Raw genomic sequence first — 63085 nt, forward strand, 5'->3', positions numbered from 1 at the left:
GAATTACGCTAACATTATTCTTATCTTATAATTTGTTTTTCCTTCGAACTTTCATTATATTTAATTATTGCATTTTTGGAAGAGCTTGTAATTTGTCATGCCTGTGAACTTTCTTCCATGCTAATTTTCTCATGCATCGAATTAATCCATATTCCATAATGCCACTCCGAGTGTGTTTGGTTGGAATTTATATGCTTTACAAAACCGCTTATAACTTATTAATAGATTTGTAATCTTGTGTATAATTTCCTTAGGCCTTGTAATTTATTTATTATTTTTATTATATATCAATTGTAATTTATTAATTATTTTTATTATATATCATTTCAAATTCATTTCTATTTGATTTTCTCTCTCTAGCAAATATTTTCTCTCTTTAACAAAAAACTCTTTATCTAACTTATAAGCTGCTTAGTTATCTAAACATTCAATAATAATAATAATAATAATAATAATAATAATAATAATAATAATAATAATCTTAATATTAGATGTTCAGCGCTGATGTAGAGATTACTCCTCATCATGTACTGCTATCCAATCTTTTATAAAATTCATATGCATTTTATTGTATTAAAGTGAATTTTGAATTGAGTATAAATACTTAAGAGAGATGAGTTGTGCTTTATCAACGCACGAAAATTATTATTTTTTTTCTTTGATAAAATATAGTACTAACTTATTATTGAATACTTAAATGAATATTCAAAATAATTACTACAAATTAAATAATATCATAAGAGCTTATTTGGTACACAATATAGAATAAAGTGTGATATATTAAAATATTTTATTATCTATCATATTAATATAATGTTTGATATGATATATTAATATTATGTAAATTATTAATGGCTATAGTTATAATTTATATTGTATATATACTACCTCTTGAGATGGTATATAAAATCACCCAAATTTTCATAATATTTTTGAATTTTTTATTCATAGAAGATTGTGAATTTTTTATTCAATATATATATAGGGGGCGGTTATTCAATAAACCACCCTTATTTTAAGAATTACGAACCAGCAAAAATGCATGAATTTTATGTATAACACGCATGAATAAACTGTATAAAGGCATGAATTGCGAAAAATAATTTTTTGCTACCTTTGGGATTCGAACTCAGGACCATGAATTTATCCAACAAGGTGATGAATCAACCGTAGATCTTGCTGATCTAAGGGCTGAAAATGGTTCCTAGTTTATATTTTAAGAAGCGTTCTTATTTTAGTCTTCCCCTATATATATATATATATATATATATATATATATATATGTATTTGTGTGTGTTATACTATACTATACACCTTAATCACTCGTATCAAAAATTCCAAATAATATAAATACTTTTGAAATGTGTGCCAAATTGATTATCACAAATTCTCTTGTACATCTGGATGTACGGTGCATTCGCATGCTCAACTGGTAGACCGTGTACCTTGTCTTCACAAGGTCGCGAGTTCGAGTCCCACAAGCGCTGCATTTTCTCATACCTTCTTTAGTCCAGTCTGATTTGCCCAGTTCGGTTCGGGCGTTTTTTTTTACTATTTTTTTTCATTTGATTTTTTGTCAAACCCTTCACGGCTCCATTCAAAAGTTCTATTTGCATGCATTAAAAGTGTCGTTTCTAATATATCGTTTATTTTTATACAAAATATCATTTGAATCTATAAAAAATATCATTTACAAAGAAGAACAGTTAGGCATATTCAGTGTGTTCAGATCTAGACTTATGATATTTACAATGAGAACTGTCTAGTCTAGGAACTGTGTAAAGATTCACAAATATAATGAAGAATAAGTTCCTCAGTGGACCGTTGTTGTTATCTGATAGTAACCATTGTGGGAAATAAGAAAAAATATCCTACCCTTAGTTTTGATGATCCCAAAACCCCTTAGATTTTAATAGACTAATATTTCTTTTAAACTCAATTGTTGGAGTTCATTTTTCTAGTATAGACCGAAGACCGAATGACTGAAGACCAAAGCATTGAAGTCTTAAAGATTGAAGAATGAAGGACTGAAGATACTATACTAAAGATTGAAGTCCACCTGAATTTATTGCTGAAATTCAATGAAGAATCTGCACTGAAGTATAAGTGTCAGGAAAACACTCAAAGTACACCTAGTCAGTCAAAGCATTCTATACAACTAGAGTAATGTTGCGAATGGAAACCTCAGACTGATAATGCAGATACGGACTGAAACTGGAGTAACGAATAACACACTCAGTATTAACGAAGGACAATTTGAATACTTCCAGTACACGCCGCATTTAATGCAAAGGACAGTGCATTTAATGCAAGGATATGGTGAATCGTCCTTCACCCTGCAAAGTTTCTTTTTCCGTGTTACTTTACCCTGTAACACCATCTCCCATTTCAAAAAGGCCATACCCCTTTCGGCTTAAAGGAGATATAGGACGAAGACTTGAGCCATATTTGAAATGACAAGTCAAACGGAAGATAGGGTTGAAGGATCCCCTCCAACGGATCTATTCCTCCTCATTCGCCTATAAATAGAGCTCAAGAATCAACCTTCGACCTCACCGATTCAAGAACATACGCTGAAGCTCTGCCAAACTCAAGACTCAACCTATATTTAGTCAAAACACTTAAATCGAAGAAGAGAATTACCATTGCTAAATATCGGCCCACTTGACATACATACATTCTCTTAGAAGCTTCTAGGCAAATATTCTTCATCTTTAGCCTAGATTTTGATTACTCGAGATCCTGTTCTCAGTAATCTTAAGTTGGAGATTTGAACCCTTAACAAGAGTGAGAAGAGCATTTGAGATAGAGAGAGTTCGAGACAGTAGTCTGAACTCAGAGAATCTTAACCTCCGCAAGTTAGACGAGTGTTGTCTTATCAACTGCGAGTTAAGAAGGAGAAAAATCCAACCCAGTGTATTGGCTCTGAAACCAGTGTGTTGGCTCTGAAACCAGTGTTTCAGAAGCAAGGTTTGCTATGCACCCGCAAGCACAAGCCTAGTGATTTGTTAGTGTGATCGACTGACCGTGGACGTAAGAAATTGTTTTCCGAACAACGTAAACTCTTTGTGTTCTTATTGTTTTCAGTATTTACTTTACTTATTTGTGCATGAATTCTACATCATACTGAAACTGATAAATTGAAAAGAGAAACCCTAAAATCGACAAAGTGATTCACTTAAGCTATTTCCTAAAATCGTTTCCGCTCCAAGTGTTATCAGTCTAACTGACAAATCTTTGGATAGTCAGTAAGATTTCTAACACTTCTCTGATTGTTTAAACTGATTAGACTGAATCCCTAAAGTGAACTATCAGTGTGTCGACGAGTTCTTCGCACTTAAGTTAAAATACCGAAACACTATCAGTATCAATCTAAGCCCCCTTTTTAACTGATCTCATTTAACACTGATCACTTCAGTCAACTCATTTCAGTATCAGTTTCGATACTAACTTCAGTTTACAAAAGAAGTCTTCAAAATTGCCTACTAGTGTATTCCTCCCCCCCATACACCAGTTCAGTAACCAGACGGGACCCAACAACCATAAAGGTTTAAGGAAGGAATACATCAGTGTCCAGATTTACGTGTATCTTGATCATCTGTCGTATTTATAGATGGAAACTGAATAGATTCGTTGGAGAAAACTCTTCATCAATTCCGATCTGCTAATCATTGAGAACTTCCCGTTGGACTACATCTGAGATGTCGTTGTCGAGTCTTGCAACTTTGTACAATGAACAGTTATACTTCGGATTTCCTTTTGTAGTCTACCAGATACGAATGATCGACGTGTGGTCCACTAATGGATTGAAAGTCAGCTATAATGCTTGTTACCGAGGTTTATTCATAAAATGAATAAATAAATTATTAGAGTTAAAATAACTCTAATAAATATTCTGAAAAAAAGTTGAAATTAAATACGAGCATTTACAAGAATAACTTATTTTTATCAGAGCAGGGCTAAGAGAATATAGACCTTGTATAAATTGTATTAAATAGAATTCTTTATTTATAGTTGAAAAAAAATCACTCTATTCATAATAGAGAAAAAAAATCTTAAACAAGAATTCGCATAAAAACGCTACTAAGGAGAGTTGATCAGAAATCAAGAGAAATTAAGAAAAAAAATCTTTACTAGTAAACTATACTAATTAGACAATTCAGCAATTATAATAATTTTAATAATTATATACATATAATACCTATATAAATTTATATATTTTTTATGAACCCTTATTTTTTTCCCGGCCATATGTGGTAGACCAACTTGCGGAACCGTCCCTAATCTTTATTCCCCTACATCTACAAATAATGCTAATAAAACTCAAATATATAATCCATCAGTTCATGATATCGTTTACATTTTATGAACAACACGAATTTAAAAAAGTGATTAATAATAATTGATAATAATGATGTTATTATGAGTGAAATTTAGTCTTATTATTGTTATGAGTGAAAATTTGTGGATCCTATTGCTATAAATAAAAGTGAAAACGATATCGTGGACGAAAATTATTTTATTATTTGTGTATGTATGTTTAAAGAATGAGAAATGATAAATTTTATTCACAAAATCTTCTATACATCCGGGTGTACCGTACACCCGAGTTGACCTGTACCCAAATCCTAGCCTGCTAATCCAAATCCGCATCCTGACCCAAATCGTGTAAATGACAATATTCAGATATACAAATGACACTATTCAATTATATAAATGTCACTGTAACATTTTAAAATATTATAGTGTCATTTTCAATCTTATAGTATTATTTAAAATTTTATAATGTCATTTACAATCTTATAGTGCCAATTACAGACAGTGTCATTTATATTTCTGAACAGTGTCATTTACAATGTTATAGTGTCATTTATACGCAGTGTCATTTGTATAATAGAATAGTATCAATTACAGGCAGCGTCATTTGTATAATCGAATAGTGTCATTTACATGATTTGAGTCAGGATGCGGGTACGGGTTAACCCGGGTGTACGGTACACTCGGGTGTACCCAAGACCACCTCAATTTTATTTTGTAGAAAATAATTTAAAAAGTTAAAATGAATTTGTATTTATTCCTTATCTATTAATATATTAAAAGGTTACATATTGGAGAACCCACCACCATTCTCTATTCTAGGTGGCACTCTCACATTCTTCCATTCTATTTTGTCTAAATATACTACATTTTATGTTTTATTTAATTATTATTAATCCAATTAATCAATATATATAGATAATTGTTTTCCTTTCCTTATATATTTAGTCATTACCTAAGCAATATTAATGTGCATTTATACAAGATGCATATAAATTTGAAAAATTCATATTCATTATATATATGATGATGTAATTTTAAATTTTCGCACTATATTTTTTATTTAATAAATAACAATAATATTTACATTATATTTAACCATTATTTTTAATGAATAACTCATCTTGTTATAAAATGCATATAAATATGAAAATACTAATCAATAAAGTAGCATATGGTCAATCCAAATCAACAAAAAATAGGGAAAATGTACAGATGCACCCTTGTAGTGGTAGCCTCTATAGCGTATAGCTCCCCGTACTCACTGTGTGTGCAAATAGGCCCCCAAAGTCCGAAACATCGATCAATTAAACCCCTTTGACTAACAGCTGTTAGTCAAATGCTAGTCAATTTTTTTAACCCCTAATTTCTTTCTTCTTTCAATTTCTACCCCAATTTCTATCCCCAATTCCAATTAAGCCCTCGCCGATATCTCCATCGGCGCCGCCGGTAGCCTCTTCTTCAATCCGGCACCGCCATCTCCGCCGCCACCACCGAGGTGGGTAGACGCTTCGTCGTATCTCGCATTGCTCACGAGGAGATGATTGTCAATTGGAGCATCGGGGAGCATTTTCTTAGTCTGTTTCTTCCTCAAGCAATGCAGATCGCGACCGGAGCAGTAATCAATCACATATCCGACGATCTTATCAGTAACCAAAACCCCGTGGAGTCTCGGCAGCAGATGATGGTGAAATGACGCCAACACTTCTCATTCGAAGTAGATTCTTCGATACTCGCCGCCGTCTCCGGCGCTCGAAATCTTCTTCTTCTTCTCGACGGAAGATCGTAGGATTGCTTTGAGCACGAGAAATTCTCCACTCTCCATCTGAACGAGGAACACGACGCCTTTAGCTCCCCTACCGAGCCGCGATATCACCTTCAGATTCTTCAAGTCGAGCGCAAGCGTTCCATCGTCGCCGTAGCGGGTGTCGCCGTCGTGCATGGCGGTGGTTTCCAGTAACCAGCTGCGAGCAATTGCGTCAAAATTCACACAAATCTAATCGCCATTATTTTGGGGGAAGAGAGATTGCAGACAACCGTAATTGAAATGCGAAAAACCTCGGGGTGGTGTCGCTGAGGTCGGCGGCGTGCTTCTTGCACCTCGGTGGCGGCGGCGGCGATGGCGGCGCCGAATTGAGGAAGAGGCTGTCAGCGGCGCTGATGGAGATGTCGGCGAGAGCTTAATTGGAATTGGGGATAGAAATTGAAAGAAGAAAGAAATTGGGGTTTAATTTTTTTTTACTAACGTTTGATTAACAGTTGTTAGTCAAATGGGTTTAATTGATCGATTTTTTGGACTTTGGGGGCTTATTTGCACATACAGTAAGTAAGAAGAGCTACACGCTATAGGGGCTACCACTACAAGGGTGCATTTGCACCTTTTCCCTACAAAATATATTGGAATATGAAATGTATCAATTATATTGATATTGCTATAATTGTTAATTAAATATTGATTAGTCAAAATGCATGCTAATGTAAATTTATTGCAATCTTTTTTATAATAGGAAAACCCAAATTTATTTATGTGGTATTCTAAAATTCGTACTATTTGAAATATATATATATATATATATATATATATATATATATATATATATTCTCTTTCATTTTGATTTTTAAACAAACATAATTTATATTATTATTAATATAGGATATTATTGAAAAAGAAAGGGTTAAGTACCAAATTCCCCCTATCGATGGCATCCGTACAGGACCCTATAGTCAGGGTTATAGCTGTTTACTACCTCAACGTGGCAAAATCGAACCAATTTCCCCCGCGTTTTAACGGACACTAACGCCGTTAGAAAAAAAAAAATTTGGTTTTCACCATTTCGTCTCTGTTCTTCACACACACAGATTCCAGTGAACGTCGTCGGTTCTCGCCGCCTCCGACGCGGCGAGGTCGACTTCTCTCCATCCCCATCATTTCTTCTCTTCTCTCCTCCTCATCACTTCTTCTCTTCCCCCAAATCATAATAGATCTAGGGTTTCTTGTTTTTTAATTTCCCTTTCACGTCGTCTGTTCAATTATACACACAATCCATTCTAAGCTTTCTGCTCAATCCATTTTCCCAACCTTGAGCTTCTTCTTAATTATATTTCAGAGCAAGTCTTGCAGCCGGTAAAGAAGAAAGAAACAAACTTCAATCTTGCAGTTGTGTGCGTGCGTTAGTTTTGGGAGTAGTTGTTGTTTTTTTTGGTAGGTTGAGTCGGGTGGGAGATGAAGGGGAGAATGAGATGTCGTTGAGACTGCGGCCGTGAGAATGGAGAATAAGATGTCGTTGGCCCAGGTGAGAATAGTCGAGGACGGCGGCCGCAGTGCTGCTGTAGTTTGGAGGCGAGAGGGTAAGGAGAACGAGGGCAGTGACCTTCGGGCTGGCAGTGGTTGCTTTTCACCGGAGAAGAAGAGGAGAGACGAGGCGGACGGTGGTGACCCTCGCCGAAATTTTGAGAGAGAAGGCGAGCTGCGGTCCACCATAATTAAAAATAAAAAATAAAAAATTAGTGTTAGTGTCCGTTAAAACGCAGGGAAAATTGGTCCGATTTTGCCACATTGAGGTAGTAAACAGCTCTAACCCTGACTATAGGGTCCTGTATACGATAGGAACTCCATCGATAGGGGGGAATTCGATACTTAACCCAAAAAGAAAAAGAAAAAATGAACCTAGAGAAACCCCTTGAGAGCACAAGGAAGCAAACTAAGGGTCGGGCCTCATTAAAACCCACCAAGGAAAACCCGAGAGGGAAAAATCATTGGCGGAAAAAAGAGTGTCCATCTAGAAAGGGGAAAAACAAAAAACGAGACAAGAGAAAAACTTTCCCAAACTCCGGACTAACCATCGCCCAGGAAGAACTCCTCAAACAGAAAACCCGATACAGAGGACCCCAACGCATAATCAGAGCTCCAGCCTGACCATCGCCTCAATATGCGCCAGTATCTCCTGCACCGAAAGGTCGAAGCCAAGCCAACAACAAAACGAATATAATTTATAATTTACTTTGTGAAAGAAAATTAATGGATCATTAAACGAACATGCATACTAGGCAATTTAAACGAATTTGGATCATTATGAAGATCAATTACTAATTATTATATTAATAAATTTGAACAAGTTTGAATAATTTGTGATATTAGCTATTTAGGTGTATTACTCAAAGACATACTCTAGCATTTTCACCCCGTGTGATACGCAAGAGACGTTTTTATATTTCTATATTTATATAAAATTGATACCAACTTAATTATCATATTTATAAATATAATAAATATTAATTTTAATTGAATATATTTGAATTGAATATTGAAATTAAAAAAAAAAGGAGTGAAGAATTCACAATAATAAAAATTAATATTATGAAAAGCTAAAAAAAAGTTAAAATGGAAAGAAAATATTAATTTATTTGAAGTAGTTAATTAATTAGTTATATGTTATGTTTTATTGTATAAAATTAAAACATATCAAATAATTTATTATTTCTTATAAAATCAAATCAACCAACTTCAGTACTAATTATTGCTAATATTAATTTTCAGAATTAAAAATGTTACTTGGTTTAGTTGAATTATCCAATAATCATACTAAAATATTCAATTATTTGATATTAGTTCTAGGGAAATTCAGTTTAGCATCAATGTGAAAAATTCTAAATTTAAGTTATCCAATTCAAAAAAATAAATTAAATGACGAGTTTACCACGGTACTAACATTGAGAAAATTGGAAATTCTAATAGTCTGGTAAGCATAAGATGATTTTCTAAACACTAATATTTATATATAAAATAAGATATAATATAATAAAATTTGACTTAATATATTTAAAACTAAATATTGGCATGTATGCATAAGTTTTTTATTTGTTTAATGTGACAAAATTATCTTTTTAAATTAATGACAATATAAATTGACCAATTAATTGATAAACATTTCCGCTAGACATATGCTTTTTTATAGCTTTAGAAGAGATGATTCTCAAAAAATACTTTTAATCATTCAAATTCAAAACGAGATATTGTTAAAGAGTCAGAAGTGTGTCGATTGAGCATCATACAAGATGCACTCATAACTTAGTTTAGCTCCAAACAATATGATGCTTGCAAGTTAGAAGTGGTTTGTTAAGGTCCAAACGAAATGATGTTCATAATTTAATTTTGGTATTTTAAGTTCCAAATGAGATAATGCTTAGCACTCAGCTACAGTCTTTCAAGCTCCAAATGAGTGACGCTTAGAACTTAGTTTTAATATATCAAACTATGGACAAGATGACTCTCACGAGTCAATTATGGTCTCCACACGAGATGATGCATGCTCACAAGTCAGTGCTATGGTCTTATGAGCTCCAGATAAGATGTTGCTCACAAGTTAGTTTTTATCTTTCAAGCTGCATATGAGATGATGCTCAAAAATTAGTTACATTCTTTCAAACTCCAAACGGTGATACTTATACGTCAAATGTCATATTTCAAGCTTCAGACTAGGGGTGAGCATTCGGGCGGGTTGGGTTATACCCGAAACCCAAACCGCCTAAAAAATTTTGAACCAAACCAAACCGTTTGACTGGTCAAAATCGAATCAAATCGAACCGTAAATTTTCGGTTCGGTTCGGTTCGGTTTGGCCAAAACCGTTTTTTTTTTTAAAAAAAAAGCTATAAGCAAAAATTAAAGTATTATGAATAAGCAAAAATTACCACATCTAGATAAATCCATTTACTTCAATAATCAAGAGTTTGTAAAAATTAAAGAACAAGCACAGAATAAAAATCTTATGTACTTTTGAATTTAATGTAAAGTGTAAAATTCTAAATTTAATTTTTAAATATTTATTAATTAATTATTTAAAAATAAATATTTATTAATTATATTTAAATCGGGCGGGTTCGGTTTATAAACCAAACCGATTTTTTCAAATCGAACCCGAACCGTTTTCTGGCGGTTTGAAATTTTTCAAACCAAATCGAACCGTTTTCTCTACATAAACCGAACCAAACCCCAGTTTGGTTCGGTTCGGTTCGGTTTGACGATTCCGGTTTGGTTTTGCTCAGCCGTACTTCAGACAAAATGATGATTAAAAATTTGACGTACAAAAATCAAATGAGATATTTCCAACTACAGATAAGATGATGCTCAAAAGTCTTATAAAGGTCACGTGAGATGATTATCACATATAAGATGTGGTCCTAAATTTTACCTATCAATTTAAAAAAAAAAATTATACTCCTATAAAATTAGTAAATATTTTCTATATACGATTAATAAGAAGTACGATGTATCAATAATTCATTATATACTATGTCAAATTAACATGTATTTTTCCGTTCTTATTTTTTCTAAAACACATTAATATTGTATTAAAAATGCGATCTATTTTAACTCTCAACAAAAAATTAACATATAATTGACAAAAATTGTTTAGGGTTTTATAGTGTAAACTGTACTATCAATTTAATTTTGGTCAAATAAAATTAATTAAAAAAATTTATATAAAAATCATTTAATATGATATGACTATAAGTACAATATATAATTATAATGTAAAATTGTTTTCCGTCGAATTTCGATCGATTATACGCTAGTTTTTTTTATTATAAATTTATAACTTAAAAAACGTACCCCTACACTGAAACAACAAGAAAAGTAGTACTACTAATGAATAAAAGAAACCAACTAGCCTTAGAAAATAAAAATAAAAATAAAAATAAAAATATAAATAACAACTCGCTCAAATCACGCGTCATCTGGAGACCACTATCGCTATTGCAATAAAAAATTATGCTACAGAAAAAAGAGACGACTACTTATCCAAATAAATTTCTGAGTAAGAAATGGGGTCCAACAACTATGCACAGCACAGTGATTTTTGCGCACAGAAAAAATTATACTATGCTTCGTTGATTTTCTTAAGGTTAATATTACCATGCATATATTTCCCACAGCTCAATTTTCCGGCACTTTCTCTCTCTAAGCGTCAGTTTCTTTCTCATATTTATTTATCAAGGGAGAGAAGCAGATATAAGTTGTTACTTGATTGGATGGCGAAGACTGCCAATTATTATTCCATGGCGGTGGGGATTCTTGGAGCAATTGTTTGTGCAAATTTGATTTCGGTGGCAGTAAGTGTAAGGATGCTGCCTCTGCATCCTTACTTGAATGGCCAAGAGAAGCCAATTAGTAACATTTATGATACTTCAAATTATGGGATTCTTCAGCTTAACAATGGTTTGGCCAAAACTCCTCAGATGGGGTAACAAGATTTTGCTTCTTTTTTTTTCTTGTTTGTTCAATGCTTTGCTGTTGATTTTATGATTCTCTAGTTTAATGGGGTTGACCCTTCTTGGGAGTTTGAGGCTTGGAGAAGTTTTCTGATTGTTGCATTTGCTTGTTGAAGAGTTTGGGATTTCTTTTTATTGCAATTTTGGATCTTGATCCCAACTGTCATTTTTGCTTTTTTAAATTCTCTTTGCCTTTAAAATTGAGATTATGGACTAATTTGATGCATTTTTTTTTTGTTGTGTGTTGATTGACATGCATATGGTTGATCATCTTAATCTTGCTAGAGTTGAGCTCAATCCTGTTTCGTGAAAAATCATGCAGTACATATATCTTTTTTATTTAATTTTTTTTATTTGTTGGAGCAGATGGAATAGCTGGAACTTTTTTGCCTGTGATATCAATGAAATTGTTATCAAGGAAACAGGTACTGCTTTCTCTTGCTGCAGTTTTGTGTGATGCTATGTCGAGAATATTGGTGGTAGTATGATGTTTGTTCTATGACAATTTATCTGAAGCTAGTTTCTGTGAGAAGAATAAGTATCACAACTCGTTTTAAAGTTCAGTAGCCAAAAGATATCGTTTATTCGAGGGAGCACAGGGTTTTTGCATACTGCGAGTTCAGATCTCATTTGGAAATAGTTTGGCCAACTTATCTAGTATAACTTGTCATTTGAGCCGCTATTTTTATGCTCATACTGCATGGTTGATTTTTTATATTTCTTGATTCAAAGTGTAAACACTGCTTTTGATGGTCTCAACTTGCTTGTATTTTGGGGGCATATGTCACTGGTTTTTCTATTTGATATCTGGGGCGATGTCTTGAATTCCCCTTCCAAATCTGAGTAGCCGAAGTAAGTTATCTTTTCATTTTAGAATTTGCTTGCATGAATCATGATTCATCATAGGCTGGCAAATTCTTCCATTTGGCTTCTATGAAGTAACACCTTGCTACCTCTTGAAATATTAATAAATGCCCTGTTGTACCATGAAATGTTATTTAGCTTTCCAGTGTGACTTCTTGTCCTTTATTTGACAATGTGGTCTCCCCTCTCCCCCCCCACACACACCATGTTCCTTGAACAGTTGCTTATTGTTTTTTTTTTAATACATTTCAATTTTCTCTTCAAATCTGACAGTCATGGAGTTTCCCATGAATATACTAATGTGGCCTTGAATGTTTTGACAGCTGATGCACTTGTTACAACTGGCCTGGCCAAGTTAGGTTATAATTACGTAAATATTGGTAATGAACTGCATTTCCCTTATTTATTTTCATCCAACAGCAGCTTGCTCAGCTATCCTTTCTTGAAAATTTATGCTCTAATATCATGAAATGCAGATGATTGCTGGTCTGAACTAGTACGGGACTCAAAGGTAAATAAGCATCTTCACAACTATGTTCATTAAAATGGTTTTATACTGAGGCATATCAATCACCTTGAGTTTCTGCTATGCAAGAGAGCTTTGTTTTGAAATGTTTATTTATTTACTATAATGCTTGGCTTCATCCCTCCGTAGCCTCCACCTGCCATCTTAGGGCCAGATGTGTTGGTAGTGTAAAGGATAAATCCTTGCATTATTCCTATTTATACTAAAACCTGAGAAATATGCAGGGTCAGCTAGTTCCCGATTCAAAAACTTTTCCATCCGGAATAAAAGCTCTTGCTGATTATGTGCACTCAAAGGGCCTGAAGCTAGGTATCTACTCAGATGCAGGGTAGGTCGAGTTCTTTATCACCTAGCTTTCATTTTAAATCTATTTCTTTAATACTAAGATACAACTATTGCTATTCTTTGTTCTCCTTGTCTTCACAAAATGAATATTCCACAGGGCTTTCACTTGCCAAGTTCGACCTGGATCCATTTTTCATGAATCCGATGATGCCAAACTCTTTGCTTCTTGGGTGAGTTAGCTTTTTAGTCTTCAATAACTTCCTGCTGTGTTGTTGCTGCTGCTGATTCATGTTTCCTCACTCATTTTTCTTTTTGGTGCTATCTTCATATCTTGTATGTTAGCCATTTAGGGTGTGTGTGTTTTGCATTATGAATGTCTATGTGCCCTTCATTTCAATTTTATAGATTTCTTCTGGTAACTAGGAACTGAAGTATCATGACTTTGATCGGGATTTTGGTTTATAAAAAACTAATACAATTATGGTTCCTGCTTTAATTTGGTTGGCATCTACGGTGTTGATTACTTGACATGTGATTTTATATTTGTTTGTCATGTAGGGTGTTGATTACTTGAAGTACGACAATTGTTTCAATCTGGGCATTCCTCCAAAAGAAAGGTGTGTGTCTAAATATAATTTTATATGCTGGCATCATTATATTTGGAGTAACTGTATATCCATGATTTCAGGTATCCACCAATGCGTGATGCCCTGAATGCAACTGGCCGCTCGATATTCTACTCGCTTTGTGAATGGTAGTCTTTATAACCTTTAATGCTTCTGTTTCTTGCCCCTACACATTATGAATCTTGATTTGCATGCTAATATAAACTTTGGCTTTGCCAAAAAAATTTACCAGGGGTGTGGATGACCCAGCCTTATGGGCTGGCACAGTTGGAAACAGTTGGCGGACAACTGACGACATCAATGATTCATGGGCAAGGTTTTGACCTCTTCCTTCTCCTCTTAGGTTGCAAGTACACAGAATAGAACTTAGCACCTCGTGTTTTGAAAACCAACTATTCTGCATGTATCTAAAGAGTTCTGAGTACCCCATGATTATTCGCCTTTGAGACCGAGTGTTTATTTATTTCAATGTTAAAAGATTATCCACTTACTTCACATTCACTTATTAAAATAAGACGCTGTCTAATGTTGCCTGTTTGGTTTAGCATGACAACAATCGCTGATCTCAATGATAAGTGGGCAGCTTATGCTGGACCTGGTGGATGGAATGGTAAAACAATGATCTTGTTGTGTAAATTTGAGCCAGGATTTCGCAAGGAAATAAGTATAGTAATTCTTTGTACATTTCCCCTCTTACTGGCAGACCCTGATATGTTAGAAGTTGGAAATGGCGGCATGACTTACGAGGAGTATCGAGCACATTTCAGCATCTGGGCTCTGATGAAGGTTCTTTGTTGTTCTCTAACAATGAGTTTTTATCAGCTTGGTTATTTTAGTCCCAAATGAAGCCTTATTTTGTTAACTACTTTTGGTGTGATGCTGTTTCGGCAAGTTGTGGGCTAGACCTAACATTTGCGTTTATCACTTTAGAAACTATTTTGCACTTTTTGTCTAGTTCTTATCCTATTAAATGTGCTATCTTTTTTAGGGAGAATCCTCTAACAACACACAGCTTTCTATTCAAAAGAATTATAATTTCTTTTAACAATTCCAAATTTAATCTTCTCTTGATTTTTTCAGGCTCCGCTTTTGATAGGCTGCGATGTTAGAAATATCACTTCAGAGGCATTTGAAATTCTTAGTAACGAGGAGGTTATCTCTGTAAACCAAGGTATGAAGTTGTTTCTTTACTGCTGTGCAGCCTCTACAGTGTGTGTGCATTGTGTTAATAATAAGCCTCTTTTTCTCTCTCTCTCTCTCTCTCTCTCTTTTCTGCCTGCAGATCCACTGGGAGTTCAAGGAAGGAAAGTATATGCATATGGAGCCGATAATTCTTATCAGGTATCAGATTGCTAATCATTCTTTCTTTTAATTGCTTATAAGCTTATAAAAGTTGGTGATCAGGCTCCCTGAATATGCTTGTCAAATTTTTTACATTTTTTTTGGGTACCCTACAACCTCAGATATATTCAAGAACATATGGCATTACTTTAGTCTTCAACTCTCCTACCTATTTTTACTGAATTGTAATGAGGAATCGATGATTTAGATAGTTAGGTTGCTTCCAGTGATCCAAATTAACTTTTGAGCTATCTAAATCTGATAGCTAAGTCCTTGGTCTGTAACATATACTGTGACTTTGATTTCAGGTCTGGGCGGGCCCACTTTCTGGTCAACGTCTAGCTGTCGTTCTATGGAATAGAGGTTCAAAAACTGCCTCTATCACGGTTAAATGGGATGTACTTGGACTCGAGTCTTCTATCAGTGTCTCTGTTAGAGACTTATGGAAGGTGAGTAGATGTAATCTGCATCAGAGCATTGATAGAGGATTTCATGTTTCCGTTAATGGCATTTATGATTTGAAAAAACTCTGCATTTTTAGGGGTTATGAGTTCTTGTTTGTTTCCTCATGAACATATACTAAAATTCTTGTCACCATATACATTGCAGCACAATTATGTATCAGCGAACAGCATGGCCTATTTCAGTGCTCGAGTTGATGCTCATTCTTCTGAGATGTACGTTTTCACTCCGTCAATGACCTTCTCGGCTAGTTAATCGGTTGCCAGTGAGATTCAAGAATCTTGGCACAACAGTTCTAGCAGTTGATCTGTATTGAAGAAAGGCAGGTACGTTTTGGTCATCGGTTGTGTCCGATGCTGTCATATCGTTTGTTACAAGAGTGGGCAGATTTGATATTTGCTTGTGCAGGTGTGTTAATATGCCATGAATAAACAGTTAGATTTAGAAGAGGGATTCTGTTGTATTGCTTGAATTGTAAGGTCATTTGATCTGCATGGTCTGTGCACAAGATTATGTATTTCGATTTTTATGTAAGATAGAAGATTGTGTATTTCGGTTTGAAATGTCACACTTGAGCAAAAAGAAGGTTCAGTAATCATAGTTTTGAGGAATCGCATCTTGCAGCATTTTGCTTTGTCTGCAAACACATTAGTAATAGTAATGTTTTTTTTCAAAGAGACTCGAGATGTTGAGATGCATAAAAGCCTATGGTCGCAAGTTATAATCCTAGTAAGCATAAATTACCCTACATAAAAGCCAAATAGCGCATATTAGAATAAACGTTTCACCAATTTTGCAGTAATGTCACAACGTTTTGAATTTAATAATTAATCATAACGTTTTTGAATTTTCGATGCCGGATAGTTGGTATAGATCGTTGGCATGTAATGCGTAAGCATTTATTTGGTATTCATTTATAAAATGAAACAATGAATAAAAGTAAGATATATGAGTGATAGAATAAGTAGATACTGTATTGTTTTTTTTTTGGAGGGGGGAAGTTACTGTATTGTTAAGATTAATTATAGCAGGATAAGGTAATGTTGTTTTTCAAGGAGGAATAATGAAATAATCTAAGGTATCAACGCGTAGATAACCCCAGATTTTTTAACTACATGGGCTTATAAGGCCGTTGAAATAAGCTAAGATAAATAAAATTCAAGATATGTATCCTACATAAGAAGAGATTAGTAATATATCCTAATGTTTGTAAAACAAAATTAAAATAGTACTCCCTCCGTCCACTAATTCAATGCCTAGGAGGCAAAACACGGGTTTTAAGAAAAAGTATACTTTTATTAGTTGGGTGGAGAAAGAGACCCACAAAATATATTGTTTATTGGTTGAGTGGAGAAAGGGACCCACAAAGTATATTGTTTATTAGTTAAATGGAGAAAAAGTGTATTGTTTATTGGGTCCCACCAATTAAAATAGGAATAAAAACTTACTAAAAATAGATAGGCCTTGAGTTGGTGGACGAACCAAAAAGGAAAGTAGGCCTTGAATTAGTGGACGGAGGGAGTAGATATTATGAATTAGTTGTTTGGTAATTTAGATTAAGTAATCAAATTACCAGTATTAAATTAATTGATAGATTTAAATTTAAAAAAAATCCAATGAAATAATCTGCCGGCAACCCCGACTCCCGCCTCCTACCAAATTCCTAGCTCTTCTCCCCCATCTTTCCCCTGCGCCTACCCATTCATCCCATCTCCCCGCGGCAGCAGTAGCTCATCACCCGATGGAATACCTAGCGCAGCTCCCTCCCTCCAATCTCGGCGCCACCACTCCCCTCCCCTACTCCCGTCGTTCCCCCAACGGCCCAACCCCACCTTTGCTCTCTCTTTTTCTCGGTGAACAAGTCGCCGCCGCAATCAGACGACACTTTATGCAACTCAGAGGACGAGTTCCTCTTCCAATTATCTCATAGGATGATACTTTAAATAACATACTCCCTCCGTCTATCAAAAGTATGACACTTTTGGTGGGCACAAGTTTTAAGAAAATTTGTCAGCAGTGGAGAAAGGGTCTCACTAAAATTTGAAATGAGTGGTTGAAATTGAATTAAAGATGATTTTTTTTGTAAACAAAGGGTATTTGTAAGAATAAAAGATAAGAAAAAATCGTGGGATCATGTCTTAAAATGAAAAGTGTCATAATTTTTGTGAACACCCAAAATAACAAAAGTGTCATACCATAATTTTTGTTAACATCCAAAATAACAAAAGTGTCATACTATTCATGGATAGGAGGAGTATGTTAATTATCTATAGCTATCACACAATAAATCTACAGCTACAGTAAAGCGGGATACTACAAATCCTAAAATTTGAAATTTTACCTTGTTGTACTTTAATAGCCTTTGAATGCTTTAGCAAAATCATATAGCTTGTTCTCTCCTATAGCTTTAACGTTGGATGTACAACAATCTGGCAAGCTTAATAGTCGGAAGAAAAGAACAAAATTCTCGCAGAAAATAGAAAATAGAAGAAATTTCCAATACTCTATGTGTTGAGGGAGTGTATTAAGGTGCATCTTTTGTGTTCTCCCTTCTCCTCGATTTATTGGTGTAGATGGGCTAAGCTAGGATTCATAGGAGGATTAAGATAGGACTCCTAATAGGCTTAAATAGTTATAAGTTAATTATAACTTAAATTTAAGTTTATTAATATTAATTCATTTCATTTAAGAACTACCATGAAATCCGTCGAAATTCGACGGGAATCATTTTATGTTATCATTTATAATTATTTTATGGTATTTTTATTACTATAGCATCTGAAATAATTTATATATAAATTATTTCTTTCATTAATTTGATATGATCAAATTAAATTAGTAATACAATATTTGAAATAATATTAATCTTAATCACTTTCACCAATTAAATGTAGGTTGTGATAATAGAAATACATTTTTATATAAATATTCATTTGATGAAGTTTATAAAAAGTTGATGTGAGATTGAAAATTTTAGATGAAAAAAATATGTAAATTTAAATTATGATATGATGTACGATTGATGTGTCGCATCTGCTGTTAATCGTATATCGATCATATTTACTCTCTCCGTCCCTCAAACATTTTCCTTTTTTTTTTTTTTTTTTTTTTTTTTTTTCTATTTTGGTTCGTCCCCAAAACATCTTCCTAACTTATTTTTGAAAACAATTTCACTAATTATTATTCTTACAATTTCACTTTTTGTGGGACTCGTTCTCCACTTTCACCAACTATCACTCTTATAATTTCACTTTTTGTGAGACTCATTCTTAACTTATCAAATACATAACTAGTAACTTTTATTAAAACATGTATCATTCTCTCTTAGGAAGATGTTTGGGGGACGGAGGGAGTATTAAGTTTGTTCAAATTCTTTAAATCTGACGGATAAGAAATAATTTAACTAAACATATGTCATCTGAGTATCATCTCATAGGACCTAATAAGACCAGATAATCATATGAAGCTTTAAAGACCACATATGACATTTGAACGTCAAAATTTTGAAAATCATATTCTTTGGAGTTTGAAATACCACATCTGAATTTTGAGCATCATCTTGTATGGAGCTTGAAGATTATAACTTACTTGTGAGTATCATTTTATCTAGAATTTGTAAAACTATAAGTAAGTTATGAGAATAATCTCGTCTCAAACTTTAAACAACATCGTCAAATTTGAAATCATATTCAATCATATATATATATATATATATATAGTTAATTATTTAAGTAAATACATCTATATATAAACGTATTATATATATACATATTAATTTGTGAGTATGATGTGATAAACTTAAACTAATATTATATAATAAATAAAATACAAATATAAATCTTTTTTAGATATGAAAATTGATTAAAAATTTAGAAAAAAAATAAGAATGAAGGAAAATTGAAGAAAATTAAAATAGAGTGATTAAACGGCGCCATGTAGGATATGATTTATTTTGCTATTATATATATATATATATATATATATATATATATATATATAGGGGCGCCCTATTTTTCGTGTAACATGAGTACAATGAATAAGACATATAATACTAATGAACAAAACGTATATCTAATGAACAAGACGTATATATTGATGAAAAATAAAATTTAAAAAATTCGTAATGAATAAGACATATGCATGTATTTTATTTATTTATAACATTTAGTTGATGAATATATTTTCTAAAAAATGAATTGACATTTGAATTGATTGCTTTTCGTGGATTAATTTATTGATATACTTTATTTAAGTTTTAGTCACACTTGGAACAATCTCAATTAAGTGGGTATAAGGATTCATATTCTGGGTGCCATCATTTTATTAAGTTAAATTTTTCGGGTGAAAAAAAGGTGGATTGTGAGGCATGATGAGTTCTTGTTGGCCATTGAGTTTATATATATAAGAAAAGTTGGTATGAGGTTGGGAGGGATTTCATGCGTTTGAAAATAGACGAATGGACCCTCGAAGTGCTAATGTGTTTTAATTTGGCTGGGTTCCGATAATCAAATGGATATGTAGGATTTATAATTAAATGGATATGTTGGATTTATCTAATAGTTTTATACAATTATTTAATAGTACATACTTTATCTAATAGTTTTATACGATTATTTAATAGTATAGAATTTATCTATAAATTTATATAATTATTTAATAGTTTTTAAATGTAAAAATTGATTAGAAATGTATAAATAAATAAGAATGAATGAGAATTGAGGAAAATTAGAATGAAGTGATTATACGATGCCACGTAGGATAGGATTTATTTCTCTATAATGTAAAAATTGATTAGAAATATATAAATAAATAAGAATGAATGAGAATTGAGGAAAATTAGAATTGAGTGATTACACGATGCCACGTAGGATAAGATTTATTTTGCTATACTATATGTAGGATTAGTATTACACTATCTATCTTCATTCATATTATGAATTTGACTCATTATCATTTAATTATTTCTCATATTTATGATAGTGCAGGATTTTTATCAAAAACTTTCCCCGGCAACGGCAATAAACTGAAGAGCAATGAAACCTTCCTGCGAAATTTCGACCAAACCCTAGCCTTGTCGCCTTCCTTTCTGTTTTCTGATGCAGCCTCCGTCGGACTCTGGTGGCCGCGCTAACATGGTGAACGTTGGAGGCACCATGACTGTTTCCAATAACTTTTCTCTGAATTCCGTTGGTTTTAAAGGCACTGGGCGAAACCCTAGCCCACCCCATAACTCTCAAACTGCTCCACAAGGGAAAGCTTCTGGTTCTTCGATGGATTCTGATGACCGCGCCAACTTGGTGAACGTTGGAGGCGCCAAGAATAACTTATCACTGAATTCCGCTGGTTTTAAAGGCACTGGGCGAAACCCTAATCCACCCCATAACTCTCAAACTGCTTCACACGGAAAAGCTTCGGGATCTTCGATGGACTCCTTTCGATAGCATACCGCTGACTTACCCAGTCATGGTGAAAAGACGTTGGGCTTGACTGCGATGACAGATCCTGTTGTAGAAATTCCACCGATGAAATCTTATGCTGCTTTGATCCTTTTAAGGAACACTCCTCTTTAGCCAATGTTTGGGTTCGTATTCACTATCTTCCCATTGAATATTGGCATGCTGAGGTGATTTCAGGCATTGCTAGATACATAGGGCATCCACTCAAGATTGACGGGGCTTCTATTACACGCGATTTTGGGCAGTTTGCGCGAATCCTGGTGGAACTAGATATGTCACAGCCTCTCCCTAATACCTTACTCTTTGATGCGGATGATTTCTCTTTTCACGTCGAATTTACTTATGAATATTTGCCTTTCTATTGTTCTAGGTGTAAAATCACGGGACACTCCTCGGATAAATGCCGCAAAGCTCAATCTAAGGCCGGTGGAGGTGCTAATGCTGAATTAAAACAGCCTCCAAAAAGCTCAGTTTTGGCAGGAAATTTCGGATTCTCGAGGAGAGTTGGGGCCGGATGAGCAAGCTTCGAACCGAGATGGTGAACGTAGACAAATGGCTGGGAGTCCTGCTTCTTTGAAAAAGCAGAACTCGGTGACTACGAATGAAAATAGATTTCACATCTTGAATGATGACGTGGGAATTATGATAGAAACCGAGGAGGGTTTGGTTGAGCAGCAGGTGGTTCCACGTGAGGAAAACAGATCTACTCAGAAGTTGCTACATTTAAGGAGAATCCGAATGCTCCAAAGTTGAGCGTGCAACCTTAGGAGCAGGAACCCTGGACAGAAGATGATTCGCGAGGAGCGATAGCTAAGGAAGATCAGATGGTTCAGCTGGGAAGTAAAGGGCAAAACACTTCAGGTCCGGATCTTTTGGAAGCCATCTCCAAACCGGTTCAGAGGTCGGTTTTTGATCAGCCACTTACAGATTACAGCTCGGAGGAGGAAACTGAGACGATTATTGTTGATGTTGAGACAGCTGCGACTGGAGAGAAGTCTGTTAAAGCTATAGAAAATGCCATGAAAGCTGAGCGATTGGAGCAGATTCTTGCTCTCGCCAAGGCGCCCATTCCGGAGGTCAAAAGGGGGCGTGGCCGCCCCACGAAAAAGGAGCAAGCGGCAAGATCTGTTGGTCAAGTTTCACAGCAGGCGGATGAAACGATTAAAAGTCGTTTGAGGAAATCAGGAGATAATGGAGCTAAGCCTCGGGAGTATGTGATTGACAATAGTGGCAAAGCGTGTTTTCAAGCGATGGATAATGTTGTGAAAGAGAGCTGGGCTGATCAAGTGGAGAGAAGCGGGGCTTCTCCCGCTAATCTTAATTGATTTTATGAATATTATGGCCTGGAACGCCCGTGGGATGACGGACGAATCCAAGCGTTTGCTCAAAGAACATTGTAGTTCTTTTTCTCCTGTTATCTTGGGTGTTATTGAACCTAAGAAAGCTCTTCGTAAAATTCGCCAAAATTTCTGGACTTCAGTGAATTTGGTCCCGGTGCACTAGAACTGTAGAGATCCTAGTTGCCCGAACATTTGGATCCTTGCTCAACCTTCTGTTGTCGCCACTGTCATCTTTTCTTCGTCTCAGGCGGTTATCGTTGATTGTATCTGGCAGAATCTTTGTTTTCGAGTCGCCATTATTCATGGGGCTAATGAACAAACTCTTAGACGTGATCTTTGGAGAGATTTGCTTCACTTTACTTCTGGAAACACCGTTTTTATTGGGGATTTTAATGCGGTGAAAGGTGCTAATGAAAGAATCAGCACTGCTTCTCTGGCCAGGAGCTCGTGTATGGAGTTTTGTTCCTTTATTGATGATACTTGCTTTATCGAGTCCCCTACTGACGGGTTGCGTTTTACTTGGTCGGGACGTCGCTTTCTTCCTCGTCATGTGGAATCCATTCTTGACAGAGCTCTGTTCTCTCAGAGTTTTGCTGATCTTTGGGACTCGGTCACCACTTCGGTCCTTCCTCGTGTTACTTCTGACCACTCTCCTCTCGTTTTAAGATGCAATCGTTTTTGCTATTCTGGCAAACGTCAGTTCCGTTTCTTGAACATGTGGGTTCTTCATCCTACGTTTCAGGAGATGGTCCGTACTTCGTGGCAGAATACCGTTAGCACTAGTTGCCCGATTCTTCTTGTGATGCTGAAGCTTAAGCGGCTTCGCTCTGTTATTAAGAACTGGAATAAGGAGATCTTTGGGAACGTTGATTTGAGGATTGCGGAGTTTCAGCGACAGTTAGCTATCACTCAGGGAAAGATTTCGGATACTGGTTATACTGATACTTTATTTGATGAGGAGATGGGTTTACAGGCTGAGCTGAATGTGGCGCTTACGCAGAAAAATAATCTCTTGCAGCAGAAAAGCAGGGCTATCTGGTTGCAAGATGGGGACATAAATACTTCTTTTTTCCACAGATTGAAGAAGTTTAAAAAATGGAAAACGTCGATCACTCGGCTTCTTGTTAATGGAGTGGACACTTATGATCAGCATACCATTGAGCAGCATGTTGTTGGGCATTTTTCAGCTCTGTTTTCTGATGATGGCAGCCCGCACGCTGATCCTTTGGAGGTGGAGGCGCTCATTGAGCATTCTGTTTCTGAGGATCAGAATCATACTTTAGTTTGTATTCCTGATGAAAGTGAGATTGCGGCGGCGGTTTTTGGTATGGATTCCAACAGTGCTCCTGGACCGGATGGCTTTTCGGGAAAGTTCTTTCATATTTGTTGGGAGATCCTTAAGACGGATGTGGTTAAGGCGGTTCAGACTTTCTTCTCTAGATCCTATCTTTCCACGGGTTGTAATTCGAGCACTATGATCCTTATTCCTAAAAAGGAGGTTGTTTCTTCTGTGTCTGACCTTCGTCCCATTGTGCTTTCGAATTTCTTATTCAAAATCATTTCAAAGATTCTGGCTTCGAGGCTTAGTGTGGTGGCTGCCACTCATGTGGCTGCTAACCAATTTGACTTTATCAGTGGTCGGAATATTCATGACTGCGTTATGCTCAGCTCTGAGGGGTTCAACTGTATGCAAAGGACAAATCGGGGTTACAATATGGCCTATAAAATTGATATCAAAAAAGCCTTTGACACTATTCATTGGGAGTTCATTGTGCAAGTTCTGAGGGCGAACGGATATCATGAGACTTTTATCAGGTGGATTTATATCATCTTTCAATCTGCCAGGCTTTCGATTTTGTTCAATGGCAAGCTCAGTGGTTATTTTGCTTGCTCTCGTGGCGTCAGGCAAGGGGATCCTCTTTCGCCTATTCTTTTCGGTATTGCTGAAGATGTTTTAAGCCGTCTCATCAGCAGCTGTGTGGACTCTAGACATCTCGTTCCTATGGGATTCAGTAGGACTGCCCACTTCCCTACGCATCTGTTTTATGCGGATGATATCATTCTTTTCTGCACTGCCACTGTTCGGAATGCACGTAAGATTCAGGATATTTTGACCTATTATGGCTCCATCTTTGGGCAGATTTGCAGCCAGGAAAAGTCGAACATTTATTTTGGCTCCAAAGTCCCCACTGAGAGAAGACGGGCTATTCAGCGTGCCATGGGATTTACTATTGGGAATTTGCCGGTGATCTATTTGGGCGTTCCTATTTTCATAAGACGCCCCCGTGCCTCTTATTTTATGCCCATCTTCGATCGTATTGTGCAGAAATTTGCCAGGTGGAAAGGTCTTCAGCTCTCCATTGCTGGTCGTCTTTGTCTTGTTTGCTCGGTGATCCAGAGTTCGATTGTGCATTCAATGATGGTTTATCGATGGCCTAAATCTCTGCTGCATTCCTTGGATAAGAAGTGCAGGAATTTCGTTTGGACCGGAAACATTGATGAGCGGCCTAAATGCTCGGTCAGTTGGGGGCGTGTGTGTGCGCCTAAGGAGGAGGGAGGGCTTGGAATTAAATCGATTACATTAATGAATCAATCCTTCTTGATGAAGTTGGCTTGGAAGATGATTAAAGGTGTTGATTGGGCTCACAAGATCATGAGGTCTCGTTATCTTACTCCGTTCGGATATGCCAAAGAACAAATTGCTAATTCTTCGATTTGGATTGGTGTCAAGCACGAGATAAACAATTTGGTGGAGGACTCTTATATTTGTGTTAACCGTGGAGATAACACGTATTTTTGGCGGGATGACTGGCTCGGTTACAAACTTGTGGACAGGCTATCTATTCCTCATTTTATGCATGATTATCTCCAGTTTTCGGTGCAGGATTATTACTATGACGGTCTCTGGCACTTTTCTGCTTCTTTTGTCAACAAGTTCCCTGATATTGTGGCGGACATCTTGCTTGTTCCTATGGGAGAGGAACAAGACGCCAGGTTCTGGAAACACTCGCTTAAGGGAGAGGTCTCGGCGGCTCTTGCTTTTTCTAGCAAGTGCCACCATTTTCCCAAAGTGAAATGGGGAAAGTGGATTTGGGAGAACTACATTCCGGTCCGCCGTTCTATATTATGCTGGCGTGTTCTTCATGAGCGACTTCCTACTATGGACATTCTTATTCGGCAAGGTTTGACGGCACCTAATGGCTGTCCTATTTGCTTCTTGGAGGCGGAGTCCATTTCGCATATCATGTGGAGTTGCTCCAAAATTAGGCCTTTGTGGACTGCTTTGCTCTCTTGGTTCGGCAAAGAAGATTTTCTGAATTCGTTGGATATTCATTCGTTTTTGGTTATTGCTTGGAATACTCACTTTAGTACGCAGGTTCTTACGATCTGGAAACCTGCCATTCTCACTCTCATGTGGAAGATTTGGGACGCCAGAAATGCTGTGATTTTCGAGGACCTCCAGTTTAGTAGCCAATCTATTCTTGCTTTTGTTAAAGCCTTCTTGAAAGAATTAGATGTCAATTTCCAGAAGCTTGGTACGATGGATAATACTTGGAGTGATTACTTAATCACTAGAGAGCTTGGGGTAAGAGGTCGGGTTGCACCTCCTCCTCGTATGATTGAGGTTCATTGGTGGCCTCCTGTTGATCATTGGGTTAAAGTGAATACGGATGGCTCGGCTGATGGGGCGCCTGGTAACATTGCCGCGGGTGGGGTTTTTCGAGACAATTGGGCTAGTGTTCGTGGTTGTTTTCATATCAAGGGAGGGACTGGCTATGCTTTTGAGGCGGAGCTTCTGGCGGTCATAACCGCTATCAACATTGCTCATGATCGTGGTTGGCATTACTTGTGGGTTGAAGCGGATTCGATGTATGTTGTCCACCTTCTGGAGTCGCGGTCCACGGATGTGCCGTGGCGTTTTATAGCTTCCTGGATAAATGTTCTGAAAATCTTGAATGATTTTCGGCTGATGGTTACTCATATTTACAGGGAGGGTAATCAACCTGCGGATATTATGGCAAATGGCAATAGGCAGGAGGGATGGTGGCCATTTGCCATTGATGAGATCAAGCTTGCGGTTTCGCGTGATATGTCGTCTCATAGTCATGTTAGAATTGCTCGCTAGTTTTGTGGGTCTTTTTGTGCCGCTGCTCCAGTTTGGGAGAGTTTTTCGCTGTTGGTGGTTAGGCAGATGGGAGTTTTGCGGGCGGAGGATTGTGTGGGGATGTCTCTCCGTCTTTTTAACAGTCATCTGGTGCGCTATTGGCTGGGGGCGGGGAGGTCGGATCTCGTTTGGTGGAGCCGCGTCGATTCTGGTCGCTCCTAGAATTGATGGACGGCGGATTTTGTTTTTGCAGGGAGCAGCTTTGGTCGTTGATGTGCTCTCTCGCTGGTTTTTACCTATGATCTTTGTCTCTGTTTGGAATAGCTTGTGTGAGGATTCTGCGCTTCCTGGGGTTTCTGCTATGCTCGATAGGGTCTTGGCGGCTTTGGTGAACAGGTGGCTTGGAAATCTTTTGGTTCGGGCTTTTGTCCGAGCTCTTGGTAGGCATGTCGCTTGGGAGTGTGTGGGTGATGATGATGACGCCGAGAGTTGGGTTCGGGCGCAGCATGGGATTTGTGGCTGTTCGGATGTGAGCTGGAGTAGTTGGGGTTGGAGTGGCAGTGGAGCCTTTCCGTGTCCGGGTGAGCTCGGCTCGGGGGTGAAGCTGGTCGGACTCTTTTGGATTTCGACTTCCTCTCTTGGAGTCGGGTTTTGGTGGGATTCAGCCGAGGCCGTCATTGATGAGCTGAGTCTCGGAGTTTTATCTCCTCCTTTGTTTTGCTTGCACGATACGCAGGGTTTGTGTCGCTTGTCTTTGGTTCGCACTGTTTGGTTTCCGTGTTTGATTTGTGTCTTTTGTTCGTTGTTTTTTTGTGTTGGGAAGCCGAGCAACTTAGAGGTGATGGTTAGGCCGGAACCTTTGAAGTTGTCTCACCTCCGCTTCCTTTCACATTTGTGCTTCAACGAGTACTCTTTTTCCCCTTTAAGGATTTTCCCTCGCGGGTTTGCCTTAGAGGGGTTTTAATGAGGCTCGGCCCTTAGTTTGCGCTTTGTGCTCTCAAGGGTTTTTTTGTTTTCTTTTTCAATAAAATCTTATTTTAATAATATTTATGATAGTGCATATCCATTAACTAATTTAAGCTTATTGGAAGCTTTGATTAATTAATATATTATCCAATAGTTTTGATTGCTTTAACATTATTATTGTACCTGAAATTAATTTCAAACGATCAGGTTTCTAGTACAATTACTTTATGAGCACCTCAAAGGGAAATCATCAACTCGATGCATCGAAACATAATTTTATATAATAATAATATATTAGAATTGCCAGTGCCCAAAAAACCATCAAAAATGGAAATCATCAACTCAATATTAAATTGCCAGTGCCCAAAAAACCTAAATATTGGATTATCAATAATCTTCATCATGATAAATCAAAGCTATACATCATAAAATATTGTATTCACAATATTATTAATATAAATTAAGAAATAACAATTTCTTGAGATCTCGTTCTAAATTATGTGAGTCATTTAAAACTTATTTCACTGTTAATCCAGTTTCAGTGCTATACCACACAAGTATCTAGGATTGTAAACGAATTAATTCGATATGTTATTCAAAATTTTGATATTCGTATTCGGAATTATTCGATTCGTATTCGATTACAAATATTCGATTCGATTCGATTTATATTCAAATACGAATATTTGATTCGATATTCGTAGATATTCGAATCGAATAAGCACATATTCTTTTATATATATATATATATATATAGGGGCGCGCTCCAGTTAGACCCCCTATTTTTCGTGTAACATGAGTACAATGAATAAGACATATAATACTAATGAACAAAACATATATACTAATGAACAGGGCCGCATATAATGATGAACAATGCAGTATTTACTAATGAATAACAAATTTTAAAATATTATGCTCCCTCCAAGATTTGAACCCTGCGAAAAAAAATCACTCTCCAGATACAATATCAGCCATAGGATTGATAAAATAAACGCACCAGATCGTGCCCTAGATCTCACTAAAATTAGAGGGTCTCATTGGAGCGGCCCCCTATATATATATATATATATATATATATATATATATATATATATATATATATGGAGAGGTTCAAGAAAGAACCATAAATAAAAGAAGACCGGAGAACCATTTTCAGCCATTCGATCATCAAGATCTACGGTGGATGCATCATCTTGTTGGATGAATGCAGATCCTGGGTTCGAATCCTGAAGGGAGCATTTTTTTTAAATTTTTTTAGTGCATTAATTTTAACAGCGAATGCATTAATTTTTAAAGTGGATGCATTAGATTTGATGGTTCTCCCGTTCTCACAAATAATGTAGTTCTCTCTAGAACCACACCCTATATATATATATATATATATATATATATATAGGGGGCCGCTCCAATGAGACCCTCTAATTTTAGTGAGATCTAGAGTACGATCTGATGCGTTTATTTTATCAATCGTAAAAATATTATTACGAAGACTAAAAAATTCGAACTTATGTATATTATGAAATAAAAAAAAATCTAAAGGAAATGGCTCAACTAGCCGCCGATAACCTTGAGCCGTCGGCACTAGCCGCCTGGACTTTTTACCGCCGGCTAGTGCCGGCGGCTTAGGGTTATCGGTAGCTAGTTGAGCCATTTCCTTCAGAAGTTTTTTTTTTTCATAATATACATAATCTTGAATTTTTAGAACTCGTAATAATGTTTTATTATAACATATGTATCTTTATTTTGATAATTATTTTAATTTTAAGTTTTATTTTTTTTTATAATACAAGAAGTACAAATAGATGTGAAATATGAGTGATAGTGAATCTTCCAAAATTTGGATTATAATGGGGATAATATCACTCACTTTATGCATGATTTGATTGCATATAAAATAATAGAATTGCACATAAAATTAATAATAGGAAATTATCGATTAAAAATATCAAACCTCATATATTCTGAAACCACAAAATATTTTCTAGCTAATAGCCCGACTAGCCGCCCAAAACACGTTAGCCGGCGTCACTAGCCGCGTGTAAAATACAACGGTGGCTAGAGTCGCTGGCGAACGAGTTTTGGGTGGCTAGTTGGGCTATTAGCTGGAAAATATTTTATTGTTTCCGAATATATAGGTTTGTATAATTTTTCACCTTGTTATGAATGTTTTAATGTAACATACGTATTCTTATTTTGTATTTGTATTTTTTTTGTTAATTTTTCAGTAATTAGAGTTACAAAGTGACGTGAGTTTACAATAAATGCATATTTCTTAGATTTTGTACAATTTTCAACTGCCTATTTTACGTATTTGTGTAAGAAAAGTGTAAGAACTTTTACAAAAAACAATGCAAAATGTACTTTATTGTCAACATCAATTGTACTTTGGGTAGTTCTTATAGATATATTATAAGGGTGAGTAGTTTTGATAGATATATTATCAAAATGGGTAGTTTAAATTCTCACCCACTTGGACTATATTACTGGATAATTAACAAATAAATATAATGCAAACTATGTAATAAAATTTTTATTATCATAAATAAGAAAATAAGGTTATACAAATATACAAGCCTCTAAAGCATGTTTTTTAGTATATGTAACCCTAGCAACACTCTCCAAATAGGTTTAGCGCGATAGATTGAATCACACACCACGTCACCACCAAAACCATCGCCACTACCTACAAAACACACAAGCACACTTCACTCCACCGCTGCACTGCCCCTCCACACCGTCGTTGCCGCAATCCAAATGAATCGCTGCGAAAGATGGTTGTAAGCAATTGGATGGGTAATTTAGTGAAAGACTTTTGTTATCTTGGTTACTGTTGGAATACCCGTTAAGAATCAGATGGAGAAGATGTGATTTGTTATCTAAGAGGAATAGTGAATTTGGATCGAGCATTATCTTTAACACATGCCTCCGGAATAGGTATTTAGGATACCAAATACTAATAGGTTAAACCCAGATAACTACTCTATCATGTGGCTTATCTGGTCTACCAAACAGGCCCTAAATGTACACTCTCTAGCTTACTTCAAAACAACGCCCTAAATAACACGTAAAAAAATTCCAAGCTAGATTAATGAGAATGTCTTTGTTTTTCATCTTGCTAAAAGGGTAATATTGAAAAAATCTCAAGATTCCAAAAGGCTTGTTGCCTGCAATTAATGGTGCAATGGGGTAAAATATGTAGCCCCCATTGCAAGGACATGATCAAAGCATATTATATGCCTAAGCAAACATTATATGAGGAGGGCCAAACTCCAACCCCTTATGGGACGGAATAAAATCAGACCTCAGGCAAATCCAGAACGGGGCCAAACGCCACCCCCATGGGACATAACAGAGCAAACATTCGGAAATTAAAATAAAGTGTATTTATATTACTTAATCTCACTTAAGTTTTTCTTAATTTCACTCGAGGCCTAAATATAACTGAATGTGAGGACCATAGACACATGACATTCCCCTAAAATTATTCAAACTAATTGCAAAACAAACAATACTCTATAAAGAGGAAGAGACAAAATGCATTATTCATACACGTTCACTCAATTTCACACACGTCACTTTCATCTCTCCCTCTCTTCTTTCACAACAAACACACAACACACATGCATGCACACACAATACACCTATGCTAATTTTCTTTTCATCTCCATTGACTGCTTCCTTTTCAAACTCACTTGTTGCAAGGGAAAAAAACCCCACCCGCCAATTACAAATGGATTGCTTACAAAATAGTTGAAACGTTATGTATAAAATTATCTAAATCGAAACATTGCAACATTGCTCATAAGTGGTACTTTCCCCTATCTAAAAAATTTAAAGCCAGAATGCGACGAGCCATAGAAACAAACATCGAGCACAAGTTCTTTTTATTGCTAATATAGAGAGTCTCATCACTTAATTCCCAATTCCAATGATGTTTTACGACTGCAGTTTATAGTGATGGAACAGCAGAATCTCATGCAAGAAAAACATGATGCCAATAAGAGCAAAAGAGAAATATCAAAGCAGCAGAATACTGAAACTATATTTCATAAATAACAACCAAGGAAAGAAAGCACTATAAATGTAAGGGTTCAATTTAACGATACACAGCTCGATTCAGAGCTCACTAATTAGCACTGGCCAACGACTCAATCAATATCTGGTATCCTTCAGGTACTATGGCCTGTGTCTGTACACACCCCGCCAATGCTGGGACGTCGGAGTTCACGTCTAGAAACCTCGCAAGCAACAGTAGCAGATGAAAGTCCGAAATCCGTTTCACAAAAGGGAGATTCTTTGCCCGATCCAGATGGTTCTTTAACGCCTTCATTGTCACAAGGGTGTTCCTGTTCTCAATGGGAAATGTCGAAGAAAGTGGACCCTGAAATTATCGTGAGAGCTTCCATCAGTGATAGAAAAACATTTATCCAAGTTATGCACAAGAAAACATGTCATGTAAGCATATGTGCCCAACCAACGATGACTGGAACGCAAATAGTGCATACAGATACAGTTAGAAAAATCGTATGTGCCCAACCAACTATGTACTGCAAAAGTCAATTTCAGTCACTTGATCTTGTAAAGATTCATAGCCACAATGAAGTGGCACAGATACAGTTCTCGAGCAGCAATGTAACTGGAATTCGTAAAACCAAGGTCAAACTACAAGCATAGTAAAGTCTATAGTCCATATTTAGCCACATTAGAGGCAGGCAGCAACTACTAATGAAAATGCTGGTAGAATGCCATTTTGTGAAGATTCCCTTCCGAACAATAACCTCAACCTCCCTTACTAGCCTATTATCAGAAAGGGTGTCATGACATGATTCAATTCAAACTATTCAATTGTTAGGCCCTAAATTGGATCAATTGCTAATTTCACAGACAGCAGCAGATCTAAAATGTAGAGAGCATATACAGTCATACAGACCCCCGAAGAAGAGATGCAAGTGTTGGAACAGAAATATGCCGCCCAACAGTAACCAAACTCACTCTGATGCTACTAGGAGGTTGAGAACAAGAATACTGTCATATCCAGATTCCAGATTCGATATACAAACTCTAAGTTAAAGAAACTTAACTATGACTCAAATACTCTATACCAGAATTCATGCACACGATAACAAGCTAATTTGTATTCAAAAGCAGCGAACAAGATTACGCAACAGCATTCAGTGAAAGAAAATTACAAATCAACAGCAAAAAGGAGCTAGAAACAACAACCTACTCAGCATCATTTGCTTCCATTGAAACAAAAAGAAAATTAATAGCTCTGTTTTATTCTCTTAGGCTTAGCTCTACTTCGTAATGAAAACACAAACAAACTATAGCACAAGCATGATATATGAAGTCAGCAGAGGTCTCCAGCAGGAGTGATTTAATCAAACATTGATCAAACTGGATCTCGAAACAGGTTTGTCCTTTTGATAATAGCTTCAGGAATTATTTTCTTGTTGCCACAATGAGAATGGATTTGTAAACTATAAAGGATGGACACAAACAATGGTCTAAATATTCTGCTGGTAGATTCATGAGAAGATTCAGATAAGCTCGATGGAAGGACGAAAGGTGCAAGTTATGAACATGCCAAGTGTTCAAACAGGTGGGCTACGGAGTGAAGGGTATTTTGAGCTGAAAGAGAATCCAACCCAAACTTTATATTGAAAGTCAAACCTGCCCCAAGTGCCAAGCACCGATATTTCTTCCTGCTCAAGCAGAAAATTTGCAAACTCGACTAAGATAACTTTTCTGATGATCATAAATGACTCAACTCTATTTCATTAATAATGAAAAGAACTAGGGCTCCTTTAGCAAAAGCACAGTCAATCTGTTTATTCCGATCCTGAATAACTTAACCCAGTACAAGCCTTTGAAGATGCCTTTTCCGATGCATGCATATGAACCTATACAACAACTGGCTCTAGCTGAGGATCCATGAGATTTCTAACATATCAACCCTTGAAGGAACAGTGGCATTCGTAGACAGAGGAGCAATCTCAGCAGCTGCTAGATGAGCCGGAATGGTTTAAACCCTTTATTTCACAAGAATTTGTTGGTGAACCTGGTCCAAGCGTCAAGCGCTGATCAGGAACAAACCTTCTTGTCCTAGTATAAAATCTGATTATCCTAAATGACTCAACTCTATTACTTAAATAACAAAATGAACTAGGGCTCCAGAAACAAAAGCCTGTGCATCCTCTTTATTTTTAATCCTGATTAACTTAACCATAAATAACTCAAATAAAAGATAACTACAAAAATAGAATAAGTAGAGAAATCAAGAATGGAAACTGTCGTAGCAATTCCTACCGGTAGGTTAGAGTTCATTCAAAGATGATGAGTAATAAGGTCAGAAATCGTATCTATAAGAGTGAGTTACCAGAGCAATGAACTCTATGATGACAATAAATCTCGGGTTGAATTGAAGGCATCACTCACAACAAGAATCAAATTGATTAAATGGGGGGCGCTAGTTAGAAAACAAGGAAAGAAATTAATGTAATTTATTACCAGACAAACACATGACTACACCTCAAATCTCTTGCCCTAATTCTAGCCACGGACCCGCTAAGATGGGTGGAGAACATTAGGCAATAATTTGGGGCGTGTTCTCTTCAACGGAAAGAGGTGGAAGACATATACTTTCACCATTTTCTTAGTCTTTTCACATGTTCCATAGGGTTAATTTTCCCCAGGAAAGATTGAATTTTTTTCCAAGCAGCCCCCTTCCCTCCTTTTCATTCCAATTCATGATAATATTATCATATGACTATTTTTTACGTTTTTCCATCTTAAAGAACATGAGATAAAAAAATGTGCGAACTACTAAAATGTAACAAAATTTTCGCTTATTTTTTTATCCCTCTTTTTCTTATAATCAATTTGCAACTAAAGAGAACGCACCCTCAAGAGATAAACAAATGGTATTATGAGTAGTGGTCACGACTAGGGATTGCGCATCAAAGAAGATACATTTACATGGTTTTCAAGGAATAAATGATGTCATCATGTGTTCCAGAAAACATTTTCTATTAAAAATGTCATTGTGCTCTTCATTATAGTTAGTCAGAAAAGATTACCAACTAAGGACACCATGTCAACATTGCTTTCACATAGCTAGTGGTTGAATAAATTAACTTACAGTGATGATTTGCAAGAATGATGTGTCAAAGTGGAAAGTTGTGCCCCAATAAAAGAAAATGATTTTGGTCAAAGAGAATGAACTGCAACGCCATTCTTCCATTTGTAATGGTAATTTTTTTTACTAGAAGTTTGAAAAGCACGCTGACACAAGAGAAGAAGACAACATTCACTTTGGTTCAAGCACTAGAAAGACAAACAACAAAAGAATCATATTTGAGGGTATTGAGCTTGCATTGTGGGCTGCATTCAACTAAGAAGAATATCTTGGTTTTGGAAAATATTCCCAAAATATGATCTCTGAGGGGCAGTTAGTAGTCAGTTAGAAGTCTCGTCCATAGGATTCACTCTACCCTAGCTAGTCCAAGCCAAATAACACATACTCAACTCAATTATTCTATGAAGCATAGTCCCTTGTTTACTATGATGGATTGAAGCTTTAGGATATATGAAGACCCTTGATAATTTCCATCATTTGAGCTAGTGTTGCTTAATTCATATTCCATTGAGAGGGTGAGATTGAAGAAATTCTAGTCTTGAGGATAAAAATACTAATCATGTTTTTATGAATCATGCAAGGTAACCGCCCCTAAAAGAATAAACAGTCATGTTGTTAAGCTACACGAGAAACTCACAGGTATGCAACCCCAATCAATACCATCAAACATATAATTCAAATTAGCTAACCAATCTCTAGCTGAACCATTGATAAATTTCTAGGAACTGGCGCAATGTAGTTTCAATAAATAAATAAATAACAAATGCATAACGACAAAGAAAGAAAATTTCCTCAGGCAAAACAGAAAAAAGGCTAACCTGGTGATCAACAATCTTAACAACCACCATGAAGAAGTCATTATCCACATCTTTGGTGTCTTTCCCTCCAACGACGACGTCCTTCTTCATCCTCGACAGCTTGGGATCAATCTCCTCTTGGAGATCCCGCTCGAACCAGCCCTCTTTAAACAACCTAACACACATATCACTCATTTGAAAAGCCTCAAAATGCACAGCTGCTCCTCCATCCTCATTCACCTCCAGTTTCACCACAGCAGTCACCCACTCTTTCAAATCCCCCTCCGCCTGCAGCTCCACCGCCTGCAAAACCTCCGAATTCGACATCGTGTAATCCTTCTTATCTTGACTGACCGTCTGCGTGAATATAAAACCCACCTTCCTCATCCCCAGCCCCAAAGCTATGGCCTCAACCAACTTCTCCTCATCAGGGTCCCTCAAGAGGATCAAATTCTCCTCCGTCCCCTGCTGCGGCGGCTCGTAGATGAAATCCACCTCCACCTTCCCCTCCTCCGACACCGTCCCGTACATAAAACCACCGCGCTTCACCGCAAAAGCCAAGCTTTCATTCACATAATGCTGGAACGCATTCGCGGCGTCGCGATCAAAGGAGACGAGCTCGCAATGAGGGTTCTCCTGGTGCGTGATCCTCATCTGCTTGGCAATCAAGTCGTCCATGGTCATCTTCTTCCCGAACGAGCCCGAGGGGTGGAAGGTCGGCCCCACCACCGTGCGCTCGCCCTCGTAGGCGAGGTAGACAATTGAGCCGTGGCCGATGTTAAGCGCGCCAAGACCAGTGTTTGGGTCGATCATGTCCGTGAACCGGGTCAGATCGGTTTGGGTTTTGGCAAGAAGCAAATTTTGATTGGTGGAGAGAATCTGGGCTTGCACGGGCACCCGGAGCTGGGATTCGATCGCCGACTTGAGCGCGGCGACGGTGGCGCGCGGGTTGTCGATTGAGACCCGCTCCAGACCGTCGCGGCTCCGGATTCTGATCATCATCTTTGCTGGACTATGCAGGGACAAGTGGTTTCGGAATTTCGACAAACAGTTGGTGCGCGTTGGTGCAATCCTATTCCGCAAAATATATATATATAGGATACTAAGCAGTGATTGTGAGGAATTGAATAATTGGAGAAGAAGAAAAGAGTTTGGAGTAGGGAAGGAGACGAGAATTTAGGAAAGATTTTATAGTGGAGCACGCTTCTTTTTTTCTTTTCTTTTTTTTCTTTTGGGTTTCGGGGCTTCTCTCTCTTCTACTTCGACTTCTACTTCAACTCTGTCCCCCCATTCACAATATAGTCCCTTCAGCTTCCACAATTTCATTCTAAACTCTTTTTAGGGGAATTTCATTCTAAATTATCCTTTTATGTTTCATTATGAGTAAAATTTTGAAGTAGCCAAAATGAAACATAAAACACAATTTATGGGCACTCATTGAAAAAACATAAAATTTGGCAATTTTTATTGATTTTGGACGTTTTTACCCTTAATGAGACGGACCGAGTAGGATCAGGTACGCGGGTCGCGTGTGGGGTCGGGTTAGGCACTTATGGCACTATTAGTGCCATAAGTGCCAAGATTTTACTTGGTTTTATTTTGGATTTCCGTTAGCACTTATGGCTGCTAACGAAAATCCAAAATAAAACCAAGTAAAATGGTCATTTTGGCATTTATGACACTAATAGTGCTATAAGTGTCAACGGAAATTCAAAATAAAATCAAATAAAATTTTGGCATTTATGGCACTAATAGTGTCATAAGTGCCAACGGAAATCCAAAATATAAAATCAAGTAAAATGGTCCTCTTGGCACTAATAGTGTCATAAGTGTCAAACGTGCAGAACAAATACATAAACAACAACAATAGAATCAATAAATCATGATGTGAAGAAGATGAAGCACATGAAACAAACAAACAAACAAAAAATCCTAAATAGATCATCTAAACCCTAAATGGATAATCTAAACCCTAAATGGAACATCTAAACCCTACGGAGAAGTGTTTAAAAAATTGTATATTTAACACTTATGGCACTATTAGTGCCATAAGTGCCATACGCGTAGCACAAATACAGAAACAACAACAATAGAATGAAGAAATCACGATGTGAAGAAGATGAAGCACATGAAACAAACAAACAAACAAAAAACAAACAAAATCTCGCACCAAAACTCGTCGGATCACTACAAATTTGTCGAAAGCGACAAGAGAGAGAGAGAGAGAGAGGAGGGAAGAACGACTGCGGAATTGAAATCACGATCGATTTCTACAGATGTTTGCAATTCATCGACGCGGAAAAGAGAGAGCGAGAGGAGGGAAGCACGCCGTCGGAATTAAAATCATGATCGATTTCTACCGATTTCTGCTCTTCATCAACGCGGAAGAGAGAGAGAGAGGGGAGGGAAGCACGCCGCCGAAATTAGAATCACGACCGATTTCTACCATTCATCATTGACACGGAAGAGAGAGAGAGCGCGCGAGAGAGAGAGAGAGGAGGGAAGCTTGGATCACACGTACTGTTACTAGGTTGGAGGTTGGAGATGGGTTGGAGATGGATTCAAGTTAAAAGGGTAAGTTAGTCATACCACCTAAAAAATGGCCAAAATATAATTTTTTTCAATTGAGGGCTAAAAATTGAGTTTGTAAGCTCAATAGGGCCATCCGGCTCTATTGTTTCTTTCGTTATTATCTACCAGCACGTTTATCTATGTCATGCAATGTGATGCATAGCGTATATTAAAATTAAATGATATATTTAAATAAATAAATATACTATATATTTTAAAAATAAAATAAAATAATTCGCATAAATTACTCAATAAAATTTTAATTTGAAAACATAAATTTTCAATTTTATATAGAGTTTAATGATAATTATAGTTATTGGATTATTTTAAATTATTTAGTAATAGAGTATTATGTGTCATAATAAATAAATATTTTCATACACAAATATAAATCCAAAAAGGGTCAAAATTTAAAATACCCACCTTCATAACTTATCTATCAAAAATACCCACTTTCACAAAACACATATCAACCATATCCAACTCATAATAAATGACAAAACTACCCTTCAACAAATCCTCAACATATTCATCATCATACCATTCCATGTTCAAATTAGAAATAGTCTAAAAAGACATTATCAGGCCCAACATGCTTCCGTAACACTTCGAAATATATCTTAAATTTAAACCAACATTATACCTTTGTCGACTGGTCTTCTTCAGGAGTCAGTTCGTTGCGTTTTACGGCTCGTCTGCCCACCCGGCACGTACCAACCACGCACTCGCAAGAGATGGTTGCAACCTTTCTCCTTCACTAAGTGTCGACTAAATAATATGTTGGAAAAATAAAGAAAATATTTTTACTCAACCGGAATAGTTGGACAAAAACTAAGCGTTTATAGAGGAATTATATAATAATTAATTTATTTCATAAATCTTCCTCAAGGGAGGAGACTAGCTTGTTTAGCTACTCATAGTAGCTAATACTTGTGTACATAAAAAGGAAACTAAAACTAAAATGAAAAACTTTGAAAACTAAAATTTAAAATACAAAGATAATTTTTCTAGAGAAAAGAAGTGGTGTGTGAAAATGTGTTGTGATTTTCGGATGCTTCTTCTCTTCAGAACTTGGGTTTATATAGAGGTTTGAATCCCTCTATTATTGCTCGGTTGTTGGCCTCGGATGCTTTCTCAGTGGCCAGCTTTATTGAATATGACCTCCACCTTCTTTTGTCGGCCTTGATTGCCGACATTTGTTAGTTGTCATCACATGGTGCTGGACCCTTGCTTTATCGTTTTGTGATAATGCTGGTAGGGACTGGCTGCTTTTCCCTTCCACTCACGTTTGTCCTGGAGCGTTTGGTGAGTGGTCCTCCTGTCATTCCACCCACTTTTATCATTTCTTTTGTGGGTGCGATCCTTGCTGTGAATCACATGATTCACTTTGCTTTGTCGGCCACCTTACTTTTTTGGTGCCCGAGGGTTTCTTCCTTTTGGAGTCTGATGTTCGTCATGTTCATCAGACCGGAACCTCCTTCTGTCAGGCTTCGGGAAGAAACCTTTGCCGAATTCTGGCTCCTTCTGCGTTGAACATTGATCGCAGACCTTCTCAATCCAATGGCCCAGATGAGCCATGTTGCAAAATTTGCGACGAGTCTCCTTGCTCCCCGCTATCTTATTTTCCCACAACATTTGCCGTTTATTTTCAAAGGATTTTTCGGCAAAAGGGGTCGTAGTTCCTGTCATTGTGTTAACCAGGAACGTTTCCAGATCTGAGCTCTGGTAGAACTTGAATCTGGACTTCATTTTATCCATCTCTGTGAGACAGACCCATAGACCCCATGCTCGTCTAGTGGAGATTTGGTCCTCCTTGAATGTTGAGACGATTGCGGCCTGGAAATTGGGAACTTTGATCCTGTTCAGGGCTCCCGTGTCAGGTCTCCGAAGCTTGATGAAGTGGAAAGCTTCACGGATTCCTTTTCCAACTGGCTCTGGTGCTGCGCTGAAAAAGTACAATTCCAGAACATCTCCCCGTTTGAGGGACTCATTGTTCTCCCATGCATCAAACACCGTTTTCTGGATCCATTTGGGTAGACCCTTGATCTCGGTGAAGGCTGGAGAGGTGGTATAAACTGAGGCTAACGCTCCGAACTCATACCATTCCTTGACGTCGTTTGGATTGGCTCTCGGGGTTGTCCAAACTCGAGGATATTTTCCTGCAACATCAACCCGGCAATTTCCTGGATTAATGCCTTTTCTTGTGAGAAGTTTCTCCCACCTGTCTTGATACATCTGCCAAGAAGGAGAAATATCAATAAAATCAGTATCAACCTTAACTTGGCCTGTCATGGGCCTAAGATTGATCTCTTCCTCTTTTACCCCAGAGGTGGAGGGTTGACATGTTGATTCAGGGTGTGACCCCTTAACAACATCTTTTCCTCGAGGGTCCGGTTGTGAAACCATTGCCTCAGAACTTGGGCTAGGGGTACTTGAATCCCCTGCTACAGGTAATCCGCCCTGTACGGAAAGCGTTGCTTTAATCCGATTATCTCGGATAACGTGCAAGAGCGGCTTGTTGGTTACTTCTTGAAGATTGAACATCTTCATGAAGCATGCATCAATTTGGTTAGATACTTGAGCTTTGTCAGCTGCTTGTATCTTCCCTGCTTGTTTGGTGTGTAGAACACACTTTTGCCATTCCTGTTGTAGCAACTCTAAACTTTCAAAGAGCTGCGTCTGTTTTGCTTCGATGGCCTCCACCTCAGGGAGCTCCATCCCTTGTTAGGAAATCTGCAAGAACATTTTGATCAGATTTCAAGATGACAATATCATAATCATAATATTGGCATTCTGCTTGTCATCTAAGCAATCTAGCCTTTTCAGGTTTAGATTCTATCTTTTTTGTTAAGAAAGCTTTAACATTAGTGTTATCTACTTTCAAAACGAATTTCTTAGCAAGTAAGAAAAGCGGCCATTTTTTAAACGCCTTTCGCACTGCAAAGAATTCCTTTTCGTTGATGTGCCACCGCACAGCTTCGTTGTCGGAGAAGAGACCGCTACAATATCTGCAAGGTTCTTCTCCATAGGGGGTGATCTTTGTGAGCACGGCTGCCCACCCGAAATCACTTGCGTCTGTATAGAGGACCAGGTCATCCTCATCTTGTGGTATTGAAAGTTTTGGGAGATTTTTGCAAATCTCTTTTAACTTCTTCATACCCTCCCGATGCTCCTCTTTCCAAATGAATGGAACATGTTTCTTTAGTAATGGACTGAAGACTTTTCGGTACTCTGCAAGATTTTTGATAAACATTCCTGCAAAGTTAACGACTCCAAGAAAACTTTGGAGCTGCTTCTTTTCTTTGAGATCCTCCGGGAAATTCTGGATCTTTTCCACAATATGATCTTGTAGAATAATTCCAGATTCATCGATCTCAATTCCCAGAAACTCCATCTTCTGGGTGGCTATGACTGCCTTCTTTTCAGACAGCACTAGTCCTTCTTGTTGGCAAACATCTGCAAAGATCTCCAGATGCCTGACATGTTCATGAATGTTTTTTGATGCAATGAGAATATCATCAATATAAACAAACATAAACGAAGAATAATCCTTGAAAAGATTATCCATCTTTCTTTGGAATATCTGAGGTGCGTTGGCTAGCCCCATCGGCATGACATTCCAGACATAATGTCCTTGTGGAGTTGAGAAGGCTGTAAACTTCTTACTCCCTTCCTCCATGCGAATCTGGTAGAAACCTGATTTGCAATCGAACTTTGAGAATACCCTTGCACTTCTGATGCAGTTGATAAGGTGTTCTCTACTCGGGATGAAGTATCCGTCAAATTCAAGAATATCATTAATCCCTTTATAATTAATGACTAATCTTGGCTTTCCTCGCTTGATCTCCCCATGATTTCTCACCAGAAATCCAGGACTGCTGTAGGGTGATCTTCCTTCTTCGATCAGCTTTAAATCAAGGTGTTCCTTGATTATGCTCATCATATCCTGTTGATCTCGAGGGTACATCAGGATAGGTCTGAACCTTACGAACTCATGCTCCTTTCCAGTTTTAACTTTCAAGATTGCTCTGAGCTGGTTCTTGTCCCACCATGCCAAAGGATCCTCATGGTAACACTTTTGGATTCTCCTTTTGACGTCGGCAATGGACACCTGTTCTTCTTCCTTGATATCTTTGTGTGATATCAGGGATACTTTGAGGATTTGAGTTTCTTCCTCGGAGAGATCTGGGAATCCCTCAGTTCTGCATTTGAGCAAAACTTCTCCAAATCTCCTTTGATCCTTCATTTGGGGTCTCCGGAGTCTGCCATCATCACCACGCTTGCTGCGGAATTTGATTGGCATTGAGCGATGAAAAGCTCCATTGAGCCTTTGCACAATGATCTTGTGATCACAATTGGTTGTGAACACTATCCTCCTAGCTTCGTTGTCTTGTATATACCGCTTGAAGCTTTGCAGAAAATTATTTTCGAATAATATATCTGCTCCGGTATCATGGAAATAAATTGGTGGAGTCTTGACCTTGTACCAAGGTGTCTGTCCTGCTCCGCCGATCAATATTTCCGTTTGTTTTACTCCCTTTGATAGAAGTAAGATCTTTTTGGAGAAATCCCTTCCTGCAATTCGAGGTAGATCTTCTTCCACTTCTGCTGGAAAAACTCCTCGTTTTGCTGTACAGATTCCTGCTCCCGAATCTACGTAAGCAGCAAAATATTCTGCTTTGAATTTCTCATACAACATCCCTACAGAGATGTATATCGAGAATGGACTTGTCATTGGATCATCCGTTTTTGGCGTCCAATTGTGATTTCCATTCCTCCTGATTTCCATGACCATGGTTTATATTTGTCAAGGAAATCTCGTCCTAAGATCAGGACGTCCGCTTCCTGTCCGGCTTGGCCTTCGGTCTGAATTTCAAAGCCTCCAATCTCCAGAGTTCCGATGTATCGGTTGTCTCCTGGATTTGCCAGATAATACAACGAACTACAAGGAAACTTGTTTTCCCTGTTTGTTGTATCAAATCTTGTGGAAACTTGTCTCCATCCTTTGGGACATTTGAGCTTGACTCTCATGTCCGGAACTGGTGTTTCCTGGATCGCCCTTCTCTCATACGAATGAGAGAAACTTCTTGTTATAGGTCCTGAAGTTAGCCTATTTCCTTGGAATGATAACCTTGGTGCTCCCAATCTGAGACTCTGAGTATGGCTGAGCACCTGCTTGTCTCCAATGTCGATGTCGATTTCTCCGATCTGAGGAATCTCCACTCGGTTTGGATTGACTGCCTTGGCTACCTCCTTGAATATTTCTGGAATTTCAATAAATTCTTTTCCCAGAAATAGCTCTGTGTGATGGGAATTTGATAAGGCATACGGGACTTGATAAGTCAGTGAGTATGGCCTATTTCCTCCCGTCATAAGTTCCTTCTTCTTGTAGTCCTGATAGAGAGTCAGGGCTCGGCTGAAGGATGAATCCTGTAGATTATAAGCGATTTGTGGGTAGAATTCGGTTATAATCCTCTTGGCATAGAGATTGCCCGAAAAAGCTCCAAGAACTGATTCTCTAGCATCTCTGATTCTTTTGTCGCAAAGTGCGACATCAATTGGTTGGTCTGTCCCTGGGGAGAGGGAGGATTTGATCACCAATTGAATTGCTCCAATATGAATCCATTTCATCGTGCTTGCGACTTCTGGCTTCATTTTCTTAAGATCCTGCATAATATCTTCGGTTTGTAACACCAAAATAGACATGATGCTTCCTTTTGGATGGAATCAAGCTATTTAAAACTCGATTCAATCTTCCATTGGAAAACCCTTGGTATGTCTGTACCTCTCCAGTTTCCCTATTGAGTTTCTTCACGAGCTTTTTCACTACTTCTTCCTGTGGAATCAGAAAATGGCTAGTGAATCCATTCTGATCCTCCTTCTGGATGTGGTGGACCTCGTGTTCTTCTTTAGTCTGACTCGTCTCCGGTTGATCCATCGGATATCTCCGAATCTTCAGAACTAATGACTTCTTCTTGCTCATATATACTCTCATCAGAGGATATATCTTCAAATTGATACACGGGTATCAAATTCTGGTAAAAGATAGCATCTTCGATATCCTGTGTGGATTCGAATCTTTTTATCCCTTTCTTCTCGTTGTCGGGGCAATTGGTAGAGATATGCCCCTTTGCACCGCATGACCAGCAATTGCAATCTTTGAAACTTTCATTTGCTTTGGCCTGAGTTCGCCTGAAAGTTTTTCTCGCCGGGATTCTCTTTTGATTTGAGAATCGATTTCTGGATGGTCCGCTCCGTTGGCCTGATTTGTAGGAGCGTGCCTTTTGTCTGGTCCACATAGTTCTTGGCTTCCAAGAACTTCTTCTAGACTTTCTTTCATAGGGTTGGTACCTATGTTTCTTTCGGCTCCTTCTTTGATATAGCAATTCAGCACCAATCTCTGTTGGAAGATCAATGTTGTTGCACATCAATGGGGATTTCTTATTGAGTCTCCTCAATCTCTTGAGATTCCTCTGGTCCGCTGCCTTCTGGCACCATTCGGACAGCTTCTTGTGGACATAAGACATCCTTCTTGAAGCAATATCAAGTGGATATCCTCCTGGTGAAACATACTCATTGATGAGCATCTCCCTCCATGGACTTGGAAACTTTGGGAAAAAGAGGTCCATGGCCTTCTGATCTTCAACCACCCCCATATGGACATATAGGGTGTACAGGCGCAGAAATTCATCGAGAGCTTTTGGCTCTAGCACCATCAATCTTAGATTGTAAAGTTCCTGTTGATATTTTTTGCGCTTTTCCTCTGCGAATCCTTCGAAAAAACCCATTCCCAAGAAATGGATTTTAATTTGTTTAGTAGTCACCTCAATGATTTCATAAATTGACGTGCTACTAAACATCTCCTCCCTTGCTGAGACCTCAATTTTATCCCAGTATTGTTTTGTCATTCCTGCCAAGCTGGCTTCGAAGATTCTGGCAAATTCTTTTTTGTCGTAATCTATTGTGGCAATCACGACTTTTAATGATGAAGCCCATTCGTCGATGAGACCCTCCCAATCTTTAAAACTGGCTTCGTCGAGGTTGAGAATCAATCCATATGGATGGATTGGTTCTAAGGTGACCTTTCCTACATGAGTATCCTGCATTTGAGGCCTACGTCGTCTGGTTCGTTGGAACTGGCTTGTATCTTCTTGAGCTGCTCCCTTCTTTGACGGTTCTCCTTCTTGAGGCTCGGTTTTGGGCACCTCATCTCCTTGGTTCATCTTTAGATCAACCATATTGAGGTTAGCAATTGATTCCTGTAGATCTTCTAATCCGATTATGTCAAGGCTATTCATGATATTTGCCTTTCATGATTCGGATTATGTCCTTCGGCTGCAACTCCTTGGGTGTTGCATCAAATAGAGATGGATACGTTGGGTCTTTGGACCATTGATTCCGAATTTTTCCAGAACATGGTTTTCGCCTTTCGATTTTCTCCATTCTTTTCTGGATATCACGCAAGAGGGTTAGTATTTCCTCTTGTTTGAGTGATATTTTGCTCATCTCCATTGGTAGCTCATACAGCTTGTTGCCGTAATATTCCACCATTTTTTGAATCTCCCGCAAGTTGACATTGTCGGAAGAGTCTGGCTCGATTTTATGGTAGCTTGGATAAGCTACTCCCGCCTTGTTTTTTGGTTCCATCAATCGTGTGACTGATGGGCCTCGTCTCTAGTTCGTTCTATCGCTGTTCTGGTTGCGGCGAATCTCATGAGGTTCTCATGGTAGAATTGGATACTCGCGATAATCTCGCGAATAAGCTCGATATCTCCTCCTCGTCGTAAGTTGGTAACGAGGGCTCGATTGTTCCAGTTGAGATCGCCTATTAGACGACTGGTTTCTTCCTCCAGATGTTGGAGAGAATTCCTGTATCGTACACATCTCGGACACTCGTCCGGATCCATAATTTTAAGTGGAGTCTCCTCCCACATAGGTTAATCATAAAATAAATTAAAAATAATATAATTCCTCTATAAAAACCCGCTCTGATACCATTTTGAGAAGCGCGGGATAAATTTGAACAAGGATCAATTAAAACGTTTTTTGCTTAAAAGTACGTGGCATTGTCTCACAGTCCAGACCCAGATTACAGAGTAACCTATCGGGCACGAGGAAAGTTTCCAGCCGATATACCATTCAAGCTTAATCTTAAATATATTTAGGCAAAAGATGAAGGATAAAGAGAGATTAAGTATAAGGGTAGAAATGGTATTTCACTATGAAGTGGGTATTTTTCATAGATGTTTTATATAGGTGGGTAGATTTGATAGATGTATTATAAAAGTGGGTATTAAAAACCATTTGCCCATAAAAAAATATAACATTTAATTGAAGAGAGAGAAAATAAAATATTTTGAATTTTAATATTTTTATAATTTATTTGTTTTAAATTAATTTTTTATCATTTTTTTTACGATAGATCTTGTCACGAACTTAAAATTTAAGATTCCTATTGAATATTTTTTCATAAATCAAATTTAACAATGTTAGAAAAGAATTAAAATAAAATAAAAAGAGAAGAGATAGAAATTGATATGAAAAAAGAAGAAAAAAAAATCGTAAGAGACGAAAGTGAAAAAGAGAGTGGAAAAAATTATTTTCCACTCATAACACACTCAACCACTTTATTAAAACTCGTGTCATTCTCAAATTGATACTAATGGTTGCGATGGAAGGAGTATTAGTTATTCGATCCGGTTTAAATTTATAAACATAGGATATTATAATATTTTGTTTAAAATATTTATACCTATCTAAAATGAAATGATAAATTCAAATACTCCCTCCGTCCCAGCTTTTGGTATCCAGTTGAGAACGACACGGGTTTTAATAAAGTGATTGATATGTTGTGAGTGGAATAAGGGTCCCACATTTTATGTGAGAGTTAAAATAATTAAAGTGGAGTAAGGGCCCCACCTACTTTTACTAAAAATAGAAGTGGATACCAAAATGTGGGACGACCAAAAAAGGAAAGTTGGATACTAAAAGCTGGGACGGAGGGAGTATTTCTTTAAGTTAAAAAGATTTGTTAGGTCCCGGGGGGTCTCGAATAGGTGTATGGGAGGGGGAATACACTTATGGGCTATTTTCACAAAATCCTCAATCAGAGGGATCTCAAGATAGAGATCTAAACGAAACTTTACACGCAAACAAAGACACCTGTTGACTGAAAATAGTTTTGACCGAACAGGGTTGACGACTGATACTGAACGCTCTTCAGTAAGGAGTTATCAGTTAAGCTACTGTAACTTAACTGATGCACTTATGGGCTTTAGTCGAGTTTGCTAAAACAGAGATGATAACACTCTTCCTGACTATCAAAAGATAGATCAGTCAGACTGATATCATACGCAGCGAAAATTAAACTTAGTTTCGCAATAGCCTCGGTAGAGCACGTTGTTGGTCTTAGGTTTCTCTTTGTCGTTAATTAGTATTCAGTTTATCAATTGAAACAACACAAGTAAGAATGTAAAACTGAAAGCGATAAACAACACATAGACTTTTACGTGGTTCGGAAAAACCCTTTCCTACATCCACGGTCGGTTGATCAGACCAACAATCCACTCCGCAAGTGCTTAACAGGTGCACTGCAAACCAAACCGTGTGCTTGCCGGGTGCACACAACCGTACCACTGAAGAAAACCCTTCTTCAGTACCCACGCTTCACTCGCGTCGGATTTCTCTTGCTTAGCACAACCCACACTAAGACTCTCAGAGACAGAAAACCCTTCTGACCTCTGAATCACTCAAAACACTCAAATCTTTCTTTTGGAAAGGAGGTTTGAACGAGTGCCAACTATACTGCAAAGAACAAGTTCTTTGTAGCAAGTTTGACCTTGGCTTCTGGGTAAACAGAGGTTTGCCTAAGGTCTAAGAAAATGTATGTAATCAGCAGTGACTGATTTTGGCTTTGGAATTCTCTTCTTCGATTCAAGCTTTGGGGAGGTTAAGCTTTAGGCTGAGTAGCAATTTCGGCAGAGCTTCAACTTATGTCGTTGAATCGGTGAAGATTGAAGTTGATCCTCAAGCGCTATTTGTAGGAGAACTCTTGAATAGATTCGTTGGCGTAGAGCGTCCTCAAGATTTCTTCCGTTGGAGAGCAATTCGAATTTGGGCTGAGGCTTCAATCTTCGAGGTTTCTTATTTGGTGGAAACGGCTCTCTTGAAGGACATGAGATGTGACGTCTCTGATAAAGTAACCACCAAATAGGAATGACCTCTGCAGAGATAAGATCCTGAGATCTCTGCATTTAATGCGGCTGTACTCTTGTGAGTACGTGGCTTCCTTTGAACGTTGGAAGATCAGTCCGAGGAAGAATGATCAACTGATACTTGACTTTAGTATCAGTCTGTGGCACGCATTAAGTAATCAGTACCAAACTGATTCTTCAACTGATACTTCAGTTGGTATCTTCAGTCTTCAGTCCTTCGTTCTTCAGTCTTCCAAACCGCATACTAAACTAGAAACGAACTCTAACACTTGAGTTCAAAAACTGTTCTAGTCTATTACAATTAAGACCTATGAATTTTGGTATCATCAAAATAAGGATTAGGATATTCCACAAGATTCACAACAAGATTAGTTATGAAATCTATCTCAAGAGTACTTATTTTATCAATCATAGTTGAATTATCAAATTTATCAAATCTATCCCAACCTTTTAATTTATATCAATTTTATCATCAAAATTCTTTTCTGAAGACTCCTGATGTGGAGGGGACATGATGGCGCTCCTCTCTATCCCAGGCAGTGGCCGCCCCTTTTTTCTCGCCGTAATCCCTGCCGTCCTCTGATAAACATGCATTTTTATCTCTTGGTGTGTCATATTTAATGTTTAGTTATGAGGATTTTGTGTGTTTGATGATTTATTTGATCTTATTTTGGTTTATGGTCAAGAACTTGTCACTTCCTTTTTGTTTAAACGAATTTTCAGAAATAATGAAGCATAATTTGGAAGAATTGGCTGAAATACAAGTTGTAGTTCGTCTTGAGAGGAGTTCGTGAGCGCAAACAGATTGTAAATCGGAGTTTGAACGAGAGAGAACAAGCTAAAACAAAATTATTGCGCAAAACTGTCAAGGTTGGACGAAAGTTTCCATCTCGGCATGCGGGCTGGCGCGCGGCCGCGCCTTAAGCCACGTGACAGCTCAGTTTTTGGCGATTTTTTTTATTATTTCAGCTATTTTTCGATCCTACACGGTTTTGACCTATATTTTGAGACCTAGAGCATATAAATACTCCCCAGAAACATATTGAAAGGAACTTTTATCATATTCTACTTTTCCCGAGATTCAGATTTTTTTCCTACGGTTTATTTGTGAATGTTTATTTTTATTCTTGATTTTCCATTGCTAGTTCATATATCTATGCATAGCTAGTAATCTTTTATCCTAGGGTTTAGGAAGTAAACATATTTGAATTCTAGACAGTTTTGATTCAATTAATCAGATTTATTTATCCTTTTTATGTTCTTGTGCCTGTTGTTTGCTTTATTGTCTGATCACCAATTTAGCATAATCTTGGGTTTTAATTTGATAGCGGGAGATGATAATTATTACCTAAACTATGAACATAGAACACATTTATTTTAATTTTAAAGGGAATTGGTATTTGTGAGGACATTAATCCTAGGGACTTTTAGGAGTTGCATGTTAGAAGTGTGATCCGGGGTTTGTACGCCACAGGAGTGTGTATAAACTAGCTTTGAGATTGTCTTAGAAGAATTTATCTTGATTATTGTTTAGCCCTATTTTGTGATGAATATCTGGGTGTTTACGTGTTATATTGACTTTTATTTTAGTCTCTTTCACTCAAGAGTTGACTGATTTGAGCTTTTGTGCTAATTTTGTTGTCTCAGGATTTTATGCTCAAATTGATTGATATGTGGACAAAAATAAAGTCAGAATTTAATTGAATGGTCTGCAAAAGAATCGAAGTTCGTCTCGATACGAGTTCGTAGGCGAAAACGGATCTAAAATCCGACTTGAAACGAGGGAGAACGGACCAAAACAAAAACACTGCGCATTGTAGTGGCCGGCGCCCGCCGGGAGGCGGCGCTTTCCGTGCCCATTCTGCGAAGGGCATAGACGGCGGCGGGGCCGCCTGCGCGATCTGGAAGTTACATTTTTTAGGGTTTAAAACCCATTTTTTAGGGGTTTCTGTGCCATTCTCGACCCATCCAGCCTCCAGCTCCATTTTTACTGTATTTCCTTAGAGTTTTGGTAGGGAGAAACACATTAGAAACTCTCGGATTACGCTAGATCGTCGTTTCCTTTAATCAATTGTAAGTTCTATCTATTGATGTATCGAATTCTACAAGCTATCGAGCACTACTGCTCGTCCTTCTTCCCCAAGGATCATGACTGATTGCGCCCAGCCGCCACCCATTACCAATGACAACAGCTGCTACCAAGACGCCGGGGACTTGATCGGTGCTCTTTTCCCAAAGATTGCTTCAGTCGCGCCGCCTACCCACAGCCCTAGGGTTTTCGCGCTGTCAGTTGTAAATCCTAGGGTTTCCGCCCAACTTTCGTTATCGGCCTTCAGCCAAACGGGCGCTCTTACTGTCAGAGGCACCGCTATAATAGGTTCGTCCACTGCGCTACTTTGGGAGACGCCGGACTTGCCTCCTCTGGGGCCATCCTCTTCCAGGAATCTGCTCCACCGCTTCTTGACATACGCTCATTCAGCCTGCCCCGAAGCCTTCTATGGCTATCTTCGACAAACATGATCCGCCTAAGAAACCTAGATCATTTGCCGATACGATACGAACAGAGCTGCTCGGTTTACGGACGTGTCAGCTCACGACTTTGCCATTATCAAGCCGACTATGGAGAATGACCGATCGTGCGTCATTATCTCGACGGACTTTCATCAACGACAAGTTCGTTCTTTTCAACATACTCTTCATGGACATCTCTTTCTTCGTAAGGGCGATACGCCGAGGTTTGCTAATGGCATTCATGTCGAACTCTCCAGTTTATGGCAGCCAACTCTTCCTTGGGAGGTGATTCCTCTCGGCAAGGGATACTTTACCCTTAAGTTCTCATCCTATGAAGATTACATGGTCGATTTCTGCAAAGCTTCATGGCGTTTGCTTCTCCATCTCCAGGTTTGGGTTCCAAATCTCAATCTGCATAAAGCAGCTTCGAATCTCGCCAAGGTTTGGATTCGCATTTTTAACTTCCCTCATGAATATTGGCACCCTGAGGTTCTTTCCGGTATTGTTAGACATGTTGGTACTTCTCTTATCGTTGATGGAATTTCTGTTAGAGCTTCTGTTGGATATTTTGTTAGAGTGTTGGTTGAGATGAATGTTGCCTCTGAAGTGCCTGAGTTTATTGATGTTAAATACGGCGATAATGTTTACAATTAAATTTGGATATGAGAATTTGCCCTATTATTGTTGGGTTTGTTATGTTGTAGGCCATGCTACTGACGATTGCAGGCGTAATAAATTTGATATGGATGCCTCTATTCCGGACACAGAACCTTCTGACAAGAGGAATCTTAATCCGAGAGTTAAAGGTCGCCGGGGTCCGAAGTGGCGTAAAGTCTCTAGTGCTGCCGATGATATTCCCGGAGCTAGTGCTTATAGAGATGCTATTATTGAGTAGAAAGCTCCCCCCCATGACTCGGACGCCGACCACGCAATTGCTGCTATATGGCGAATGATATGCAGCGCTCTTCTCCGATTGCCCAGATTTCTAAGCTGGTCATTTATTCGACGAACCTTGGTGGGTCGTCTATTGCCTCTCGTTCCACAGAGGCGGCTATGGATACTCAAAATTCTTTCTTTGCCTTGGCTACTCTCGATCATATCGATGTTGGTGAGGATATGAGTTTTGGTGCTGGAGAGGATATGGAAATTGTTGATGATATGGCCTACTCTGGCAAGGCCGTGGCACCCTTGGCAGATAACTCTCGACCTCCTCGGCCTCCCCCGGTCAGAGCCTTAACCCGGCCAGCCCAGCCTTCAGTTTCTGGCGGCTCATCTTCCGCGGATGCTGCAGGCAAACCTCTAGTTGCCCAGCCGCTTGCTGTCTTCAATCTGACCGCCGGTGCCAGGAAATAGGCTGATCGTAACCCATCACTTAATCAGGCTCGCCCAGCTTCGAACTCGACATCTACTGTGCTGGATACGCCGGTTACTGAAGATTCGCCTGATGTCAAGCGTGTCGAGGGCGTCCTAAGGGCTCTACCAAAAAATCTGGGAAGAGGGGGGAGGGGTTTCTGCTACCTCTATAAAGCACCGTCTACGGCATCCTTCTATTCAGAGCTCCTCTGTTAGTTTGCCTCCAGATATATCGATTTTCCAGAGTAAGATCCAAGATGCCACAGCCAAAGGTCTTCTTCTCAACGCTTTTACAATCTTCGCTCCCGGGGATGCTGTCGGTCTTGCGATGACGGCGGTCGCTTCTCAACATTGGGGGGACATCATGGATTCTAATCTTTCTGATGATGATGCTCTTGACTGTTGATTATTTGTTATATTTTTCGAAGCCCGTTAGTTTGCGCTGATGTGCTTTCAACAGGTTCTTCTTTAGCTTTTTTCTTGTCTTTTGTTTTTCGTTTTTCGTTTTCCTTTTTCCTCAATAAAATTTCATTTCAGCAGAAGACTCCTGATGTGATGTATGGTGACCGGTTACTTTATCACGTGCACACCTGATTTTTTGGCAAAATAATATGTTGTCCTTTGACGTGATACATCATGATCCAATCACTGGAATGAGTTTTGATGATAGAATTGATCTGAAGTTAAAAGATTGAGATATATTCAATAAATTTAAAAATATATATATAATTGAGAACCAATAAAAAATAAGTAACGCAAATTCTCTTATGAGACTTAGTGTATGGGTGAGATGGGTCGGGTCGGGGCTGGGGCGCGGGTCGGGGCGGATTTGAACGCGGGTCTGGACTGGATAATTCAAAGTAATTGACATGAAGAAAAATAATGTGTTGCCAACTTCAGTCATTGCAAAATTAACAAATAAACAAGGAAACTAAAAAGGTTGAAAATTCAAATTTCATTTCATTTTTGGGGCATAATTTAAATTTCTCACCAAACATCTTCAAATTACAAGTGCTCATAGATTCTATAAAATGAGACACAAACACTCTCTCAAATTACATTTGACAACTCTTAAGTTCCACCAAAACACTAAAAAAAATGATAAGGCACAAAGACTTAACAACAACTAAGAGAAACTCCATTGTTCAGTTTCTTTTTCAAGATAACAAAGATGCGAAGCCAAAATGGGGGAAGATTCAGGAAAAAATCATCAAGTTCGGTGTTTCTCGACTGACCGTAAGTCATCTATGGTCTGCTGCAAAAGTTCAACAACATAATGGTGAGCACATTCATTCATACACCAACAAAATCCAAAAAATAAAGCGTAAGAAAGTACAAATCGACTTGGAGTTAATTTCAAACTTGGAATTAAGCAAGAGATAAACAATTAGAAGGCTTGCAAGTGGAATAATTTGCCAAGAGTATAGTTGGGCGATGGATTAGCAAATGTTTGATCAAAGCGCTCATACAAGTACTATTAAGCCCGACTTAACAGCCCCTAACAAGTTGTTATGTCTATTGTTTTCATTCGAAGCCATCAAGTATGATAGAATTCTTAGAGTTCTTTAATTCAAAGTATGCACAACACAGTGCACATCGATGATAAATAGTTTTACATAACCAAAGCATCTCATAGGCTCTATTTGACACCTGGAGAGACAGAACCACATAGGACATGCAAATCAAAGAAATTTATCACCAAAGTTATGTTCATATGTGTAGTGTGATGATCCGTCTTTGCTGTTTAGCCCTATTTTGCGATGATTTTGTGTGTCTTTCTGCTATGCATTCGAGCATGTTTCGTACCTTGTCGCTCTATTTTTCACGTGCTCGATGACTATTTGGGTGTCTTACTGTCGTGCGCAGGTTTCGGGAGTTTTTTAGCGTTGTGGCATCGGTTGGAGCAGTTTCGGAGGCAGAGCTCACGGCCGCCGCAGTGAGGCGGCGGCCGCCGCCCACGGCGCCGCCGTCCCACGGCGCGCGCCATGCAGCTCCTTGGAGCAATCAGCGAAGGCAGGCCACGGCGGCGCCGTCCCACGGCGGCCGCCGTGCCCGTGTAATTTCGGCAGTTACGATTTTCTCACTTAAAAGCCGAATTTTAGGGTTCTTTCACCCATCTCCGACCCCAGCAGCCTCCTAGACGTTTTTCCCTTGTTTTCCCTTAGTTTAGAATAGTTAGAAACATCTTAAACATCTTTTGATTCGTTAGATTAAAGCTAATGTCGATTTGCATTACGTTGGATTGGATTTCCGGATCGTTCTTGCTGTAAGAACTCTGTTTATGTTTTCTTTAGAATTGAATGGTAGTTTATTTCCTCTGCATAGATTATTGTTGCTTCGTGTTTACTCAATGAATTGTTTATTCGTTTATCCCGCCTAGATAATCGTTGTTCTTGATCGTCGATTTAATTATCGTTTTCTAGATTGCTAGTTAGAACCCTAGGTTTATTAGTCTTCCTGCGTTCTTTATCTGCTTCCTTTTTATCTCGCCTAGATAGATTTATATGCTTCCCGTTGATTCTGCACTAGATAATTTTACAAGCTTTATTAAATTACGCCTAGATATAAAGAGAGAGAGTGCCAGACCCAATTACCCGAGTAGAGTGTTTAGGTTTTATTTCAGTTTCTTGTGAGCAACACGATTAGAGCCCTGCTAAGTCTTCCTTGTGAGACGACTTGAGTCACCTTACCGCCCTAGGACGACCTCGTATAAATTCGAGTCCATTCGCTAGGTGTTTTAGGATGAGTCAAATTTTGGCGCCGTTGCCGGGGAAGGCTTTAGGCATTTGATTGTGTTGCATTGTTTTCCGTGTTTATTTTTGTTTCTTTCTTTTAACTCGGTTATTTTTCTCCCTCCGGTGCGTTTGATTTGGTTTGCTAGTGTTGTGTATGCAAGGTCGCCGCAGCTTAAAGAGAAAGCTAGTACCTTACTTTGACAACATTCACCGACCTAGAGAGGTCCTTTATAGCCTGTAGGAGGAGTCCGAGTCCAGTTCGAGAAGCCTTGTGGAATCACAGTTTCGGGAGGAAAACTGTGAAGAGAGAATCGCTTCCAACCCCATTCTGGAAGCCGTTGAGGATACACATCTAGTGCATCCGGAAGAAGAAGAAGAAGCTCGGCCCAATCCTGACCAAGAAGCCATGGCGGAGCAGAATGTGCAGTACATGGGAGACTTCTCCAGGCCGATTATTGGGAACGCTAACACTTCAGCGATAGTGCTCCCCGCAGCAGTCCGGAATTATAATCTGAAGCCTAACGATTCAAACCTGCTGCCGCTCTTTTATGGGATGCCGAGTGAGGATGCTCTACAATTCATCCGGGACTTCTGCACGCAAGTACAGACCTTCCCACTGTTGGAGCTCACCGAGGATCAGCTGAGACTCAAGTGCTTACCCTATGCACTCAAAGACCGGGCGAGGACGTGGTTGCTGTCCCTGCCGCCAAACTCCATAACCACGTGGAGCGAGGCATGTGAGAAGTTCATGCTCAAATATTACCCTAATCACAAGACTCAGGAGATTAGGAGCCAAATTATGAACTTCATGCAAGGAGCTGATGAGCCTCTCCACGAGGCTTGGGAGAGATTTCAAGAGCTCCTCCGCCAGTGCCCACAGCACCAGTTAGCACCCGTCATGTTGATGCAGTTCTTCTATGACGGATTGATTCAGACGGCACAGTTTATGGTGGACAGTACAGCAGGGGGCAACATTGCCCGGAAGACAGCTGATGAGCTCAAGGAGATTTTCAACACACTTGCAGCGAGTTCTCAACAGAAATCAGTTAGAGGAAGGAGGGTTGAAGTCAATGCAATAGCTCCCAACAATGAGCTTCAGAAGCAAGTAGCGAACCTTATGAGGCAAGTACAACACCTCACGATGAACCAGGTGAAGGCTCCACCAGTTCACGCGCCACCAGCAGAAGGATGTGGCATATGTGGCGATTTTGGTCATGGAACCAACGCGTGCCATCGCATGGGGGAATGCACACCTGAAGGAGGAGCAGAGGTCTATGCTGCTCAAGGCTATCCGGGGAAGCCTCAATTTGAGCAGAGAACCAACTTGAATCAAGGGCAACAAAACTCCAACTCGGGGTGGAGAAATGAGCAGAATTCGGGATGGAGAAACCAAGGTCCTGGCCAAGGGTCGGGATCAAACCAAGGCAATCAGTTCCTCCGACCTCCACAGCAATACCCATATCAGCAACAACAGCAGTTCTACCCACCTCAGCAGCACCAACCTCCAGGCCCCTTATTTGAAGATCAGATGCAAGCTTTCATGCAAGCTAGCAAACAGGCGATGGAGGCTCAGAGTGCTACCATCAAGCGCCTCGAGACTACAGTTGGGCAACTTACAGGAGCCCTGAATCAGCTGCAGCAAGAGCAGCCAACTGGGAAGTTCCCAAACCAGGACCAACAGCCGCATCAAGCTCATGCCGTGGCGGTAATCAATGAGAATGCCCCAATAACCACGGGGAAATGGAGAAGCAAAGCCGTGCAAGCAATCAAGGCTACCCAATGCCCCAGTGAGCCACTGCCACCCGTCACAGTTGCACTAGCTTCATTTTTGATATTAGCTTAGGTGGGGTTGAAGAGGTGTTTGGGATGCTTGATTTGGGCGCGGCAGTCAATTTGATGCCGTTTGACATTTTTGAAAAATTGGGTAATAAAAGGCTGAAATGCACAAATATGAAGATAGAGCTAGCTGACGGCTCTATTAGTAGCCCACGGGGCCTGGTTGAGGATGTTGAGGTTGTTGTGAGGGGGATTAGAGTCTTGGTTGATTTTGTCGTCCTTGATGTGGGAAAAGGGATTAGAGGCGAGAATGGGCATCTCGTGCTACTTGGCCGACCCTTTATGGCTACCACCCATACTCGCATCGATGTGGGTACGGGAACTGTCAATATGGTAGGGGCGGGTAGAGCGGTAACTTTCTCTGTTTTTGATAAAAAACCCACTACCCCCACTTCCTTAATTCAAATCTGCTCTTATGTTGAAACATTTGATGCTTTGGATGAGGATTATATTGTGCAGGAATTCCTTAATCAGTTGCAGAAGGAGGACGAGATCGAGGAGGAATCCCTTGCTAACCTGCAGGAGGGGGCTGACATTGAGCAGGAATTTATCGATAAGCTGCAAGAGGATGAGGATGTAGAGCAGGGCTTTCTGCTTGCCCTGCCACTGGAAGAGAGGTTTGATGAGGTAGTTCCACTCGGTCCCCAAGAATGTGTGGACAGGAGATCATCTCATGATATGAGCGTTGAACGCTCACCTGGAGGGCCCGCAGCTGCGATCGACAGAGATATGTGTACAAAGATGCTAAGGCAGATGGAGCTTCAATGGGGTTTTGGTTAAGGACCCATCTTAGTCGGGCTGGCGACTTTAAAACTAGCGCTGCATGGGAGGCAACCCATGTTTTTCTTGCTTTATTCTTTGCTCTTGTTTTTCTCTTGCTTTGTTTGAGTTGTGTTTCTGTTGTTTCTTGTGTTTGTGCAGGTTGGTGCTTGGGAATGATAGTTTGTGTGGATAGAGACAGGCAGACATCGTGGGACACTACAGACTCACCACTGGATTGGTATTTAGGGAAGTTTTCTCTTTCACCCCTCTTTTTGTTGCACTGAGGACAGTGCCAGATTTTAAGTGTGGGGGGGGTGTTTGTTGGTATTTGTAAATCCTGTGGGTGTTTTCCTGTTGTGTTCTTGGGCTTTCTTGTGTTGGGGCGAATGGTCCCCTTATCTTGTCTTCTTGCTTGTTTTTAAGTGCATCGCATGTTGATAGTGATTCATTGGCGATTCTGGATTGTGTTTGTGTTGTTTGTTGTCCTTGTCTGTCATGATTGATTTGTTCCCAACATGGTGTAATTAGCTTAAGGTTTTGGTGCAACACCCTGCTGAGCAACTCTTGACGTGATTTGTCTGGTAGATGCTAGGGGGAGTGTTTTCAGTGCAATTTCCTAATATCTTTCTCTGTGCTGAATTGTTTGGTTGGTTGTTGAGTTTTTGATAGCTCTGGGTCTCTGCTCCTCTAATGGTTTCATTATGAGCATGGGAAACCATACGAGAATATTTTGGATCACCTCCAAAAATTCAATCTCGTGAATTACGGCCCATCTATTAAGAGCGAAAATAACTTGACCCCAAAAAAAAGAGAAGAGAAATGTGGAAAAAAAATTGAAAAAAAAAAAAAAAAAAGGGATGAGATATGATTATAAAGGAAATTGCATTAGGAAATTCACCCCTAGCGGAGAACTGGGTCTGATCGGATTGAGTTGTATCACCTTGTTGTTGCATTTTTAAACTTTAACTTTGAACATCTGATTGGGGACATTGATATCTTGAAGGATTTGGATTGGTTAGTGTTTGTTTGGTGAGAAGAATCGCTTGTGGATTTTCTGTCGATGTTGTGATTGTTGCTTGAGGACAAGCAAGGATTTAAGTGTGGGGGGGTTGTTCAGCCCTATTTTGCGATGATTTTGTGTGTCTTTCTGCTATGCATTCGAGCATGTTTCGTACCTTGTCGCTCTATTTTTCACGTGCTCGATGACTATTTGGGTGTCTTACTGTCGTGCGCAGGTTTCGGGAGTTTTTGAGCGTTGTGGCATCGGTTGGAGCAGTTTCGGATGCAGAGCTCACGGCCGCCGCCGTGAGGCGGCGGCCGCCGCCCACGGCTCCGCCGTCCCGCGGCGCGCGCCATGCAGCTCCTTGGAGCAATCAGCGGAGGCAGGCCACGGCGGCGCCGTCCCACGGCGGCCGCCGTGCCCGTGTAATTTCGGCAGTTACGATTTTCTCACTTAAAAGCCGAATTTTAGGGTTCTTTCACCCATCTCCGACCCCAGCAGCCTCCTAGACGTTTTTCCCTTGTTTTCCCTTAGTTTAGAATAGTTAGAAACATCTTAAACATCTTTTGATTCGTTAGATTAAAGCTAATGTCGATTTGCATTACGTTGGATTGGATTTCCGGATCGTTCTTGCTGTAAGAACTCTGTTTATGTTTTCTTTAGAATTGAATGGTAGTTTATTTCCTCTGCATAGATTATTGTTGCTTCGTGTTTACTCAATGAATTGTTTATTCGTTTATCCCGCCTAGATAATCGTTGTTCTTGATCGTCGATTTAATTATCGTTTTCTAGATTGCTAGTTAGAACCCTAGGTTTATTAGTCTTCCTGCGTTCTTTATCTGCTTCCTTTTTATCTCGCCTAGATAGATTTATATGCTTCCCGTTGATTCTGCACTAGATAATTTTACAAGCTTTATTAAATTACGCCTAGATATAAAGAGAGAGAGTGCCAGACCCAATTACCCGAGTAGAGTGTTTAGGTTTTATTTCTGTACTTGTGAGTAGCACAATTGAAGCCCTGCTAAGTCTTCCTTGAGAGACGACTTGAGTCACCTTACCACCCTAGGACGACCTCGTATAAATTCGAGTCCATCCAATAGGTGTTTCTGGATGAGTCATTTGCACAAGATGAGAGTGTCTTGTTTGATGTGAAAATAGGCATTTTCCCATTCACAGAGTTTGTACTAGCTTAAAGGTCAAGCAAAAACAGGGAGGGAGGCACCTTAAGACAAAAGCCAATTCATTCCATCACAAAATCCGTCATCAAAGACTACCTTATAAACAAGGTAGTTTCTTGTGATGATTTATGTGATATCTATAGAACTAGATAGGTGTTCAATTACTTTGTGTACTAGTTTAAACAATTTCATTTTTTAAAGAATGTAGTGATTTCATTTATGTACAGATTGCCATAAAGCACAAGTGACCAACATTTACAAGCAAGGTGATATACATATAACAAGATAATGTCGAGCCTAACATTAAAGACAACGACCTTGAATTTAGGGAGGCTACCAGTACAGATGGATTTTGACATAAAGATAGTTCATCAACCACCAAATTCTCCGAATACAAACATCAATGGTGGACGTCGTATCCACCAAATAATTCCTGCAATACTATCAAGAATTAAGTGAGTATAATGATAAGCAGGGTCGAACCACAGAAAGCAGGTAAATCATCCAATTCCCTATAGACCTAATTTGATGTAGCCACCACGCCTTAATTTTAAGAAAATATGAATTAACCTAAGAAAGCAAATTAAATTAATTAAAATAACTCTAGAAACCTATCAACCAACCAGTTATAGGATACCGTGATACGCGCTGACATACCCCAATTCCTACTTACTATGTCGATAGACAGCTGTAGACGCCAGACCTGCCTATTTCCCTTATTAAAATATAACCTAGCTATTTTCCTAATGAAACTTTTACCTAACTAATTTAATGGGCCAAGAATAATAAAAGAACATTTAAATCATAGCCCAACAATTAGACAGTCAGTTCTTGCATATTTCCGGCTCGCGAATAAGAATGCACTAAAATTCTCTTATTTTCTTATTTCTTTAAATTCAATTAAAGTATAAAATAATCCAAAAAATATGAACAACTAAAATACACACATCAAACATCCTCACACTTGAATCATGCTTGCCCTCAAGTATGAAGTGAAGACTAAATTCAATTCTCAATCATTATTGTTCACACATCTTAATCCCCTCAAGACTCGACACGAAAGACTCAACAAAAAGAAAGAAAACAAAAGAAAACGGACACGATAAACACGACACACAAAACAGCCAAGTAAAACAAACTTTCCCTGCCAAAGTAAAATCATGCAACTCACGAGGTAATTCTCAACTATCAAATAGAAATTTGAAATCATAACAAATGGATCATTATCATCAACTTGATCAAAATCGGGCAAAAATCAAATATATCTCATGGTTTTCGCTCATTCACTCCCTACACTAATTCCGGACAGCCACACATAGACATGATTCACGCAGTCGCGATATATAGTGGTCACTTTGTAACTCAAGAAGGTCTTTTCTCATTTGGCGTAATAGGGCTAGGAACCATTAATAGATTTGGAATTATCTAAACGGGGTACCTAGGCTTCTGAAATAAGAACAAAGTATCATGCATGTTCAAACCGAATCATCATCTATAAACAATAAGCATCTGAGGAAAACCAACTGACTCAACTTTGTGAACAAAAGAACATCATATAACAGACTGTATATTCTCAACTCAACTTAGGTGCAATTTTTTTTCCTTTCATTTTTTTACTTTTTTTTTCCAGCACCTTTCTTTCTCAATTTTTGAACAAACTTAAGGCACACATCAGAGTACACCCCAATAATAATCATCACGAACCATCAGTTACAACTTCTGCCTCCGTTTGGTCAAACAGACCGCATTTCAGCTATTCAGAACAGAAAAGTGGCACACACCCATCTGGGCAAACAGAATGTATACTGATATCTTTCCTCTAGAAATAAGATAGGATGAATTTTCGAATTTAAGCATGCACAATAGGACCAAAAGAGGGTCAAAACAGGCCTTTGCTAAATATTTAATGACTTGTATGAACAAAACATGGTCAAGGTTTCAAAATGGCTCACTAGGGGTTAATGTACGGGTCAGGCAATGAAACGTAGGCCAAAATTGATTCACCCTACCCTAGTGCCTTCTATCATTTATTACACATGACACACATGATATCGCAACCTTGTGAATAATCCTCTCAGAAAAAATTTATGTAGAGAGTGATCTATTATTTGTAAGCTCAAATCTCATTTAGTGAGGGTTAAAGAAATTCAATTATTGCCATATTTCGTCTTCTCAAATTTCATTCAATAATTCTCCAAATTTTAGATCACATTTCACCACTTGATAGCATATTGATTCACCAAGTTAGTAACAAGACTCAACTAGGCAAGGAACGTCCATAAACATCAACAAATCCAGCAATACTTGGCTCAACAAGACACAAAACAAGACTCAACGAAAAAAAATAAAAAGACTCAACAAACTGACACAAAGACACAACCTCCTCACACTTAAGCTTTGCTTGCCCTCAAGCAAACAAAGAAAAAGTCTAAACAAGGAGAACAAAACAACACAAAGACACACACAAGAAAACAAATAAACTAAAAACTCAAAGAAGGGAAAGATGTCACCTGAATTTTCAATCACGTTATTTTCCTGGGCTTTGGTGGTGGCAGCTTGTGGATGTGGTATGGAGGCAAACAAAAATAGGGGGCGGCGGCAGCGACAACTAAAAATCAAGAACAAAAGCAAAATCAAAGAAAATTCTAAGCAAACAAAACATAAGAAAAGAAATTTGGGTTGCCTCCCAATAACGCCTTTGTTTTAAGTCTTTGGCTAAACTTTATGATGCAATCAGAATCACGTCTGAGGTGACAATGGAATTTCTTCCACTGTCATCATGTGAGATGCATCGCAATACGGCTCCAACTTGTTATAGTTGACTACAAACGTCTTTTCCGTAGCCAAACTCTTAATCTCCACTGCCCCGCCAAACATATTGTATTTAAAGGGACCTATCCACTGCCTTCCAAGCATAAATCTGACCTTTTCACCAACTTCAATTGTTCTTCGAAATCGATGCTTGTGATATGCTATCGCTATTAGATCTGCATACCCCATGTTGGTATTATAAACTTTCAGACGGAGCTCCTCCTCACACTTATCGTTTAAGTCGGGTGGTTCCACATCAAAATGCAGAGTTCTGTCGCATGGCTTCCGTCTGGGCAAACAGACCACATTGCCAGAACTTGCGAATTTCGCGTCAGCATGAAGAAATTTGTCACGTTTGGGCAAACGGAATGTATTTCTAGAATCTGCCAATTTCGGGTAGGCATGAAGAGACTTGATAGACTCTTTGACTTCTTCATTGTTCATCCCACGAGCATCAAGACCAGTTGCCCTTTTGGTCAAGGTCGGTTCCAACTTGTCCTGCACAGATTTAGTCTCAGGATGTTCTTGGACAAAAGGGTCAGTAACATTGGTGGTACAAGCAGTTTTAATAGCAGAAGGATTTTTCATGGTATCATCAATGTTGAAAGTGAACTTCTC

At 38.5% G+C, this 63085-nt stretch overlaps 3 protein-coding genes across 4 annotated transcripts; 2 read left to right on the forward strand and 1 right to left on the reverse strand.

Moving 5' to 3' along the window:
* The first annotated feature begins 11060 nt into the window (after window positions 1-11060).
* LOC130997176 (alpha-galactosidase 3-like) lies at window positions 11061-16302 on the forward strand. 2 transcript variants are annotated; one of them, XM_057922429.1, is made up of 16 exons: window positions 11061-11220; window positions 11314-11559; window positions 11954-12012; window positions 12775-12831; window positions 12928-12962; window positions 13202-13305; window positions 13420-13492; window positions 13821-13879; window positions 13951-14016; window positions 14121-14204; window positions 14434-14498; window positions 14592-14674; window positions 14969-15059; window positions 15171-15229; window positions 15538-15678; window positions 15839-16302. In XM_057922429.1, exons 1-16 carry the CDS (start codon window positions 11141-11143, stop codon window positions 15944-15946), a joined length of 1410 nt encoding a protein of 469 aa, XP_057778412.1. In that variant the 5' UTR covers window positions 11061-11140; the 3' UTR covers window positions 15947-16302. The 2 variants fall into 2 exon arrangements, with proteins under 2 accessions (XP_057778412.1, XP_057778413.1); XM_057922430.1 differs by having other exon boundaries at window positions 11113-11559.
* A 6204-nt stretch (window positions 16303-22506) lies between these two features.
* LOC130998228 (uncharacterized) lies at window positions 22507-27556 on the forward strand. Its single transcript, XM_057923659.1, has 3 exons — window positions 22507-22641; window positions 22762-26595; window positions 26846-27556. The coding sequence occupies exons 1-3, from the start codon at window positions 22507-22509 to the stop codon at window positions 27554-27556; spliced, it is 4680 nt and encodes a 1559-aa protein (XP_057779642.1).
* A 4020-nt stretch (window positions 27557-31576) lies between these two features.
* On the reverse strand, window positions 31577-36831 carry LOC130997177 (NPL4-like protein 2). The gene is made up of 2 exons (XM_057922431.1): window positions 35518-36831; window positions 31577-31942 (listed from the first exon to the last, which is right to left on the reverse strand). The coding sequence occupies exons 1-2, from the start codon at window positions 36496-36498 to the stop codon at window positions 31688-31690; spliced, it is 1236 nt and encodes a 411-aa protein (XP_057778414.1). The 5' UTR covers window positions 36499-36831; the 3' UTR covers window positions 31577-31687.
* Window positions 36832-63085: the final 26254 nt, after the last annotated feature.

This window comes from Salvia miltiorrhiza, chromosome 8, assembly GCF_028751815.1.
Source record: "Salvia miltiorrhiza cultivar Shanhuang (shh) chromosome 8, IMPLAD_Smil_shh, whole genome shotgun sequence".
NCBI classification, from domain to species: Eukaryota; Viridiplantae; Streptophyta; class Magnoliopsida; order Lamiales; family Lamiaceae; genus Salvia; species Salvia miltiorrhiza.

What these genes read in the sequence shown, in the direction of transcription:
- LOC130997176 (XM_057922430.1), top strand. Translation starts at nt 11,141, where the DNA reads ATGGGGTCCAACAACTATGCACAGCACAGTGATTTTTGCGCACAGAAA. An exon ending in TTATAATTACGTAAATATTG is followed by an intron (nt 12,832 to 12,927) that starts GTAATGAACTGC and finishes CATGAAATGCAG; the next exon opens with ATGATTGCTGGTCTGAACTA. An exon ending in GAGCCGATAATTCTTATCAG is followed by an intron (nt 15,230 to 15,537) that starts GTATCAGATTGC and finishes CTTTGATTTCAG; the next exon opens with GTCTGGGCGGGCCCACTTTC.
- LOC130998228 (XM_057923659.1), top strand. Translation starts at nt 22,507, where the DNA reads ATGACGGACGAATCCAAGCGTTTGCTCAAAGAACATTGTAGTTCTTTT. An exon ending in CTTCAGTGAATTTGGTCCCG is followed by an intron (nt 22,642 to 22,761) that starts GTGCACTAGAAC and finishes TGTATCTGGCAG; the next exon opens with AATCTTTGTTTTCGAGTCGC. An exon ending in ATATGTCGTCTCATAGTCAT is followed by an intron (nt 26,596 to 26,845) that starts GTTAGAATTGCT and finishes TTGTTTTTGCAG; the next exon opens with GGAGCAGCTTTGGTCGTTGA.
- LOC130997177 (XM_057922431.1), bottom strand. Translation starts at nt 36,498, where the DNA reads ATGATGATCAGAATCCGGAGCCGCGACGGTCTGGAGCGGGTCTCAATC. An exon ending in TTAAGATTGTTGATCACCAG is followed by an intron (nt 31,943 to 35,517) that starts GTTAGCCTTTTT and finishes CGATAATTTCAG; the next exon opens with GGTCCACTTTCTTCGACATT.